The 70,651-nt window shown below is 49.7% G+C and overlaps 1 protein-coding gene across 1 annotated transcript; it reads left to right on the top strand.

Annotated features, from left to right (window-relative positions):
- The first annotated feature begins 27,716 nt into the window (after positions 1 to 27,716).
- CYP26B1 (cytochrome P450 family 26 subfamily B member 1) lies at positions 27,717 to 49,483 on the top strand. The gene is made up of 6 exons (XM_087965720.1): positions 27,717 to 28,522; positions 31,832 to 32,056; positions 40,630 to 40,905; positions 42,883 to 43,038; positions 44,532 to 44,813; positions 46,793 to 49,483. The coding sequence occupies exons 1-6, from the start codon at positions 28,319 to 28,321 to the stop codon at positions 47,183 to 47,185; spliced, it is 1,536 nt and encodes a 511-aa protein (XP_087821846.1). The 5' UTR covers positions 27,717 to 28,318; the 3' UTR covers positions 47,186 to 49,483.
- The last annotated feature ends 21,168 nt before the right edge of the window (positions 49,484 to 70,651 follow it).

Below are 70,651 nucleotides of genomic sequence, written 5' to 3'. Positions count from 1 at the left end.
AAGATGGAGAGGAGAGAAAGCCCCTCGGCCCTGTTGGGTTGGATGAGTTCCTCAGGCCTTCTTGAGTTCCTCACCCACTGCCTTGTTTCCTTCCTTCCGGTTGCCGTTCCTCTGCTGTGCTGGGCCTTTGAGGGTCTTGCCTGGGAGTGAGGAACACAGCTGGGCATCTTCTGCGTGAGGCTTTCTCCTAGCCCTGAGGGCATGGAGTTCCTTCTTCTCTTTAACTCTGGCCACATGGCCGGCTGTCCACTAGAGGGTCTATAAAGTCCAGCTTCATGCCTAGGCCACACAAAGCCCCCCAGTGCCTCCAAGACCAGACCCAAAGTCTTCCCACCCTTGGTCCAGCTGGAGCTGCCCAAGGCCTCTTTTGACCGCCCTGGAGGGACCTGGTCATCTTCTTTCTTTCCTTCAAAGCCAACCTGCCTTGTGGGATACCTGGCCCCCTGAGGAGGCAGATCTCACCATGGAGAGGGGCTGGGACCCACCTCCAAACATCGGCTGGCCTGCTGGTTGCAGGCAAGGAGAGCAGGACTGCACGGCCTCAGGACGAAGGCCGGGGTGGGGTGGGGTGGGTGTGGGCCTTGGCCAAAGCTGCCCTCCCCTCAAGGGACCCCGTTCAAAACCCAGCCTGGCCTCTGGGCCCAAAGACCACTACTCCCTCCGCCCAGTTTGCCTTATCCAGAGAAGGACAAGGGGCTTCACCTGGATCTTGTCCAGTTCAGCAGTGCCCCAGGGGTCTCCCTGCCCCTGGGGGAAAGAGAGGCTGATTTCTCTCTGCAGCAGCCCAAACAAGCCCACCCTGGCCCCAACCCACAGAACCAGCCTCCTGGCACCCGGGAGAGCGGCTCCTGCTGAGGTCGCCCCTTTTGGAGAGGGTCAAGCTCTTTGGATGGAGGAAGCGGGGGGGGGGGGTTGATCAGGTTGGCCATCAGTGGCTTGTTTTGGGCTGGGCCCTGCCATTTCCTGCCGGTTGTAAGAAAACTCCCGGCTTGTGGTGCCTCTTCCTCTCCTTAACCAGATACGAACCCCCAGATCTTTTAGGGTTGCTCCTTGGGAAGGGTCTGCTCCCTGGAAGGGCTCTCTCTCCCACTCCTCTCTACGAAGACGTGCCCGTCCATTCCCCACCCTTCTGGGTCTCCTCGGAGTTCAGAGCCAGGATTCGAGTAGTTTGGCACTTGGTTGAATACCCATGCGGGATCTCCAGTCTTGGCAGCTTTAAGATCTGTGGGCTTCAATGCCCAGAATTCCTCAGTCAGCCATGCACCGTAAAGTTGCCACAGATGGAGACCCCCGGCCCAAAGAGGAAGGGTCTCCACTGGGTTCTTTCTTGTGGCTGAATTCTCAAAATCACCATTTATCTCCACCATCGTAGGACACCATCGAGCAGTGGTGGTGTGCTACCGGTTCGGCCCGGTTCTCCTGAGCCGGTAGCGCCGATGAGCAGCGGAGACCGAACCGCTTCTCTCCGCCGTTCTGCTGTTGGGCTCCCTCACCCGCCCACCCATTTGGGCTCCCACACTCACCTTGATCCTCTGCTTTTGAAGCGCAGCTGTTTTGCGCGGCACAGCAATTGCCGCGCGGCAACTGCTGAAGCGACCGGGAGAGTGCAGGCTTGCAGGAGATGAGTTGGAACGCCTCTGCCCCTGCGTGAAGTGTGTGTTTGGCGCACGCGTGCAAGCAAAGTGTGTGCACGCACGGACGCAAAGCACGCCCACCAAGCCACGCCCACTGAACCGATGGCAAAAGGTTTGGAATCCCACCACTGAGTATATGAGGCTATTAGTGTCTGACTTTTTTTTTTAATTTCAATCATTTTGGGGAGGGGAGCAATCCCACCAGTCCGTTGGGAGGGAGAGGGGCTCGGGGCTCCAACTTCAGGCGGGGTCTGGCAGCCCTCCAGGAGTTGCCCAACGAGACTCTTCTTGCACAAGGAGGATTCATGGCCGTCCGCCAGCCGTTTTTGCCAGAGTTGCAAACCCTTTTCCCCCCGCTTCTTTTTTCTCTTCTGAGTAGTTTTCTCAACCTTTTTGAGGTGCCCTGGAATCAAATTTACAAGCTACCTTTTGAACCGGTGGCCAAGGAGGTGGCTGCAGTGGCTGAACTGGCCACCAACTGGGAAAGCATTTGAAAAGCGGACCCTTTGGATTCAGCCACAACGTCCTGCGACATCCCAGCTTCTCAAGGGGTCCTTTATGAGTTGCTTATGCACACAACGTATGTCTGTGCACACATCCACACACACACACACATGTGGGCTTTTCCAGATAGCTATTTGGGGTGGCTGTTTCTGAAACTAAGGTGGGAAATAGAGGCGGTGGTTTCTTCTTCTTTTTTCTTTGCACAAGCTGTTGCACAAAGTGGAAAACTTGGGATTTGTATAAAGGACCCTCCCCTGGCCGGGCAATGCAGCTGTTGGATCCAGCAGGTAAAATGGGACCGTGTGGGGTTTGCCAATTAAACCGCGTTAAATATTAGCATGTGGATTTGAACTGTACATATATTCCTCCTGTTGTAACTTTTATTAAAAGCTGTATGAATGTACCTGTTTGGAGTGCTGCTCCTTTGTGTGTTTCCCTATAGAAAGCAACAAATCCTCAAAGCGTTTGTTGCAAATAACTCCATAGGGGTTACTGAACATTATCCCCAAATGGCAACTGGACTGCCTTGGTTTTTTTTTTTTCCCCCTTGAAAACGTTTCACTTCTCATCTAAGAAACTTCTTCAGTTCTTTGGGAGCACCTTTGGGACACTCACGACCTGGATCAGGGGTCTCCAACCTTGGCCACTTTAAGACCTGTGGACTTCAACTCCCAGAGTTCCCCAAGCCACACCACGCCTACCAAGCCACGCCCACAGAACCAGGAGTAAAAAATTTTTTGAATCCCACCACTGATGCACCTGTGTGCAGCTCCATTTATACAAGCAGTGGACACTTCCGCTTGCATGCGTGAAAGCTGCACATGCCTGCCATTCACACGGAACAAATTCCCCTACCTCCCCGTACCCAATGGTGGGATTCAAAAATTTGTATTACCAGGTTTGTGGGCGTGGCTTGGTGGGCATGGCAGGGGAAGGATACTGCAAAATCCCCCTTCCCTCTCCACCCCACTAACCTGCTTTCCAGCTCCGTTCTTCTGTGCAGGGCAATCAAAGGAGACCCAGCCGATCAGCTGGGACTCAATGGGAGGCAGAGAAGAGATGGGGTTGGCGGGGCCAGTCAGAGGTGGCATTGGCCGGTTCTCTGAAATACTCAAAATTTCCGCTATCGGTTCTCCAGAACTGGTCAGAACCTGCTGAATACCCACCTCTGCCCTGCCCTGCCAGTCTGCAAAGCTGGAAAGGCCGGGCACCAGTGGTCTAGACAGGCTCTGCTCCTGCAGCAGCCCCTCCCATCTCCTCCTCCCTTCCCAGGGTGCCTGCATTAGGCCACCTAACCGAATGAAGAACCGGGCGAGCCATCCATCAGGCAGACTAGTCCATCCATTTTCCTGCCAGCTGGAATGCAATTAGGAAGAGCCGGCCGTAAATCACCTCGGCTCTCTGCCCCCCCCCCCCTTCATGCAAGCAGGATGGACGCCCCGTGTGCCAGGAGACCCCGGTTGGCAAGTGGCAGGGGCCGCCCGTGGGCTGGGATCACATCGCCTTCCCCAAATGTTAAAGCTGAGCCACGGATGATGAATTGCCGGCCTCCCGTCCCCCTCCGAGGAGCCCATCCATCTCTCAGCTGACAGGGAGGACTTATTGGAAAAGGGCCTGCGCGGGGGCCATCGCTCAACGTCCACCATGACAAAGAGGGGTGTGAATGATCCCCGTGGGCCCAGCACGGTCATCTGTTTCCATTAGGAGGTCTGCGCTTGCAACTCTGGGCACACACGGCCGCCGTCTTTTGAGCCTTGGCATCCTGTAGGCCTCCTCCGGAAGAAGTAAGAAGAGCCGGCAGGATGATGGCTTTCTTTGGATGCTTGAGAAGTTGCTGCCCAGGAACCAGCAGAACTGGACACCCAGCTGTCCGGGGAGGGAGGTTCAGTTCCAGTCAAAGGTTATGGCAGTGTTGTGGTTCGCCAGCAGCTGGTGCAGACGGCAGAGGTATCAGACAGTGAGGACGAAAGAGAACCAGTCAGGGAGTCTGGAGAGGACTTGGACGAGGTTCCTGCATCCGATGCAGGGAGGGGGCCAGGACCATCTGGGAGTGGGGTGCTGCCTTGGGAGCCTTCGGAGTCTGGCAGCAGCGAAGCAGAGGACCCCGGGGAGCCTGTTCTTAGTTTGCGTGTGCGCAGAGCTGCTAGAAGGCGAGAGCAGCTGAAGCAGAAGGGGTGACTCGGGAGCAAGGCTTGGAGGTGATTGCCCCTCCCCTAAGGGATAAAAGTCAGACCTCAAGGACGAACACTTTGCAGGAAGCAAAGCAATATATTCTGAGTCCCTTGAAGCTCTCGTATTCTGGTGTTTTTTTTTTTTCTGGGACTTTGGTTGGTTTATGTTATAATTCATTGGCCTTCTGTTCTGAAAGGCAGCATTGCACGGCACTGAAAGGCATGCTGTTATCTGGGGGGCACTGTTTATAATTAGTTCTGGCTAAGAACGCCAGTAATTCCCAGCGTTGCATTAAAATAGGTTTTGCTTTTAAAATAAGTTTGTGTTTCATTAAGTCAGACGAAGCTTGGGTCAGAACAGGCAGGAGCATCCAAGGAAGGTCCTGGGATGGTCAGCGGGGACTCTGGGTCAGCAGAGCAGGAGGAAGGTGGGCAGAAGGGGTTGACCTTAGCACATGGTGGACTCTTCTTGGCGTCTCCCAGCTTAAAACAGAAGGAAATGCAGGCAGTGCTCTATTTCAGGGGTCTCCAACCTTGGCCACTTGTGGACTTTGCTGGCTGAGGAACACTGGGAATTGAAGTCCACAAGTCTTAAAGTGGCCAAGGTTGGAGAGCCCTGCTCTATTTAAGACTAGTCACTTTGCAAGCCTTGGCATCCCACCTGCTTTCCCAAGAAATCCCAGCCCTTCCCTTTCTCCACCGTTGCCTGGGCAGGGACCTGGGAAGAACTGGATACCCAGATGTTCACTAGAAGCAATCAATATCCTTGGGCTGAGAATCGGCGGAAGAAATAGATCTTCTTCAAGCAAACATTGCAAAGCATTTGCGGACTTGGGTGGGCATTAGAATGTGGATTAGAATTCTTTTACTGGCCACCTGCGACTGGGACACGCAAGGAATTTGGCCATAAACTCAGCGTACACGCAAGCAACAAGTGATAAATCATGATCCGTTAAGCTTCAGCTGAAGCATAAAAATGGCAACTGAATTCAGAAGTGGAATGGGAGGGCTAAGAAGAGACTGGACAGCCATTTGCCTGGGATGGTCTAGAGTAGACTCTAGGGCCGTGATGGCGAACCTATGCATGCCTGCCACAGGTAGCACGCAGAGCCATTTGTGCCGGCATGCGAGCCGCAGGCCAACTTACCTCACTGCACATGTGCGTGCCTCACAGCTGATTTTTGGCTGGTTTGAGGCCTTTTCGGCCTCCCAGAGGCTTGAAAAAGCCTCTGCAGGCTTTGCAGGCCAAATAATAGGCCCGTTTCATCACTTCCTGTAATACCGGAAGGGACGAAATGGGCCTATTATCCATCCTGAAAAGCCTGCAGAGGCTTTTTTTCAAGCCTCTGGGAGGCGAAAAAGGCCTCAAACCGGCTGAAAATCAGTTGTGAGGTGCAGTGCAGGTAAGGATGTGGGGGGAAGCGGCATGGAGGAATTGTGCACACATGCACAGGGGGTGTGGGTGGTGTGCGCATTGCCTTCTGGGTTCTGGCATGTGAATGCGCGTGCGCCAGCACACATAATTATTGGTACAGGAGCCCCAAAGGTTAGCCATCACTGCTCTAGGGTCTCCTGCCAGAGCAGGGGGGTTGGACTAGAAGACCTCCGAGGTCCCTTCCAACTCTGTTAATCTGTTCCTCAGCATACTCCCCCGGGGCTAAAAGGCCCACTGCTTTTGCCTCCTCTAATTTTCAGGAAGAGGCTACCCCGAGAGATGAGGGGGGGTAACCCCGGCTTCCCTCCCAACCTTCTGGGGCTGAGCTGCCCCCTTGGCCTGCATGAAAAAAAAGGGGCCTCGCACAGACTGGGATGAACTGGGGACAATTCACAGTCACCACCAAATCTGGGGTGGGGGAGGGGAGAGAGAGAGGAAATGGAAAGGATCCAATCATTCAATAAGAGATCGAAATGGAATGATGGAGAAGGAAGGAACCAAGTTGGAAAGCAGCCCGGAGAAGGGGTTTAAATGAGAAACGAAGATGAATAAAGGTCGAGAGATCAAATCCAGACTCACGGCCGCCCCCACCCCACCCCACCCACCATCCTTGAGTGGGTCACTGTAAAGTTGAGCTCTGTGTGTTTGGGCGTGTGTCTGTGTGTCTGTGTGAGTGGGTGGAACTCCAGCCTTTCAGGGGACTATCCTAGCTGCGGGGAAAAGGTGGAAAAGAGCCAGACTCGCAGGTCTCCAAACTTGGCAACTTTTAAGACTTGTGGACTTCAACTCCCAGAATTCTCCAGCCAGCTAAGCTGGCTGGAGAATTCTGGGAGTTGAAGTCCACAAGTCTTAAAAGTTGCCAAGTTTGGGGACCCCTGGGCCAGAGCCTAGTGGGACACCCCCCCACTCCCGAACCCTTCCTCCTTGGGCTGCTGCTACCCCTTGTGCCCTCTTCCCTTTGGCCCTTCTTCTGCCGGGGAGTCCCCTGTGGCCCCCAGACCCCACCCCCACCCCACCTGCCACTCACCTCTCCCCTTGAGCGCCCCCTGGCGGGGATGCCCGCAAAGGGCTTGCTGGGCGTGGGGTGGGCGAAACCTGGCCCGGCAGCAAAGCCCCGAGTGGGCAGGTGGGTCAAGACGCCCCCGCTGGGCGGGTCTCCGCTCGGGCTGGAGGGAGGGGGCGCTGCTGAAGTGGGGAGGGGGGTCTCCTTTTCTGACCCCCCCTCCAAATCCGGGGGTGGGGGCGTTCCTCAACGTGCTCAAGTCAAGACACCCCCCTCCCCCATTTGCTGTCCAGAGCGGGAAAAGGGCTCCGGCACCATCGTTCTTGCGCTAGATCTCCCCGCGGGATCGGCTCTCTCTGGCGCCCCGTTTCTGGGGAGTCGCTTGGCCGCCCGAGCGCGTTTTCCTCCCGCTCCTTGCGGAGCCGCGTCCCTTCAAGGCAGGGAAGGCCCCGAGGACGGGAGCGGGAAGGGGAGCACATGCGCCGCGGCTTGAAAGCGGCCTCCTCCTCCTGTTCCTTCTGGCGAACCGAGGAGAATAAATAACAGAGGTAGAAGGGACCTTGGAGGTCTTCTAGTCCAACCCGCTGCTCCAGGCAGGAGACCCCTAGACCAGGGGTGTCTAGACGGGAAAGAAACGGGCATCGGCTCAAAACTTTCAGGAGAAGGAGACCTCCTCGGGGAACCCGAAGAAGAAGGGTCCTTACCCGATTCTGTTTAGCATTTTTATTTCAGGGCCAAGGCGCCTGTCCTCAGGGGTCTTTCTGTGAGGAGGAGGAGGAGGAGGAAGAGGAGGAAGGAGAAAAGGACTGGGGTCCTTGAGGCTCTCTGAGCTCAGTGATTTTCTTGCAGACGTTTCATGACCCAACCAGGCAACATCATCAGTTCTAGAAGGGAGTGGGGCTTGTGAGGAAGAGGAGGAGGAGGAGGAGAAAGAGAGGAGGAGGAGGAGAATCAGAAGAAGAAGAAGAAGAAAAGGAGGAGAGAGAGGAGAGGAGGAGGAGAGAAGAAGAGGAAGGAGGAGGAGGAGGAGGAGGAGGAGGAGGGGAGGAGGGAGGAGAAGAGAAGAAGAAGAAGAAGAAGAAGAAGAAGAAGAAGAAGAAGAAGAAGAAGAAGAAGAAGAAGAAGAAGAAGAAGAAGAAGAAGAAGAAGAAGAAGAAGAAGAAGAAGAAGAAGAAGAAGAAGAAGAAGAAGAAGAAGACAGTGGGGTCCTTGAGGCTCTCTGAGCTCAGTGGTTTTCTTGCAGACGTTTCATGACCCAACCAGGCAACATCATCCGTTCTAGAAGGGAGTGGGGCTTGTGAGGAAGAGGAGGAGGAGGAGAAGGAGAGGGAGAGGAAGGAGGAGAGGAGAAGAAGTTTCACGACCCAAGTAGGTAACATCATCAGTTCCTGAAGAGAGTGGGGTTTGGAGCAGGGGTCTCCAACCTTGGCAACTCTAAGACTTGTGGACTTCAACTCCCAGAAGCTGGCTGAGGAATTCTGGGAGTTGAAGTCCACAAGTCTTCAACTTGCCAAGATTTGAAGACCCTTGTCTTCAATGATTAAAAGTGCTTTCAATGAGCAGGGGGTGAAAAGTCTTTTTCAGACAAACCCTCCCTCTGGCACTCAGCTGGCAGGACCACTCCCCACCCCCACTCCAATTAACCCAGCCAATGAAGAGAGGGCTAATTACAGGCACAGCCCCCTCCTCACTCCTCCCAGCAGCCCCCACAAGGGAGCAAGCAAGCAGCCAGGTGCCCCTTTTGAGGGAGGGGCTCCCCTTCCCTCCCTTCCAACTCCTGGAAACACTTATGGCAGGAGAGTCCATCTTGTGGACTTCGACTCCCAGAATTCCCCAGCCAGCTAAGGTTGGACACCCCCTCCCTTAAAGGGAGATGTCTTGAACAGTTTTGAAGAAACCCCCCCTCCCCACTAATAAGAGGGCCTGTCCCCCCCTTTTTTTGGAAGTGTTTTAATGCAATTTATTTTATGCTTAAATTATCAACTAGATCATCTAGTGTTGGTGGGTGTTTTTTATTTTATACATATGTAATTAGAGCTATTATCAACTAATCCTATTTCCATATGAAGATAATTAACAAATTAAAAGTATTTCCCCCAAAACCCAAATAAAAATGCCCTTTTAAAACACAGCAGCCTTAACGATGTTATTAAAAAAACAGGGAAGAAGAATATTTTACAATATGGAATATATGGTATAACTGGTTAAAAAAAAGAAGTGGAGTAAAAACGCTTTGTAAAAATGACCAATGAAATCGCAAAGAAGAACGTGATATATGACAAATATGTGTACATATGTAAAGTAATGTAGATAGATAAGTATTGTATTTTAATAGTAATATAATAAGCAAGGAATTAGTAAATTAGTTATAGACACACTTATTGTAAATAAACTTCATTGTTACTAAAGGATACGTACACTGCTAGGACATCGCTGTAAAATGTGAGAATTTGTTTCTCTTGTAATTTTTTTTTGAAATTTTGAGTAAATAAACATTTAAAAAATAAAACACAGCAGCCTTAACAACCTAATATTAATCTGCTAGGATGATTACACATGATTGGCTTCCTGAAAGATTCTACATCTTAGAGCCAGTACACAATATAGTAATATTTTTATGGCGTGCTGCCACTCTGTCAGCGAAGAAACTCTCTTCCTTCCTCCCCCCCCCCTCTTTTTTTTTAAATATCCCCCACTGGTGTTCCCAAGAAAAGAATAACTGGTGCTGCACTGGGCAATTTCAGTACAGTACTGAAGAAAACAAAGGCTACTAGCAGTGTTGGGACACGCTCTTTTGAACCTCTTGAGTAGGCACAAACTTCTTGTTTCAGATCAAGTGTTGTGGCTTCAGTGTAAAGTTTACTCTTCTTTGGTCTTGTTTTGTTGTTACGATGTAATGGGTTCCTTTCCTGAACGGAACTTGAAGCAGCAGTTTCAAGTGGTGAATTCTATTCTGTTACACTTCATACCAGGGGTGGGATTCAAATTTCTTAACAACCGGTTCTGTGGGCGTGCCCTAATTTGTGGGTGTGGTTTGGGGGTCATGTGACTGGCTGGGCACGGCTTGTATGTAAATATTGATGTAAATATTGATTATTATTTTTATTTTAAAAAAGAGCAACTTTTACCCAAAACAAGGCAAAGTCGGCAGGCAGATTGAGTTGCTCGCAGAATCACAGATTCCCTAAGAGATCTATCTTTCTGCCATCTGCTGCCTGAGTCTGCACTGAAAAATAGGAGCTTCCGTCCTAAGGAAGGTTCAGCTCTGCTCTCAGGACAGTGGTGCGAATTGCCGGTTCTCCGAACTTTGCAGAATCGTAACAACCGCTTCTATAGAACTGGTCTGAACCGGTAGAATCCCACCCTTGCTTCATACCCAACAGCTCAGTGGTCCTGCTCCAGCGCCGCCATGAGTAGCACAGCACGTAGGAATAAATCCACGAGAGGGTCTGCCTTGAGAGGGGCTGCTCAGCGTGGGCAGTTCAAGAGGTCTGGACTTTTCTGTTGAATTACTGTTCCTAAGTGAGATAATGGTTAATGCCCCCATTTTTACGACCTTTCTTGCCACCGTTGTAAAGCGAAACACTTCCATTGTTAAGTTAGTCACATGGTTGTTAGATGGATCTGGCTTCCCCTGTAGACTTGGTTTGTCAGAAGGTTGCAAAGGGGGGATCACATGATGTGACCATCATAAACATGGGACAGTTGCCAAGCGTCCAAATTTTGATCATGTGACCCTGGGGAGGCTTCAACGGTCGTACGAGTGAAAAACCGATCATAAGTCACTTTTTTCAGTGCCATTGTAACTTTGAACAGTCAATAAAGGAACTGTTGTAAGTCGAGGCCTACCTGTACAGGTAGCTTAGAAGCTACAGGCTTCAAAAGAGCTTACTTACTTACTTACAGATTAAGAGTTGGAAAGGACCTTCTAAGTCAGGGGTGTCCAACCTTGGCAACTTTAAGACTTGTGGACTTCAACTCCCAGAATTCCTCAGCCAGCTGGCTGAGGAATTCTGGGAGTTGAAGTCCACAAGTCTTAAAGTTGCCAAGGTTGGACACCCCTGTTCTAAGTCATCTAGTTCAACCCCCGGCCCAAGCAGAAACACCATTTCTGACAGGTGGCAGTCCAGTCTCTAAACTCACAATTGCAATTACTTCAAAAACAAATATTTCAAAATGGCATTTGCAGAAGAATGTTAGTTGCCGTTCAACCTAATTTCATTATTTTGAGGTTTTACGTTGCCTTTAATGACATTTTGTATCCCTGGGAGGAAAGAATTGTTTGAGGTACCAGAAAAATGGAATTGGACTGGAAAATCTATTAATGGAACTACTTGAAATGTTATTTTAAAATTTATTTACAATATTTTTATTTTCTACACAAAGAAGCCAAAAGGCTAAATTTAGAGAAGTGAAAATGAAGTAGACCATCAGCAGGCCAGCAACAGCTTTGCTTTATTTTTTTAATGTTATGTTCCTTGAGAGCTTTGCATCATAATCTATATTTATTATTTAATTTAATTTAATTTAATTTTATTTTATTAAATTCATTGCCTGCCCATCTTACCATGGGGTAACTCTGGGCAGCTTGCAATATGAAAAAGATAAAACAATATAGAAGTAAAATACCACAAAAATATGCACAATACAAAATACTGCCCTTGCTGTGCACAACTGGGAGACCCAGGAGGGGATTTCACAACTTGCCCTTTCACGCCTGTTGCTAAATTGACTCTCAATCACCGGAGCGGGATTAATTGTTCAAACGGGTGTGTAAGTGGGCAGAGATCAGACAATAACTTCGTAAATGCTTGCTACGGAAAAGAAAACACAGACATAGAACAGCTTTGATTCAAAAGATCCCAACAGAAAACCAGGTTGTGCGTTGTGCCATTTTCAGAAAGTCATACTTTTTTGTGCATCCTCTGACCAACAGTCCAAATTTCTTTCTGCCTTCTTTTCTTTTCTTTTCTGTTCTGTTCTTTTTTTTTCTTTTCTTCCTTCCTTTCCTTCCTTCATTCCCTCTCTCCCTCCCTCCCTTTCTTACTCTTTCTTTCTCTATTCCTTCCTTCTTCTTTTCTTCCTTTCTTCTCTTTCTTCTTTCTTTCCTTCCTTTTTCTCCTCTTCTTTCCTTCCTTCCTTCCTTCCTGCCTGCCTGCCTCTTTTCCTTTGTCTTCCTTCCTTCCTTCCTTCCTTCCTTCCTTCCTTCCTTCCTTCCCTTCCTTCCTTCCTTCCTTCCTTCCTTCCTTCCTTCCCTTCTTTTCTGTCTTTCTGTCTTCCCTGTCTTGCCCTGGATCCCACAATACCAGCATTTCCTCCAAAAACCCCAGTGAAAAGCGAGCAGTCTGCAGGTGGCCACCGTGTGTCTCTCTCTGGTCGGGAGGTGACATCCATATGGAGCTGCGGGGGTCTATCCCCTAAGGACCCTCATGGGCTCCTGGCTGCAGAAACAGAGAAGAAGTGGTGTAAGGAACTGCAAGGGGGATTTCTAAACAGACCCCAGGAGAAATGCATCTCTTTTCAGACAGGAAAGATGGTGCGAGAAGGTTTTGCTGGTCCTTTTCTTTTTCAGGTGATATCTGAGTGACCCTGAGAGAGCCTCTACGGAGCATCAATCCAATCCAGCTTAGCACAACTAAGTGATTCCTCAACACTTCCCCGCCAGGAGGGAATCAGTTAATTTGCACGCTTCTTCCCAAATCCAGCACCGTTTCCCCCTCCCTTTCTTTCCTAGGTCTCACATCGAAGTTACTCGGAGGGGGGCCAGAAGGGAATAAATTTGTGGCTGGCTGTCACAATCGATGGGCTAAAAGCGCTTTTCTCCCAGACTTGGTTCAGGCCGTCAGAGAATCAACGACGGAACCTCAGCAGGATAATGGTCTGGTTTTGTCAGGAGGGCATCTCCACCAGGGTGCCTCTTGACCCCGGATCGTGGCCTTCTTCACTTCGCCCTCCGGAGAGCCACTGGGAGAAAAAAAAAAGGGGGAGGGGAGATCTTCGGGAAGCCTTATGCTGCTCCGACTGCACAGTCGCCAAAATGTTTACAAAAGAATTATGGTAACAAATCTGGATTTTTTTATTTATTTATTTTAAAAAAAGTAGCATTAGTAAGCCTAAATTATCCTAAAATATATATATGTGCCACAAGGCTGGGTTTCCCCAAACTTTACTCCCTGTTTGTGTCTCGGGTTACGCTGCCATTTGAAAGAAGCAGGGAAAATTCAGCCGAGTGATTTTCCCTCATTAGCTGTAAGCTGTTTCTCGTTATGGCTTTTTAATTTTATCAAAGGCTGCCTCTGGTGTAGAATAATGGAGGCTGTATTCTTGCAGCGATGCAAAAATCCTTAAAAAAAAGAAAAGGGGGGGGGGGGAATTAAAATTCCAAAGGGGGGCAAAATTCCAGACTGTTTTTGCTTTTGGAGCACCGAAAGAAATGGCTTGATATTAATGAGCAAAACCAAGCTTCCCCCACCCCTTTAAAACTGATACACACGGTTGTCTTAGAAAGGAAGATTATTTTTAATCTCAGAACTGTACCTCTGCTACAAATGCTTTAATAAACCTGAAAAAAAAATAGTTCTTAAGCAGCGTCGTGTCTGAAATTCAGTTTGCAACCGTACACCCATCTGAAAGTCTTTTCCAGTAAAAATATTCTAATTTAAGTCTACATGAAGGCTAACCGTTTATATTAATTGACCAAATGCAAACGGTGAACTGAATCAAATCAAATGTAGAATAATAAAACTTAACTAGACTGAGATTAAACTAAATCAACATTCGAAAACAGGCTTAAGGACATTTGCTTCAAATGCTCAACATTGGGGGAAAAAAAACCAGAATCCTTTCCCAGTTACGCAGTTGTGTGTCTGCTCATTAAGGAGGTCATATTTTAAAGGAGTTTTTTTTTTTTTTTTAAAGGAGAGAAATACATTTGAAGGCATAAACTGCCGAAAACCTGAAACCCGGGGATGAACTGAACAACACAGCTTGTTCCAATATTAAATAAACTCCTCTGGATTAATCATCTTCATATTGCTGCTATTAGTGTCTGGAGCGCAAGCCAACCAACCAAGCATCCAGCCCACAAAACAGTCCTAATTGTGTGTCCTCTTTCTTTGCTGCTGCTTTTCTGTTATTTTTTTTTTTTTCCTCCCACAGGAAGAATTTCTGTGCATTTTGTTCACTCTGCACTCACAACATCCTCGCACGACAGTCACGGCAGGAGGAGAGCCGGCCTGATCCACGGGGGCCCGCCTCAAAATCACCCAGATATTTTTTCTTCTCAACAAGCAAACCCAAAACCCCAGGAATCTCCTGGGTTGTCGGGATGGGTTGTTTGCAGATTCCTAGGGATGTGAAACCCAGACGGTGACTCTGTCGGTGACTCTGGAGCCTGCCCACCCCATCTGCAGCCGTAGCTCAGAAGAAATTGAGCACCCCACCGCCAGCAGCAATGGGCTCTCTCCCCACCCCCCAAAAAAACTTTGCTCTGGCAGGTGTCCTGACAAGTCACACCAGCAGCCACCTAGGGCTGTTCCCCAGCTGCCCCCCACTGCCAGGACTGGCCCAAAGGGGAGGGTTCACCCCTATAGCCTGTCCTTGCCTTGCAGTGGACCAGGCTCCTTCCAGAACAGCACCCCTCCCCACCTCACCCCGCCAAGGAAGAGGGGAGTCTAGTGAAGAGAAGGACCAGGGGAGACAGGATAGCAGCCTTCCAATATTTGAGGGGCTGCCACAGAGAGGAGGAAGGGGTCAAGCTATTTTCCAAAGCACCCGAAGGCCAGACATGGAATAATGGATGGAAACTGATCAAGGAGAGATTCAACCTGGAAATAAGGAGGAATTTTCTGACAGTGAGAACAATCAACCCATGGAACAGAAGTTGCCCTCGGAAGTTGTGGGAGCTTCATCACTTGAGACCTTCAAGAAGAGGTTGGACTGCCATCTGTCAGAAATGGTGTAGGGTCTCCCGCTTGGGCAGGGGGTTGGACTAGATGACCTGCTTTCCAACTCTGTTATTCTGTTATCTGGGAGGAAAAAAACCTCATAATTCCCAGAGCAGCAGCTGGTGGGCCTTTTGCCCCACCCAAAACCAGGAGAAACTCAACATCACACCAGTTTCAGCCTGTCTTGTGGGAAGGCCCAGTCTAAGCACTTTTTGGAGTTTTCCCAAACCGATGAGTTCCTAAAAAAAAGAAACAGAGAGGGACTTTGGGGTGTCTCCTTTGGGCCCCAGATCTGAGGAGCAGTTGGTAGAGGGATACTAGAGGGATAAACCCCAGAGGGAAACGTTTGAAGGTTGAAAATTAGCCACCTCTGAGTTATCCCTCCATGAAATATGAGAAAGCCACATGCTAATCGCTGCCCCACTCCAAAGGCACTTTTTCCCGAAAAGAGTTTCTGGTTCTTCTTCTTCTTCTTCTTCTTCTTCTTGGAAACGTTTCGCTTCTGATCCAAGAAGCTTCTTCAGTTCTCACTGATGATTGAACATCACCACGGACAATCACTGCATATTTGAGTCCATTTGTTCCTGGTCGGTTTGCCAGTCTTATGAGACAAATTCAGGGTGTAGTTATTTGGGGGAAGGGCCGAAACGTTGGCAGGCAGGGAACGGGGCCATTGCTGCATGGTCAAGCAGGGCCCCTTGGCACCCTAGGGTTGGCTTAGTTGGCATCCAGATGGGTCTCTCCTGCCCTCTGATGGGACCAACCCCCAAATGAATGAATGATGGTCCACCTTGGTTCTTTTTTAAAAAATTATTTTTTATTGTTCTTTTACACATTTTACAAATCTTAATATTAACGGTACAGTGACATTATTATTATGTATACCAATCTCATATAAATTTTATATACATTTATCTATAATTTTTCTTATCTCTGTTATCCTTATTTCTATTGTTTAACCATTTACACCAATTATCCAAAACTTTGTAATACTCCAACTCTTCTTTATCCTTTAATCTTAACGTAAGTTTATGCACTTCAGCACAATCTAAAATGTTTTGAATTACTCATTCCTCTGATGGTGTGTTATTTTGTTTCCAACATTGTGCGGATGCTATCCTCGTTGCTGTCAACATATGTAGTAGAATATATTTAATCTTTTTTCCTATATTTCCCTTGAATTATTCCCAAGAAGAACAATTCCGGTTTAAACTCTATCCGATCTTCCACTATTTCTTGTATACAGTTCCAATCCCAGTACTTTTGAGCTTCTGGGCATAACCACCATACCTTGTACAACGGGTTGGACAAGCCTTGGAATTGAGTCCTCCTGTGGACTTTCTTGAAGAAGACCTTAATGGCCAATGGACACCTCCTTCAGGGCTGGAGTTCTGCTAGGGAGACACTACCTCTGGAGGACACCTGGCCAAGGACCTCACAAGTCCTGTGAGACCTTCTCAGGTGAAGACTCCAAGATCACGAGGGGCAAGGAAGCCCCCACTGGCCCCGTGGGAGAAGGATGTCCACCAGGAACCCTTGTTGACTACAGAAAGCCCCAAAGTAGAAGCTCCTGCTGGGAGAGATACGGAGGGGAGTGACCGCCGGGAAGCCTCCCCCAAGCCAGCCGAGAACAAGGCCTGAGCTTGTCTTCCACTCTCAGTCCAAAGCTGAAGCAGCCAAAGTCTTTTGTGTGAGCGGCCCTCCACTTCCATCAGCTCTGGACGCTGACCAAGAAGCCATTTTCTCAAGCCCCACACAATGGAGGCCCCAAGTGCCTATCTGCACGATCTGGCTCTTTTCTCTCTTCCGTCTCTGCGGGGAACAAAAGGCAGAACAGGAGGCCCGGGAGGTGGGGGTGGGGGGTGGGGCGGCTGGGGAGGTGGTGGTGGGGGCAGCATCACCTGTTCCCATCCTGTCTGGGGCAGCCCAGGGTGATCCAGTCCTACAGAGGAATTATTGAGTCTGTCATCTGCATCTCTATAACCGCCTGGTTTGGTTCTGCAACCCAACGGCAGACACAGACTTCAGAGGGTAATTAGGACTGCAGAAAAAACGATTACATCCAACCTGCCTTCCATGGAGGACCTGTATCCTGCACAAGTCAAAAAGAGGGCTGTGAAAATATCTACAGACCCCTCACATCCCGGACATAAACTGTTTCAACTCCTCCCCTCAAAACGACGCTATAGAGCCCTGCACACCAGAACAACTAGACACAAGGAGAGTTTTTTCCCAAAAGCCATCCCTCTGCTAAATAAATAATTCGCTCATCACTGTCCAACTATTTACAAAGTCTGCCCTACTATTACTATTATTCCCATCACTCCTTATCGCCCATCCCCTCCCACTTGTATGACTGTAACTTTGTGGCTTGTATCCTAACGATTTTTATTGACTGTTTCCTAGTATGATTTCATTGCTTATTTGTACCCTATGACCATCATTAAGTATTGTACCTTATGCTTCTTGACTCTTGATGAATGTATCTTTTATTTATACTGAGAGCATTTGCACAAAGACAAATTCCTTGCGCGTCCAACCACACTTGGCTAATAAAAAGAATTCTATTCTATTCTATTCTATTCTATTCTATTCTATTCTATTCTATTCTATTCTATTCTATTCTATTCTATTCTATTCTATTCTATTCTATTCTATTCTTTCTGTAATCTATTTTTTATTCCATTGTATTGCATTCTATATAATATTCCCTATTATATTATTATTATTCATTATTATTATATTCTAGTCTCTCTATTCTATTCTGTTCTGTTCTGTTCTGTTCTATTCTTTCTGTAATCTATTTTATTCTATTGTATTGCATTCTGTATTATATTCTGTATTATATTATATTCCTTATTATATTATTATTATTCATTATTATTATATTCTAGTCTCTCATCTCTCTTCGATTCCATTCCATTCCATTCCATTCCAGTCCAGTCTAGTCTAGTCTAGTCTAGTCTAGTCTAGTCCATTGACTGTTTCCTAGTATGATTTCATTGCTTATTTGTACCCTATGACTATCATTAAGTGTTGTACCTTATGACTCTTGACTCTTGATGAAAGTATCTTTTATTTATACTGAGAGCATTTGCACAAAGACAAATTCCTTGTGTGTCCAACCACACTTGGCTAATAAAAAAGTCTTCTCTTCTCTCTCTTCTCTTCTCTTCTCTTCTCTTCTCTTCTCTTCTCTTCTCTTTTCTCTTCCATTCTCTTCCATTTGTTCCTTAGTATGATTTGATTGCTTATTAGTAATCTATGACTATCATTAATGTATTGTTAGAGTCGATATGAAAAAAATATCATTTATAATGTTTAAATAATTGAAATATGTACCCAAGCTGACGTATGATTAAAATGGAATGATTTGTCGTATATATAAAAAAACAATAACAAATTATTTTAAAAAAGAAGAATTCTAACATTCTAACATTATCCCCAATTTATCCCGTCTCTAAAGAGCTTCGTGACCAGGTGGGACACCCTGGCTTTAGTGGGGGAAAGCCAGCCACCTCCAGGCTGCCCACTGTCATCCTCCCCTTCCAGGCCGGGCTCTGCTCAGACTTCAAATGCCCAGAGAGGGGTAAGTCAAAACAGCCCTTGGCCCAGGGAAGGGATAAACAGAGCCCCCTCCGAGAGGTTGGGAAGGAAGGGAAGGGGGGGGGCTTCTCCGGCCTGACAAAAGGCCCCCTTTCTTCTGTCATCCTTTTCATTTTCCTTGATGGATCCCCAATTGTGGAGCCATCAAGAAAATGCATTCGGGCTCTTTTGTCACCGGGTGTAATTCGATAAACGCTTTGCAGAAACACACCGGTTTTTTCCGATTCTTTTCAGAAACGGTTACTGGGCAGGAGAGGAAGAAAAGGGCCCCGAGCGGCTGAGACATCTGAGAGGCTCAACTGGGCATTGGGGAGAAAGACGGCGGCGGGGGGGGAGCCTCTCCCAAATCGACAGCCTTCCGAAATGGCAGCCAGGTTTGGGTGGGTGGGAGGGAGGGAGGCCCTTCGTGGCAGCGCTGCTGCACCGACAGCCTTGTGTGTGTGTGTGTGTGTGTGTGTGTGTGTGTGTGTAGGGGGCTGCCTTCTTCCATCAAAGACACCCCACCCCCGTGATCTCCTTCCCTGGAGAAGCTTTTTGGCCCAGGCTGGGGAGGGGAGATGGGACCCTCCCCCAAAGACCCTCCTTGGGTCAGCTGCGAGAACTCCTTCTCAAAAATCGCTTTTGGGATCTTCTGACACATCCGCAACCAGGTTCCTAACTTAACAACGGCAGGGATTCCTTTAAGTGCGATCCTAAAAATCGTAAAATAGGGCGAAGTTCACTTCACACCCGTCTCACTTAGCAACGGAAACTTTGGCCTCAATTATAGTTATAAGTTGAGGATTCCCTGCGTTCAGCTGCAGATCTTCGGATGGTATAGAACAGATCCAAAGGGCGGAACATGGTGAAGAGGGAAGAAGGGAGAAGGGGACTTCTAAAACTGTTCTGAAACAACAATGACACTTCAACACTGAAGAGACGGGACAGCCATTGATCTGAAAGGGTGTAGGTTCTCCTGCTTGAGCAGGGGGTTGGACTAGATGACCTCTGAGGCCCCTTCTGGCTCTATTCTTTTTTTTTCCTTTTAATATGTTTATTGAAAGTTTCAAAAAAAAAAGAATATATTTTTAAAACAGAGAAACATGTTCTTACATTTTTGCAACGTTTTCATAGCAGTGTACATTTCTAAGTGTCGATTAAAGTCATTTGTTACAAGTAAATCTATACCTTGTTTCCTAGATCCTTACTTTTTTGGGTTATTATTACCATTATAATATTTATTTAATGATATTACTTTACATATATACATAACTATATATATACATTTATCCTTATTTCCATTTTCCCTTGTTGTTTGTTTAATCGGTTTTACTTCCTTTTTATACAATCATTTGTACCACATATTCCAAGTTGTAAAAAACTCCCCCTCTTCCCTGTTTTTTAGTATCATGGTTAGTCATTTCTGCATATTGGTGGATTTTATTAGTTGTTCTGATTGATTGGACATCAACGAAGATAACCCAAGCCACACAGTGGATGAAATAAGACAATTCTCTTATTAGAAACTGACTGAGGCTTGAGAACACGAACTCAGTTCAGGGTTGTGAGTTTGTGGGTGAATGTGTGGGTATATTCACACGTACCTGCATGCATCACACACACGCACGCTTGGACATACAATGACTTCTATGGGTTTCTCTGCAGACAAAAGTTCTCCCACTGAGTTTGAGAGGCGGATTAAATTGTGCTCATCCCTCCCACACAGGACACCCCAACCTCACCCCCAGACCAGCCGTCTTCTTCTGCAGTCTGGGACCTGTAGAGGTGCTGGGATCTCAGGTCCCCGAATTCACCTTTTCTCCAAGGCACCTGAAGGCAGGACAAGAAACAATGGATGGAAACTAATCGAGGAGAGAACCAACCTAGAACTAAGGAGAAATTTCCTGACAGTGAGGAACAATTCATCAGTGGAACAGCTTCCCTCCAGAAATTGTGGATGCTCCAACACTTTTAAAGAAGAAATTGGGCAGCCATTTTTCTGGAATGGCATAGGGCCGTGATGGTAAACCTATGGCACATGTGCCACAGGTGGCACGCAGAGCCATTTGTGTCGGCATATGAGCTGCAGGCAAATTTACCTCACTGCGCATGCGCGTGCCTCACAGCTAATTTTAGGCCAGTTTGAGGCCTTTTTCAGCCTCCCAGAGGCTTGAGAGAGGCTTCTGCAGGCTTCTGCAGGCCAAAAACTAGGCCCGTTTCATCACTTCCTGTTTTTTGCGAAAATACCGGAAGTGACGAAACAGGGCTAGTTTTCGGCCTGCAAAGCCTGCAGAAGCCTTCCTCAAGCCTCTGGGATGCTGAAAAAGGCCTCAAACCAGCTGAAAATCAGCTGTGAGGTGCCGTGCAGGTAAGGGAATGATGGGGGTGGGTGGGGATTGCATGCGCATGTGTAGGGTGTGTGTGGGGGGAAACATTGCCCTCTGGGCGCTGGCATGTGAGCGCGAGCATGCAAGCGTGTGCACAATTTTTGGCACAGGAGCCCCAAAAGGTTAGCCACCACTGGTATAGGGTTTCCTGCGAGAGCAGGGGTTGGACTAGAAGACCTCCAAGGTCCCTTCCAACTCTGTCATTCTGCCTAGCCTAGAATGGGGTTGAAACTCCCAGGGAATTGGGGTGACATGGTAGCAGTCTTCCAATAGTTGAGGGGCTGCCACGAAGAGGAGGAGAAGTCAACCTTTTCCCCAAAGCACCAGGAAGGCAGGACTAGAAGCAACAGATGGACACTAACCAAGGAGAGAAGGAATCTGGAACTAAAGGAGGATTTTCCTGACAGAGAGAAAAATTAAGCAATGGAACCTCCAGAGCAGGGGTGTCCAACCTTGGCAACTTTAAGACTTGTGGACTTCAACTCCCAGAATTCCTCAGCCAGCTTTGCTGGCTGAGGAATTCTGGGAGTTGAAGTCCACAAGTCTTAAAGTTGCCAAGGTTGGACACCCCTGGTGTAGGATCTCCTGCTTGGTCCGGAGGGGTTGGACTGGATGACCTACAAGATCCCTTCCAACTCTGTTCATTTGTTGATCTATTAATCTGATCTGATCAAAGCACGAGAATGAAGGAAGACGGAGTCACCAAATGATTATACGAAGGAAGACTGAAGGGGTCAAGGGTTAGAGTTAGGCTGAGGAAACGGTTGAACTCTTATTTTATTATCTGCTGATGGTGGGTTTTTTTGTTGTTGTTTTTGTTTTGTTTTGCTTGTGACTTCCCCCACTTTTGCTGGGCTGGTAACCCTGCTAGCTGATGGGTTATGGATGATGTATTATTTTACACTCCGTGGCCCATACGGGTGAGCGGGACAAGGTCCTCAACTTACGACCTCAGTGGAGTCCAAAATGTCTGTTAGTAAGCAAGGTGGTTAAGTGAGCTTTGCAACATTTTTTGCCATTGTTGTTAAACAAATCACTGCAGTTTAACTTAATGGCTCTAGGGGGCGCTGCTCATCTCCGTTACAAAGCGGCAGAAGAGCCAGCGCTGTCCGAAGACGTCTCCGTGGTCATGTGGCCGGCATGATTAAACGCCAAAGGTGCACGGAACGCTGTTTACCTTCCCATCAAGGTGGTCCCTATTTTTCAACTTGCATTTTGACATGCTTTCGAACTGCTAGGTTCGCAGAAGCTGGGACAAGGAACGGGAACTCACTCCGTTACACAGCGCTAGGGATTCGAACCGCCGAACTGCCGACTTTTCCGATCGACAAGCTCAGCGTCTTGCAGGGCCGGCGTGTTGTGCAACAAGGTCACATAGTGTAATAAGATTGAGAGTGGGTTCTGTCCCAATTGTGAGTTGTTTTGGAGGGGTGTGTGCGTGCTCGAAGGGAGGCTCAGCCAATCTCATTGTACACATGTTGTACTCTGACAATAAAGGTAATAATAATAATAATAGTCTTAGCCACTGAGCCACCTTCTAAAGTCCAGCTGGGCTCCTGCATTGCTGGGGAGGGCAGTTTTTAAGCAGAGAGTGGCAGAACTCCAGTGGTCAAGGTAGGAGGGTGGGAATCCTGTATTTTGTAGGGAGCGAGGGATTCATCTGGAAGGGGATCCCGTCCCTACAGACTGAAGTCTTTGCTCCCTCAAACAGAGCTCAGATAAGAAGCCAAATCTGTGGGTGATCAAAGGCTCTGGGACTTTCTCAGTCTGCCTTGAACTTGCCGATTAAGGATCCCCTCGGCCTTTTACAGAAGAAGAAGCGCCCGTCGAAAGTCAGAAACTTGGCCAGCCTCTTTGAGCCATTAATGCAGCCTAAACACGGAGAATCTTTAGGATCCAGAGGGAAGCTGGAACCTCCTGCAAAACGACAGGGCCCACTGCACATTTCTGCAGCTGTCAGAAGCCAGAAGAGCAAAGAAAAAAATAGAAAGAATAGAAATAGAAAGAATAGGCATAGAATAGAATATGTTCCTGATGTTCCTCTTAGATACATATGCATACATTAAGTGATATTCCCTTTGTGGTATAGGAGAATCAGATCTTAAAAAGATGATACAGTTTGTTTGTTAATATTAACTAAGAATTAAGACTTAATATAGACATTATATTTAAAAAAACCTGTCAAATTCTTTGTATATATAAATATGATATTTAATGTACTGCCAAGAAATGATATAGAAATATGTCGACACAACTTTAATATAGAAACTTTTGTAATTTTTTTCTTTTAACCATTTTATCTTTTGAAAACTTTTTAATCTTTTGAATGTTAATAAAGTTTTGTTTTAAAATCTTAAAAAAAAAAAAAAAAGAGGAATAGAATAGCCGGAAGGGACCTTGGAGGTCTTCTAGTCCAGCCCTCTGCTGAAGCAGGAGAACCTATGCCATTTCAGATAAGTGACTGTCAGTCTCTTCTTCCAAACCTCCAGTGATGTGACGCCCACTTTTTCTGAAGGCAACTTCCGCAATCTGACAGCGGTCCCCAAACTTGGCCACTTTAAGACTTGTGGACTTCAACTCCCAGAATTCTCCAGCCAGTTATGCTTGTGGACTTCAGCTACGCTGGCTGGAGAATTCTGGGAGTTGAAGTCCCCAAGTCTTAAAGTGGCCAAGTTTGGAGACCTCTAAAACTAAAACTAAAGGATCCTTTAGATTAGAAAACCCAGGCGAGGCGCTTTCCTTCCCGCGAGGACGGTGGGACAGCTGCGTGCCGGCCACCCCCCCCCACTCGGCCGTCCTTGCGGGGCCCCGCGTGGCCACCAGGTGGGGCTGCAGGGCAAAGAGTGAAGCGGGCTCTGGCCAGAGCAGCCGGGCAGTCCGCTTCTCACCTGGCCTGGGCCGGGGTCCGCCACCTGAGGCGCTCCTCTCGGGGGGCAGCCGGGCAATAAATGCCCTCGCGGAAGCCTGAAGGGAGGGGGAAGGGTCCTTGCAACCCCCCCTCCTGTAGGAAGCTCCCGTTTCCCCTTGGAGGCTTTTTTTTTGGGGGGGGGGGAAGGCGCTGCTTCCCTTCCTCCCCGAGACCACCAACCTTTCCGGTTGAGGTTCGTCGCCCTTCGGGCCAGGTGCGGTCAAACGGGGGGTCCTTCTTACCGGGGTCGCTTCGCCGCTGTCCCGGGGCCGGGCTGGTCTGCAGGAGGCGAGAGGCAGCCAGACCCAGCCCAGCTCCCGACACCCCTTCCCTTGTGGAGACCCAGGCCCTCTGCCCCCTCTCTCGCCCCAGTCTAGGAGAGGCCAGAGCCTCCTCCACCCCCTTTGCCTTGCCTTGGGTCGGCCCTTCCTCTGCCTGCCTTCTGGGTGGGGGGGGGACACGACAGAAAGCATCCCTCCCACTCCAGATAATAGATAATCAGAGTTGGAAGGGACCTTGTAGGTCATCTAGTCCAGCCCCCTGCCCAAGCAGGAGACCCTACACCATTTCTGACAAATGGCGGTCCAATCTCTTCTTCAAGCGATGGCGCTCCCACAACTTCTGAAGGCAACTTTTGTTCCATTGGTTGATTGTTAAATTTATCCTTTTTTCCAGGTTGACTCTCTCCTTGCTCAGTTTCCATCCATTATTCCTTGTCTGGCCTTCGGGTGCTTTAGAAAATAGCTTGACCCCCTTCCTCCTCCCTGTGGCAGCCCCTCAAATATTGGAAGACCGCTATCCTGTCTCCCCTGGTCCTTCTCTTCACTAGACCAGCCAGGCCCAGTTCCTGTAACCGTTCTTCCTATGTTTTAGTCCCCAGTCCCCTAATCCTCCTGGTTGCTCTTCTCTGCACTTTTTCTAGAGTCTCAACATCTTTTTTTATAATGTGGTGACCAAAACTGGATGCAGGACTCTAGGTGTGGCCTTACTAAGGCTTTACAGAGTGGTATTAGTGCTTCCCTTGATCTGGATCATATCCCTCTGTTAATGCAACTTAGGATCGCGTTGGCATTTTTGGCTGCTCCCTCCACGATTGGGTTGTTTTAAGGGGCACCAAAAGGTTTCCCTTCCAAGCCCCCAAACCAGAACCAGGGGTTAACGTGGGAACGGTAAGATCAACCTCATACCTGCGTGTTTGCCTCTGTCTGTCTGTTTGTGTGTGTGTGTCTGTGTGTGCACACGTGTATGCGCATTGCTCATGCCAAGGATGCAAAGCCTCCTGTTCAGTCAATCAGAATCGAGCTGGAAGGGACCTTGGAGGTCTTCTAGCCCAGCCCCCTGCTCAAGCAGGTATTTGGTCATTCCTGAGTCTCCCTGAACCTGGAGGCAGAACCTATCCTCACCCACCCACGAAAGGGGCACGCATGGGGACCCCCCCCTCTCCCGAGACCCTGCTGAGTGAGTCCCTTGCTCTGCAGTTCTTCTGTGAGCACACTACACACCACACACTTCAAGTTGTGGCTCCAAGAGTCTCATGGGGGAGGGCCGTGAGCGACCTAGCCAGAAGTTGACCCCAAGTTTTTTCTTAGAGCCAGATGTTGCAATCCTGGAGGGTGGGGGGAAATGAGGTGGGGGGGGGAAAAACTGGCCTTGGAGACAGTGACATGGGCACCCTGTTCTTCCACCCACCACTTTCAGGACCCCTCCCAGGACCCCGAAGTTTTCTGTTGGGGTTGGGGCACCGCCAAAGCAGCTGAACGAAGGGGGCCCCTTGGATGAGAGGCCTCCATTTTATTCCTTGCTGTACCCAGTTCTTTTCAGGAGGTGCCCTCTGGATTCTGGGGGTGGGTGGGGGGAAGCAGAAGGGGATCATCAGGCTCCCCGTTGGGCTGCAGAAGGACAGCACCCCCCACCTTAGAGAAAATCTCATCCCTGTGGCTCCTTCTGCAGGGCTCCCAAGGGGCTGCCTTTCCCCCCCCACGAACCCCCCAATGGAGGAGAACCAGTTTTGCCCCAGGAGAGGAGGAGTGGGTGGGGCAGAAAAGGCCACCGCAGAGGGGGGTGGGCGGGCGGACGGGGGGGGGGGGACTGGCTCTGGGCCTCCTTGGAGGTATTTTGAGGCCAAATTGGTTCCTGCTTGTCAGGAACTCTGGACTGGCCCCTGCTGCATAACTTCACCTGTGAAAGGTGCGGTGGGGGACTCAGGCAGCCCCATAACTTTAGGGAGGTTGGGAGGGTCCTCCTCTCAGGGGAAAACAGTGGCTACCCCTCCCTCTCCCTGCCCCAAGGCTGGGGCTGGGGAGGAAGGGAGGGCTTTTGCTGTCCTGGGGCAGTCCAGGGACCGATGGCAGGTGCTTCCCTGCACTATCCACATTGGACCCCTTATGGTGGGCTGGAGAAGCATCTTCGCACCCTTCCTTCCACCCAGCAAGGTCTCTTAGCCTGGCTGGCATCGTCTTGTGTACACACACACACACACACCAATATTAACAGTGTTTACAGGCAGCAGGTGGGCCTCTATCCTGTGCCCACGGGGATTTGGCCAGGTCTCCCTGCTGGCCCTGAATGGGAGCCCTGAGGCCAGAGGCCCCAGTACTAGCCTCTGTGTTTGGATAACGCCCCCCCCCCCAGCAACGTGCTTCTTCACCTGTCCCTCCATTGGAAGCCCCCTCCCCATACTTCTCCTGCAGGTGGGAAGGCAGTGCTTCGCAAGTGCTTCCGAAGTGCTATATGTGGTTATACATATTATTACTGTGGTAAGGATAGCATTTGGCCAGAACTGGAAGGAGACAGACATACCGGGCGATGACGAAGTCATAAACAAAAATCTTGATGCGCTCTGAAATGGACAAGCTAACTTTAGAGATGAAAAATCAAGACGAGTCGGCATATTACGCAAATCGGGACAGATTCTATCGCTGGTGGGAGCAGAAAGGAAGCTCTTAAGTTGGCAAAGGAGCTGCTGAGAGGGTAAATGAACGTACGAGATGAAAATAGAACACAATGATGCTGGAAAACGTAATATATGAGCGAACAAACGTATATACTTGAATAATTGTATATAGGAAAAGGTCGATCTATGCGATACTGGGCAAAAGTTATGTCAAACCGACTTCACTACGTTCCATGTTTTTAATTGTTTTGTTCAATAAAATATTTAAAGAAAGAAAGAAAGTGCTTCCAACCTCAAAGTGCCCCTGAAAGGACAGGCGATTCTTAGGGGCTCCCCAGAGTCGTGGGCACACGGCGAATTGCAAATTGAAGAATAAAATGAAACAAAACATTTCTTTGCCAACCGAAATGCCCCCCACACCTCCAGCTTCCAGCTCAGCCTTTGCCTGAGATGGGGGTGAGGGAGGAGGAGGTGAAGCCGCTTTTCCCCCTGCGACCCTCCCGCCCGGGACCCCCGGCTCGTTGCGCGCATTGCTGAGGGAGGGAGGGACGGGGTATCCCGCCAGGGCAAGAGAGCGAGCGAGCGAGAGCCGCCACTTTGGCAGAAAGACGCCGCCACCAGCCGGGAGGCGCGGACCAGCCCTGGGCGCAGGTCACTCCGGCACAAGTCGCGGCAGGTCTGTCCCGGAGCAGGTCGAGACCGAGCAGCCGAGCCGCGCCGGGCGCAGAAAGGAGGCGCCGCCCGGCGCCCGCCGGAGCCACCTCGGCCACAGCCAGGTCGGGGCACGCTGAGATCCGGAGAGCCCGGGCGGTTGTCCGAAAGGGTGCCGGTCCGTCCCCAGGGAAGGCAGCGCGCACCCAGCCGGGACCCTGAGCTCCTCCGGCCGGTGAACTCGTCCGCCCCGCTTCCCCGGAGGGCGCCTGCTGCAGCGGTCCGTAAACAGGCGAATCCCGGGACGGCCGACCCGACTCGGCGCTTGGCGCTCCGGCGAGAGGTCGGCGGCGAGGCGGTCGGCTTCTCCGCTTCCCTCTGCCGCGGCCAGGTGACGCGCAGCCGGCCTAGGTGAGCCTCCTCCCGCGGAGCGGCACGAGCGGAGTCGGCGAAGGCAGCGCTGGCACGCTCCAGCGCCCGGCCCGCCTCGCCCCCGCCGCCTCCGCCCACGCCTCGAAGGGGAGGGGAGGAGGGGACGACCGCCGGCCGAGCACCGGCCGCGCCGCCTCTATATAAGCGCCGCCAGGGCTGATCCCCGCAAACTGGCGCTGAGCGCGGCGACTCCTCCTCCGACGGCGCCGCGAAACGGAGCTCGCTCCCGCCCGCCCCTCGCCGGCCCGCCCCCGCCCGGCACAGACGCGCCAGGTAGCCCGCTCAAGTTGGACGGCGCGACCGCAGAAGCCCGCTGCAGATCCGCGCCCGGTTCTCGCTGCCTCCTGCGGCTTCGGCTCGTCCGCCGCCGCAGCAGCCGAAGAGCCTCCCCGTCTCCGGCTTGCCGGTGTCCCCTCCGGGCGCAGCGCCCTCCTTCTCCTCCCTCTCCTCTTTCGGCGGAGTTGTGGGTTGCAGCGTTGCAACGAGCGCAGATCCGAGAGGGTCGCCTTCGGGAGGGACCCCGACTTTTGCCGCGCCTGCCGGGGCGTTACTCCTCCTGGTCTCCGTCCGAGCGGAAAGGGGGCGCCCGCCTCCCCGTCTGAACACCCTGCTCTTCGGCGGGCAGCAGCAGCAGCAGCGCGCGCCATCCGTGCAGAGTCTCGCTCGCCTCCCAGGCGCGCCGCCCGGACGAGTCTGTATCCCGAAGTCCAAGCCGGCCGCTTTCCCTTACGGCGCTTCCGACGGTCAGTCCCCCACCCCGGCGCGCAAGATGCTCTTCGCCGGCTTCGAGCTGCTCTCGGCGCTGGCCACCGCCGCCGCCTGCCTGGCCTCGTTGACGCTCCTGCTGGCCGTCTCGCAGCAACTGTGGCAGCTGCGCTGGGCCGCCACGCGCGACAAGAGCTGCAAGCTACCCATCCCTAAGGGCACCATGGGCTTCCCGTTGGTGGGCGAGACCTTCCACTGGCTGCTGCAGGTAAGCGCTGCCGGCGCCGGGGAAGCCCCGGGCAGGGTGTCCGCGGCGGGGTGGCAGGGGAGAGGCGCGTCGGGGACAGGCAGACGGAAGAGCCGCGCGATCCTGGCGGGGGAAGGAGGCGGCGGTTTCTCCGGCTACGCCCGGCCTGAAGCTTTGCAAGGTTGGAAGCGGCCGTCGGTCCCAGCCCTCTCCCTCGGCGTCTCCTGCCGGTGGGGGACGCAACTGGCCGGAGCGAGGCGGAGGGAGGGGAAGGCTCACCCCTTCCAGGCTCCATCCAACAGGTGAGGCTAAGGAGCTCGGGGGGGAAAACCGTGGAACGCTTCGCCTTTTCCCCCACACCAGCGCGGAACCCTCGCCTGCGCTTTCCCGGTCCTTCCCTGCCACCCCTCCCCTCCCCTCCGGGGCAAAGCGCAGCGTGGGATTCCCTCTCGCCAGCCCAGCTTCAGCGCCAGCCCAGCGCTTTTTCCGCCACCGCCGCCGCAGAAAGGCCGCCCCCTACTCGGGGTTCAGTCCACGCAGCTTGCGCCAAAGCGGCCCAGCCTAAGAGTTTGGCGGGGAGTCCTCGAGACTTTCGTCTCCTCCCCCCCCCACCCCACAAACTCCGTCGCTCCTAATGCCAGAACCGCTAATCCCACCCCCAAAACATATACACACATACATTCCTCCCGCGGGACTCGGGCGGATTTGTCTCCACGTTCGCGAGGGATTCGAATTCTTCCTTGTATTCCCGTCGCTCTGCTAGGGAGCAGAAGGAAATTAGGGCGCAGGAGATGTTACCCCCCCCCATGAATCCCGCCTCAAAGAGACAGAAGGACTCCCTCCCTGCCAAGTCTGGAGGAATCCCCCCGCGCGCATCTAAAGAGTTAAGCGCCGTCCCTCAATGGGACTATTTTAAAAAGAAATTTATCAGATTTTTTACAAGGGGCGCCGAGAAGGGGGCTCTCCCTTTTTCCTCAAGGCTCCATCCAGGCAAAAGAGAGAGAGAGAGGGGAAAAAAAAAGTCTAGGACTAAAAATAAATGTTACAAAAAAGTATATAAATCGGAGTCGGCCGAAAACCTTCCCACATAAAGGTGCCCTTTGTACAAGGATGGAAATATTGCACAAATAACCCTTTATTAATGCCCCTAAAAGCACTTCTAATTATATTTACGCAGATCAAGACACCGGATCACCTGAATTGCTGAAGTTCACAACTGTGCTTTTGTTTTTTTTTTGTTTTTTTAAAAGCCCCCCCCCAATCCCAACCCTTCCCCGACCCCAGTTCTCTGCCTCTGAAAGGACCCCGTGCCGGGAAAGTGGGGCGCCTCTTTGGCTGTAAAAGGCGCATGGAGCCTCTTGCGGCGTTTCTTCCAAATCGCGTGGGGGGGTGGAAAAATATACCCTCCTCTTTCTAGCTCCGAAAATGGGGAGGAGGACCCCGCGGGAGGTCCAAGTGCCCCCTTTCCCCTCGGGTTGCTTGCGGCTCTTTCCCTCCCTCCCCCAGGACCACGCCAGCATCTGGGGAAGTGATTAGGCGTCCCGGTCTCGTCCCGCGCTTAGCCAAAGATATTTGGCGTGGGTTCGCCCGGTTATTCGTCCTCCGTGGAAAGGACGAGCCGACTGCGCGCGAAGGGGCGACGGAGGAGGAGGATTCAACCCTCCCCCCCCTTAGGGTTAATCTAAGAAATTGAGTCCCCTTCCACAGTTCCACGGGTGGGCGTCTCCGGAGCCCGCCTTCCGTCGAGGGGATCCCGACTCCAGGGCAGCCTCAGTCTTGGGGAACCGCGTTCTCCCCCCGCCTTCACCTGGCCGTCTCTGGGCGGGAGAGGCATTTGGTCCCTTTCCCCCCTCTTCCCCTCCCCAAATGAGAACTTCCTTTCAGCGTCAGGGAACTTGAGAGGCGCCTATTAGGTAGGCTTTAAGCTGGGGCGCAGGGGGTGGTCTCGATGGCCTTAAGGAACCCTCCTCATTGTATTGTGCCGCCGCAAGCGCGAAGGAATGGGGAGATTCCGTTCGTTGCCTCCGATGCAGCCAAGCAGAAAGATTGCGCCCCCCCCCCCCGCCCCCACCGGCTGGGGAGTGTCTGTAAAAGGGGCGCCCAGTATTTGCATTCCGGATTCTGCCTGCACTTCGACGACCCCCGAAACCAACCGCTGGTAATTTGGACAGCGACGCCGAAGCCCACCCCGGCAGCGGAAGGAAGGCTCCCCTCCCCTTCCCCGGGAATGGCGATCCGGGCTCTGCTTGAGCCCAGGCCGCCAAGGGGAGCCCAGGCCGCCTCCAGGGATGGCCAGCTGCGCCGGGAATGCCTGGTGTGTAACAACGCGGCGTGTGTTTGTGCCCGAGTTACACGCTCACGCGCCTTCGGCATCCTAGGCGAGGTAACCCGAAGATCTTTGGGAGAGAGGTTCAAATGAGGCCTCGGACCTCCCTGAAGGAGCTAGCGAAACCTCCCCCACCCTCCCCCCGCCGCCTTTGCCCGTGTTAAGCCTCCTCCGCATCCCCACAATTCACTAAACTCTCGAGTTCGAGGCTCACAAAAACTCTCGTCGTCCTTTCCACGCGCTCGAGCCGTCTGGCTCAGGGTTCCCGCGACCCTCCGGGCTCGGAGGCTGCCTCGCTTTCTTTGGATCGAGCCTCGCGCCTTTGCGCCCTTCTTTGGCTCTCCAGCAGCCTTGGTAGCGGGGGTGGGGAGCAGGAAAGGGGGCTAAGGCCGGCAGAGGCGCCCCCTCCGAGCAGAAGTAACCAAAGCCCCAGTTAAGGAAGGCGAACGTCCCGCGCCTGGCGGTTTCCCACCGTCTTTGGACCACGCGGGACGGCCCAAAAAACCCACCCACCCCCACCCAAAACCCCGTTTTCCACGCGTAGGACTTAACACCCGTGGGCAGGAAAAGCCCTTTTCCTTCCCGAACAGTTTAACCTTTTCTGGACACCCTCATCCATCCGTGTGCGTGTGAACAGATGGAAGTGGGCAGAAGATGCGGGCTGAGCACGGAAGGGAGGCTTGGGGGCGGGGGGAGCGCCGTCGCTTCAGCAGCCTTTGCGGCCGCCGTGGGGGCTCCCGTCCCGCTCTCCGTCCTCCGAGAGAAGCTGCAGCACTTTCCCCGAGGCGCGAGAAAGGCGGGACGGAGACTGCCGGAGCCCTGCTGGACAGCCCCGGATCCCTGCAGTGGAAAGTCGGAGGGGAATGGGTCTGGGGGAACTGGGGAGGGGCGCAGAGTTCACGGAAAGCCTCTGCCCCGCCGTGCCTCCAGCCGGGGGGTGGGGTTTGTGGAGTGGGGGTAGAGGGGAGCTGCCAGCCTGAGCGGCCGCGCTTCCTCTCTTGCAGGGCCCCGGCTTCCAGTCCTCGCGGCGGGAGAGATACGGCAACGTCTTCAAGACCCACCTGCTGGGCCGGCCGCTGATCCGCGTGACGGGCGCCGAGAACGTGCGCAAGATCCTGATGGGCGAGCACAGCCTGGTCAGCACCGAGTGGCCGCGCAGTACCCGCCTCCTCCTGGGCCCCAACACCGTGGCCAACTCCATCGGCGACGTCCACCGGCACAAGCGGAAGGTAAAGGGTTGCGCGCGAGGGTGGGTGGTGGTGGGTGGCCTCTGAGCATCCGCAGAGTGCGCCTGGCGGGGGTAGGGGGTGGCCAGGGGTCGCCGGGTTCCCCCTCCCCACCCCCACCCCCGCGCGCCGGGTGTGGGCGCTGCAAGGAGGCGCCTTTGAAGAATTGAAAGCGGCGATGCGGACTGGCTGGGACGACCATTCGGCCGAGGAGGATGGGCATTGGGGTCCTGTGCCTCTGTGGGGGGCGGGGAGGGAGGGGTTCTGGGCGCAGCTCCGGGGCTCCTTGGGGAGGGCAGGTAAGCGCCGTCGGGCCTTTCCTCCGGGGATGCGAGGGGAAGGAAGAAGGTCGTGGGGCGTTGCGGTCGCCCCGGCGTCTGGTTCGCCTTGACCTCGCCGGCGGCACGTGCCGAGGTTGAACTTTAGTAACCCTGGAGGAATGGGAAGGGGGCTTCTTCCGACGGGCAGGGGTGCACAAGGGCCGGAGCGACGCTGCTGCCCTCCCCGCCCTGCTGGCGGCTGAAGGAGCGTCTCCCGCTGAACTGTGGGGTGGGGTGGGGGTCTTTGCTAGAGAGGTGTAAACAGAGGGGTGGTCGCGCCGTTCCGGGAGAAGGGCTTATTCTGTCCTTTGATTCACTTGCTGAATCCATCCATCTCTGTCATCTATCTATCTATCTATCTATCTATCTATCTATCTATCTATCTATCTATCTATCCATTCATCTCTATTTATCTTTCCATCTCTCTCTCTCTCTCTCTCTCTCTCTCTCTCTCTCTCTCTCATTCATATCTATCTATCTACCCATCCATCTTTATCTATCCATCCATCCATCCATCCTGTCTATCCCAAGGGCCTTCAAACGTGGCAGCTTTAAGACTTGTGGACTTCAACTCCCAGAATTCCTGAGCTAATAGGATTGGAGGAGGAATTCTGGGAGTTGAAGTCCACAAGTCTTAAAGCTGCCAAGTTTGAAGGCCCCTGGCCGTGTAGGGGCTGAATCACTTGCAGCCAGCAACCGGAGGGGGCACTTTGCTCGGTGCCAGTCTGGATCTGGAAATCTGCTCTCCCCCTGGGGTTGCAGGGGGGGGGGGGAAAGCCTTTTTCCCCTTCTCTCCCCAGAAAAGGCCCAGCACAAGGGAGGCTCCTCCGAGGCAAAGGCTCCGGGCCGCACATACCTGGCGTGCTCGGCACATCCGGCGGCCCAGACAGCAGCCGCGCAAGAATGCTCGGACAGACGCAAAGCTGGGAAATATCCGGTTTCCATTCCAGGCTGAGCGAGTCGGAGTTGCCCCTGTCTCTACCTGGAATGACCTTGTTAGCCGTGGGGGGTGGGTGCCCCGTGGCTCCTCCCCCTTTGGGTTGCCACCCTCCTCCTTTGCTGGAGAAGATGAGGAGGGTTCCCCCAAAGGAGCAGAAAGAGGGGGAGTGATTGGGATGGTCTGGGGAGGGGTCCTTGGAGTCTGGCACTCAGGCTCCTGGGGAAGGGGAGTCCAGCCTCTGCTGCCCCCCTCTCCTCTCCTCTCCTCCCCCTCCTCTCCCCTCTCCCTTCCCCTCCACTTCCTCCCCCAATTTTATCCTCCTCCCTTTCCTCTCCTCTCCCCCAATTTTATCCTCCTGCCTCTCTTCCCCTCTGCTCCCTCTCCCTCCCCATCCCTTCCCCTCCTCTGCTCCTCCCTCTCCCTTCCCATCCCTTCCCCTCCTCTGCTCCTCCCTCTCCTCTCCCCTCCCCTCCCTCCCTATTTTATACTCTTGCCTCTCTCTCCTCCTCTCCCCTTCCCCTTCCCTTCCCTCCCTTCTCCTCCCCTCCTCTCCTCCTCCCTCTCCCTCCCTCTCCCTTCCCCTCCTCTGCTCCTCCCTCTCCTCTCCCCTCCCCCTCCCTATTTTATCCTCCTGCCTCTCTCTCCTCCCTTCCCCTTCCCTTCCCTCTCCCTTCACCTCCCCTCCTCTCCTCCTCCCTCTCCCTTCCCATCCCTTCTCCTCCTCTGCTGCTCCCTCTCCTCTCCCCTCCCCTCCCTCCCTATTTTATCCTCCTGCCTCCCCCTATCCTCCCCTCCTCTCCTCCCTCTGCAAACCCACTCCCTTCTAGCACTGATGGTGTTACCTATGTCTGCAAGGAAACAAGCAAGCTCAGACAGCACCATGGATCCCACAGTCCTCCTCCTCCTCCTCCTCCTCCTCCTCCTCCTCCTCCTCCTCCTCCTCCTCCTCCTCCTCCTCCTCCTCCTCCTCCTCCTCCTCCTCCTCCTCCTCCTCCTCCTCCTCTCTCTAAGTATTCTTCTTCGGCTGCTGCTCCTGCTGTGCCATATTGGGGCCAAATGTGCAAAAGGAGGTAGTGAAGGTCGCTGGCACCACTGCCGCCAAGAGGGAACCGCTCTTGGTGGCTCTCACAGTCATGCCATCTGGACTTGCCGGTGGCGGCTCCATTCCTCCCTCCCTCCCCCTGCCAGGATGGCAGAGGAAAAAACCTGCCTGGTTTTCCTCTTTTGCACCAGACCTCCCTCCCACCCTGCCCCGCCCAGTCAGGAGGCCAATTCCCAGAGCCAAGCCCAACATGTGGAAGAGGCATCAAGAACCAGCTAGGAAAAACCACTTTCTGAGCACAATTCTCAAACGGAGCAGAAAAATGCAGGCGCGTGCACATCGGTTGCTTTTTAAAGGTTTGAATGGTGGGTCTTAACTGGCGAACCGGTTGCAACTGGGAAGCCCCCTTCTCCACCCTTCAGTGACCTGCCTCAGAGACGGCATGCAGCACCTGAGAAGCCGTGTGGGAATCTGGGCCTCCGGCACCTTCTCGCCCTTCCTGTGCTCTCTCAGATCATGAGGCCTCCAAACTTGGCCGCTTTTAAGACTCGTGGACTTCAACTCCCAGCATTCTACACTGGCTGGAGAATTCTGGGAGTCGAAGTCCACGAGTCTTAAAAGTTGCCAAGTTGGGGGACTTCTGACTTTACGACCACATAGCTGGCTGGAGAATTCTGGGAGTTGAAGTCCACAAGGCTTAAAGTGGCAAAGTTTGGGGACACCTCCCCCCCCCCCCGTTGGAGAGTGAAGTGTCTTGGACAGCCTTGGTGTGTGTGTGTCACACACCCCGCCACCCCAGGCTGGCATCAAGGCAAGGAACTGTTGAAGTGCAAAAAGTTGGCAGTGTGGGAAACCCTGGGATCCACCGCCCAGGGTGGCCTGGGAGGGGGGCATTGTGGGTTCCATGGGGCACCCCCCCTCCTGGAAACTCTCCCCCTGGACAGGACAGGGCTACCACAGAGAGGAGGGGGGTCAAGCTATTTTCCAAAGCCCCCACCCCCGAAGGCCAGACAAGGAATAATGGATGGAAACTGAACAACCTTAGAAGTAAGGCGAACAGTGAGAACAATCAACCCATGGAACAGAAGTTGCCCTCTGTGTGTGTGTGTGTGTGTGTGTGTGTGGTGTGTGTGTGTGTGTATATAATCCCTCCCCCCCTCTCTCTGTGTATAGTTCCCCCCTGTGTGTGTGTGTGTGTATAATCCCTCCCGCTCTCTCTCTGTGTATAGTCCCCCCCTCTCTGTGTGTGTGTGTGTGTGTGTGGTGTGTGTGTGTGTATAATCCCTCCCCCCCTCTCTCTGTGTATAGAAGTTGTGTGAACGCCATCAGTTGAGACTTTCAAGAAGAGACTGGGCTGCCACCTGTCAGAAAGGGTGTAGGGTCTCCCGGTTGGGCAAGGGGTTGGACTAGATGACCTCCAAGGCCCCTTCCAACTCTCTTAACCTTTGTTTAAAAGGCCAGCCCAGCGATTTAAAAGCCGGAGTTAAGATCACGCAGCCCGCGAGACATTTCACTCCCGTTCCCCACGCCTGCCCGCGAAGAGTCGTGGGAGTAGGGTTTCCCCTCCCCCGTTTCTTGCAGCGGAGCTCCGTCCCCGCAACCGGACGGGGAGCGGGAGGCGCGTTTCTGGGGGATCGCGCGCTGTCGTCTCCAGCTGGGAAGCCGTGGAGCGCGGTGGAGGGGGGTGGCCGGCTCGGGAGGTCGCTAGAGGGCGCCGGGCGTCAGCCGCCGGCTCGGCCGCGGGATTCCTCTCTCGGGGAAGCCCCGGGCAGAGAGCCGGGGAAATCCTCCGGCCTTGCGCCAGTCAGGCGGGGGAGCTTGGTCGCCCCAGCGAGGAGGCATCGGAGCCACGCGGGCCGCCCCCCCCGCCCACTGGGTTCCATCCTGAGCCAGCCGGGCGTCTGCCTGAGAACCAGAGGGTCGCCTCTCCTGGGCCTCTGCGCCGCAGCCCAGCGGGTCACTTTTAGGGGAAGAGAGTTGGAAGGGACCTCGGAGGTCATCTAGTCCAACCCTCCACACCCACATCCCCCTGCCCCCGCCCAAGCAGGAGACTCTACAAACATTCCTGACAGGTGGCAGTCCAGTCTCTCCTTGAAAACCTCCAGGGTTTGAGTGCATTTCTCTAGCTGGGTCCTGTAGAAGGGACGTCTGAAAGCCAAAGCGCCTGAGCTGGGTTCCATCCATCCCGGGTGAGCCTTCCCGGAGCCGCAGGAGGGACACAGTCTCTGGGTCTTCTGGAGCTCCAACCTTGGCAGCTTTAAGCCTGGAGGACTTCAACTCCCAGAATTCCCCAGCCAGCTTAGTTTGAAGGCGGCCTGGGCCCAAACCCCAGAGCCTCTGGGTCCAGGAAAGTAGCATTTTGCACACAGGTCGCCCCCTCCTCTCTGTGTGTATGTGTGTGTGTGGTTGTGTGTATATATAATCCTCCTCCTCTCTCTCTCTCTCTCTCTCTCTGTATAGTTCCCCCCTCTGTGTGTGGTGTGTGTGTGTGGTGTGTGTGTGTATAATCCACCTGTGTGTGTGTGTATATATAATCCCCCTCTGTGTGTATAGTCCCCCTTCTCTCTGTGTATGTGTGTGTGTGTGTGTGTGTGTGTGTGTGTCTCTGTCTCTGTGTGTGTGTGTGTGTGTGTGTGTGTGTGTGTGTGTCTCTGTGTGTGTGTGTGTGTCTGTCTCTGTCTCTCTCTGTGTGTGTGTGTGTGTGTGTGTGTGTGTCTCTCTCTCTCTCTGTGTGTGTGTGCATGTGTGCAATTCCCACATTTACAGCTTGGAAGGTTCTCCTCGGGAGCCCTTGCTCGCTGGTCGGTCTGCCTTCCACGCGCGGGAGGGCAGGGCTCCCTTCCCGAATTCAGGCACCTCCCCGCTCCCCCACTCAAGCCCCCCCTCCCTCCTTCCCCGGATGCCAGCGCCCCACCTGACCCCTACCTTGGCGCGTGCTCCCTGCTGCTGGAGCCGGAGGGCGGAGGGGGGGCTTCGTCCCGGCTCTGCACGTGTAAGTTAATCAAAAGTAAGCAAACACTCTTTTTCCGCCGGGCCCCTCGGAGGAGGAGGCGGAGGAGGCGGGGGAGAGGCTCTCCTTGGCAGGCGGCAGCCGCACCGGCCCTCCTCCCGGCTGCTCCGAGATGCTACTAGTTGGACGTGGCCCCCGTCCCTGCTCGCGAGCCCCGCTCTCCCCTCCCGGCAGTTTACCTTGGCAGAGGAGAAGGAGGAGGCGGGCGGGCAAGCGGGAGGCCAGATGTTGCCTGGACCCTCGCAAAGGGGATGGAGGCCCAGGCGGTGAGCGAGCTGGACAACCCAGAGACATTGGACCGGAATGCCAAAGAGCAGCCGTCGGCCGCCCTGGTCGAACCGGAGAAGGCGCGCAAGGGAAGGATATCTGCCTTGAGGACCGGGCGAATTCCTGATCCAGAACAAAGTTCAAAGCTTTGTCAGGGTCCTTGGTGCTCTCTGAGCTTGGTGGTTTCCTTGCAGGCGTTTCATTATCCATCAGGGCCCTGATGATGCTATCTAGTTGGGTAATGAAACGTCTGCAAGAAAACAGGGCCCTGATGATGCTATCTAGTTGGGTAATGAAACGTCTGCAAGAAAACAACCAAGCTCGGAGAATACCAGGGACCCCACAGTCCTCCTCCCCTCCTCCTCCCCCTCCTCCCCTCCTCCCTCCCCTTCCCCTCCTCCCGCCCTTCCAGCACTGATGATGCTATCTAGTTGGGTAATGAAACGTCTGCAAAAAAACCACCAAGCTCAGAGAATACCAGGGACCCCACAGTCCTCCTCCCCCTCCTCCTCCCCCTCCCCTCCTCCTCCTCCCGCCCTTGTAGCACTGATGCTGTTACCTAGTTGGGTAATGAAACATCTGCAAGAAAGCAACCAGATTCAGAGAATACCAGGGACCCCACAGTCATCTTGTCCTCCTCCACCTCTTCCACCACCTCCTCCTCCTCTTCCTCCTTCTAGCACTGATGGTATTATCTAGTTGGGTCGTGAAATGTCTGCAAGAAAACCACCAAGCTCAGAGAGCCCCGAGGACCTGACAGTTCAACCTGAGCTACAAAGGCCCTTCTACAAAGGCCTTTGCCAGGGTGTTTGGGGGCAGCCATCTGCCAGTTTCCCCCTCTGGTTCTCCTTTTCATCCATAAGACCAAACAAGGCACATCAGTGCAGTGCCGTGAATAGCAAGGAAGCCCAGGTTGGCACACAGCTCAGGGGCAGAAATGCGATCTGCCTCGGTTTGAGCATCGCCCTCTGAATAGCCAAGCAAACACTGTAGTCATTCTGGTTTATCTATAAGCCATAAACCATGTGATGGAAGCCACGGTAGTTGTTATCTGTGGGACCACTCTGTGTCCTGCAGAGGTCGAAAATCCTCAACAGTCAAACCAAAAGTTGTGAGAATGCTTGCCAGGGAGTCTCCCTGCCCCATGGACCCCTTGGAAGAATGCAGAACATAGAATGACAGAATTGGAAGGGACCTTGGAGGTCTTCTAGTCCAACCCTCTGCCCATGGCAGGAGATCTATACCACTCCGGACTTCCATTGGGTTTGATGGGATGGATACATGTGGTCATAGAAAGAATAACAGAATAACACAGAATATGGGAGTTAGAAGGGACCTTGGAAGTTATCTAGTCCATGAACTAGGAGTCTGTCCTTTCAGACAAACGGCTGTCTTAATTTCTTTTGGAAAACTTCCAGTGTTTGGAGCAACCGCAACTTCTGGAGACAAAACATTTCACTGGCTCATCGTTCTCACTTTGTTCTGCTTTCCCCCTCTGGGCCTTGGGTGGGTGGGTGATCCTGCAGGAGTTGTGTGGGAACAATCCCTGAATCATGAAATGACACCTCAGCGATCTGCAGGAAACCTATTCCTTCTTTTTTTTTTGGTAAATTTTTTATTTTATTTTATACAAACAATCCGTCTTCCATTTGAACAGTGTGTTATCTGGTTACAAATATCTTGTGCAATAACAATTACAGTTTATACATATTCATTGCTTGGTATTAACACTCTCTTCTTACTTAATGCTAATATACATAGTATATCTAATTCTTATAACGTTCCCCACCTTAACATCTTTAATTCTTTTCACGTGTTTACTATTTTTCGCTAGTATTCTCTAATTTCGAACTTCCATATTTATTCTCCAGCCATTGATAAAATAACTCCCATATCATCTAATATTTAGCTTGTTCCTTCTCTTTAATTGCTAGTGTTAGCCTATTCATTTCTGCACATTCTAATATTTTCCTAATCACATTCTCTTCAGTCGGAATCTCTTCACTTTTCAAATTTTGTGCAAAAACTCCTACCCCTCAAAACGATGCTATAGGGCACTGCACACCAGAACAACTAGACACAAGGACAGTTTTTTCCTGAATGCCATTACTCTGCTAAACAACTAATTCCCTCAACACTGTCCAACTATTTACTAAGTCTGCATTACTATCACTATTAATCTTCTCATCACTCTTTATCACCCATCTCCTCCCACTTATAACAGTATGACTATAACTTTGATGCTTGTATCCTTACAATTTATATTGACTGTTTCCTAGTATGATTTGATTGCTTATTGTACCCTATGACTATTATTTTATTAAGTGTTGTACCTGATGACTCTTGACGAATGTATCTTTTCTTTTATGTACACTGAGAGCATTTGCACCAAGACAAATTCCTTGTGTGTCCAATCACACTTGGCCAATAAAGAATTCTATTCTGTTCTATTCTATTCTATTCTATTCTATTCTATTCTATTCTATTCTATTCTATTGTGATCTACTCTACTCTATTCTATTCTACTCACTCCACTCTACTATATTCTACTCTACTCTACTCTACTCTACTCTACTCTACTCTACTCTACTCTACTCCACTCCACTTCTATTCTGTTCTGTTCTGTTCTATTCTATTCTATTCTATTCTATTCTATTCTATTCTATTCTATTCTATTCTATTCTATTCTATTACAATTCTAGCTGCTGTTAATACATGAATAATGTATTAACTATAAGTTTCAGGTATAATCCCCAACAGAAATATTTCAAGTTTTAAATCAATAGGTTGCTGTATCATCTTTTCCAGCCATGTATGTATTTTTGTCCAATATCTTTTAGCTTCTATCCATGTCCACCACATATGACAATATGTTCCAGGTGTCTGGTGGCATTTCCAACATTTAGCTGGTTTATCTTTAAACATTCTTGCCAGTCTTGCCAGCGCAAAATGCCACCTTCCTTCTTAACCCAATCCTCTCCCCTGTCTGCGTTTCAGGTGTTCTCCAAAATATTCAGCCACGAAGCTCTGGAAAGTTACCTCCCCAAAATCCGGCTGGTGATCCAAGAAACCCTGAGAGTCTGGGGCAGGAACCCTGAGCCCATCAACGTCTACCACGAAGCCCAGAAGCTCACTTTCCATATGGCCATCCGGGTCCTTTTGGGATTCCGAATCCCGGATGGGGAGCTCAGCCAGATGTTCGAAGTCTACCAGCAATTCGTGGAGAACGTCTTCTCCTTACCTGTGGACCTGCCCTTCAGTGGCTACCGTAAGGTAAGGAAGGGCTTCCTCAAGGTGGGGCAGAAATCTAGGTGCTTTGCCTGTGCTGGACCCCCTCTTATGGCGTTGTTGAAAACAAGGCCATGGCGAGCCTCTCCCTGCCCCAAAAAACCCCATGGGAAAGTGTGCCCCAACCCTGGTAGAAGGTAGCATCCTTTGAGGTACCTCCTGATGGATCCAAAATAGAGGAAATAGGGGTGGGGTATTTTGGTTCTTATAGTTTAGATCAGGGGTCTCAAACTCGCGGCCCGCGGGCCAATTGAGGCCCGCAGGACGATATCCTGTGGCCCCCACCATGATATGAAAGTATAATATTAGTGCGGCCTGCAGGGGGAAAATGGACCTCTGAAGGAAGTCCCGCCCGCCGTTCCTCGTCGTGGCTTCTTCTCCACCCTGAACTTTAACAAGTCCAAGTACAGGTCCAGACTTACTGATGATCATCTTCGAGCCATAACTGAGGGTCTCAAGGGCCTCCTCTCTCAAGCCAAATGTGGCTCAGATATGTGAGAGGAAGCGTTGTCAAGTCTCTGGCAGCAAGGAGTAAGCTGGAGAAGAAGCCACGTTCTGAGGAACTGTTCATGATCTTCATTCAACGTTCCTATTCATGTGTTCAGGACAGTTCATGTATTGGAGAAATCATTAACTGTTGATGACATTTGAGGATATTTTTTTAACAACGTTTTTTGAGGGATCCCTTATGCGGCCCAGCCTCAGCCAGACTCTGCCTCCAGCGGCCCCCAGGTAAATTGAGTTTGAGACCCCTGGTTTAGATGCTTTAGGGCAGAGGTGTCCAATCTTGGCAATTTTTTTTTCATCTCCAGAGGGGGGGAGATGAGTCTGCCTACCGAGATGAGGTGGACCAGTTGCTTTCGTGGTATGGAGACAATAACTTGGTCCTCAACACCAATAAGACCAAGGAGCTGATAGTGGACTATAGAAGGAACAGATCAGACATCCAGCCCTTGCTTATCAATGGAGACCGAGTGGAGCAAGTGGCCGGTTTTAAGTTTCTGGATGTTACAATAAAAGAGCACCTGACCTGAGGCGCTCACCTTGCAGCCCTGGTCAAAAGGGGCCAGCAGAGATTATACGACCTGAGACTTCTCAGGAAACAACAACTGGATGAAAAACTGCTGGTGACCTTCTACCGCTGCACCATAGAGAGTATCTTAACTTACTGCACCTCTGTATGGTTTGCCAATTGCACAGGGGCAGATAGGACAGCGCTCCAGAGGGTTAATGTCATTGCCCTGAGGATCATGGGTTGCCCTCTCCCCTCTTTGGAAGAGCTTTATAGCTCCCGCTGCCTTAAGAAAGTTCAAAACATTCTCAAAGATCCATCTCATCCTGGATACCCTTTTTTGAACTATTACCATCTGGCAGACGGTACAGGATAATAAAAACAAGGACAAATAGGCTGAAAAACAGCTTCTATCCCAGGGCAGTAGCTCTGTTGAATTCTACTGTAGAGTGCAGTATTGGTGCAGTGTCAGGGGTTTTCGGTTCAATGTGTGGAGTGTGAAGGATGTATGTTTGTGTGTGTGTGTTTGTTTTCATAGTCATAAATTGCATGCTGAAGATGGTATTTAATTTCGTTGTACGAGTTGCAATGACAATAAAAGTAAACTAGACTAAACTAATCTAAACTAAAGTTTAAGACTTGTGGACTTCAACTCCCAGAATTCCCCAGCCTGGGGAATTCTGGGAGTTGAAGTCCACAAGCCTTAAAGTTGCAAGATTGGACACCCTGAGTTACAGCAAACCTAGAAGTGGCTGGGGAATGCCGGGATTTGAAACCCACAAGCTCGGAAGCTGGCAAGGTTGGGCACCCCCTTATTTAGAGGGTTCAGCACACGACAGATGTCTAGCTATTGCCCCAGCCGAGAGCCTCGTGGCCGGGCATTCTGGGACATCAAGTCTTAACACAGATGGGAGGAGGGACTGACGTAATCCTGGGACTCCTTTTCATAGGGGATTCGCGCCAGGGAGATCTTGCAGAAGGTCTTAGAAAAAGCCATCCGGGAAAAGCTGCAGAGCTCGCAAGGCAAGGACTACCTGGATGCCCTGGACCTGCTGATCGAAAGCGGCAAAGAATATGGCAAGGAGCTGACCATGCAGGAGCTGAAGGTACCGTCCCTGAGCCAGACAGGCAGCAGACTCCACTTCCCTCCGTGGCCACTGGGGGCGCTAGGCTCCCCCTTTTGTGCTCAATGCTAGACCAGGATGAATAGAATAGAAAATGGAATGGAATGGAATGGAATATAAAATAGGGAATGAAATGGAATAGAATAGGGAATAGGATGGAATATAGAATACAGTAGAGTAGGAATAGAATAGAATAGATGATATGGAATGGAATGGAATGGAATGGAATAGAATAGAATAGAATAGAATAGAATAGAAAATAGAATAGAATAGAATAGAATAGAATAGAATAGAATAGAATAGAATAGAATAGAATAAAAAGAAAAAAAGAAAAGAAAAGAAAAGAAAAGAAAAGAAGAAAATATGGAATGGAATATAATATAAAATATGGAATGAAATGGAGTAGAATAGGGAATAGGATAGAATATAGAATAGAGTAGAGTAGGAATAGAATAAAATGGAATGGAATGGAATGGAATAGAATGGAATAGAATAGAATAGAATAGAATAGAATAGAATAGAATAGAATAGAATAGAATAGAATAGATGATATGGAATGGAATGGAATAGATAGAATAGAATAGAAAAGAAAATATGGGATGGAATAGAATATAAAATATGGAATGAAATGGAATGGAATAAGGAATACGATAGAATATAGAATAGAGTAGAGTATGAATATAATAGAATATAATAGATGATATGGAATGGAATAGAATAGAATAGATAGAATAGAATAGAAAATATGGAATGGAATGGAATAGAATATAGAATAGAGTAGAGTACTGTAGGAATAGAATGGAATAGATGATATGGAATGGAATAGAATAGAAAATAGTCATACAGTCACAAGTGGGAGGAGATGGGTGAAAGGAGTGATGAGAAGATTAATAGTAGTAGTAGTGCAGACTGTGTAAATAGTTGGACAGTGTTGAGGGGATTATATGTTTAGCTGAGTGATGGCATCCAGGAATATAAATTGTAAAGATACAAGCAACACGATTATAGTCATAAGTGGGAAGAGATAGATACTAGGAAGGATGAGAATAATAATAGTAATACAGTCTTACTAAATAGTTGGACAGTGTTGAGGGAATTAGTTGTTTAGCAGAGTGATGGCGTTTGGGGAAAAAACCTGTCCTTGTGTCTAGTTGTTCTGGTGTGTAGTGCTCTACAGCGTCGTTTTGAGGGGAGGAGTTGAAACAGTTTATGTCCGGGAGGTGAGGGGTCTGTACATATTTTCACAGCCCTCTTTTTGACTCGTGCACTAGACAGGGCCTCCATGGAAGGCAGGTTGGTAGACATTGTTTTTTCTGCAGTCCTAATTACTCTCTGGAGTCTGTGTCTGTCCTGTTGGGTTGCAGAACCAAACCAGACCGTTATAGAGTTATCTCAAGAGCGTTGCTCTTTAGGGTTAGGGTTAGAGTTTAGCTCAACCAGCCAGCCCTGGCTCAGGCAGCCTCTCTTTGCCCTAGGATGGCACCCTGGAGCTGATCTTCGCTGCCTATGCCACCACCGCCAGTGCCAGCACCTCTCTGATCATGCAGCTGCTGAAACACCCGTCGGTTCTGGAGAAGCTTCGCGAAGAGCTGAGGAGCAAGAGCTTGCTGCACAACGGCTGCCTCTGCGAGGGGGGCCTTCATCTGGAGACCATCCACAGCCTTCAGTACCTGGACTGTGTCATCAAGGAGGTGCTCCGGCTTTTCACCCCCATTTCGGGAGGGTACCGGACGGTGCTGCAGACCTTTGAGCTGGATGTGAGTAAGAGGACCTTGCATACGAAGCCCCCTGCCCTGGAGAAAGGAGCTTCTAGGCCAGTGTTTCTCTACCTTGGCCCCTTTAAGAGGGGTGGACTTCCAATTCCCCAGCAGCAAAGAATTCTGGGAGTGTTGAAGTCCACACCTCTTAAAGCAGCCAAGGTTGAGAAACAGTGTTCTAGGTTGACACTGTTCAGAGTATTGCAGGGTAAATTCAGCGCCAGAAAAGTAAACACAGATGGCTGAGGCTTCATTTAACTTCTTTATAAACACATAAAGTGAATTTTACAATACCAGTTGTAGATTTGTCCAACATGGTGCAAACTCAAACAGAAGCAGACAAGTTACAGGTTCAGAGCAGAACAGCAACTCAACTTCAGCAGAAACAGAACTCAGTTTCACTTTAGTTCAGCAGGCAAGCAAGACACACAGCAGAGGAGAGAAGCAGTTTCATTTCCAATAGACAGACTCAGAGCTTAACCTAGCTGCAGAGCTGCAGAGCCACGCCTAGGCTACTTCTAGTTTCAGTTTCCAAACAGTCCTCATTGGCTGACTTAGCTGCTGTTCGTTGGCTGACCTTGTTACCGTGCTCTATTCCAGTTCATGAATATACACAAATTTGGGGGTAAAGTCTCCAGGATAGAAAGGGCCACCCTGTGACCTGCCCAGTACCCTGGGATTGCGTTGCTTTAATTTGGTGGTCAAATGATCAATACTTTTGCAGGGAATAATATTTTTAGAGCGATAATAGGAGCAGGAGGTCTCTGGGAGGCAAGCAGGAAAACCTCAATCCAAGCCAACAATTTGGGTCCATTTCTGAGAGAGTTTGGAGAGATGAAAGTGGTTTGTCTTCTAATGGCTCCCACCGTTTTGCTCACTGTCAATCCACGTCTTTACCCTAAACCTGTTGAACAGCTGTAGGCTGGTGGCAACCTTGGACAGCTCTAGAAGCTGCAGAAGGTCTGAAGGCCAAGCAATTGGACCTGCCCCTCCCAGAGGGTTGTTGCTGGGTTACAACATCTGGATCATGTGCAAGAAGTCAGGAGCCAGGATAGAGTTCAAAAGTGCCAAGGGTTTATTTCATCTTCCTCAACACGAGAATCTGATCTACTAACGGTCGAGGTGAATTGGCGCCAGATAAAAGTCAACTGACTTCAAGGCAGGCTGGGCTCATGATGTTGTCTTTGGGCTGACCCTGGTCATCCCCTACAGCCGCCGCCTTCCAACTGGGTGGACAGCTCCTTCTTGACAAAGCAAACCACTAGTATGCAAACAGGGAACAAACCCCCCACCTTCCCTTCTGGCACTGATGATGTTATCTAATTGGGTCATGAAATGTCTGCAGGAAAACCACCAAGCTCAGAGAGAACTCAGGATTCCCACAGTTCTTCCTCCTCCTCCCTCTCCCCCCTCATCCTCTTCAACCCTTCTCCTTTCTAGCACTGATGATGTTACCTAGTTAGGCCATGAAATGTCTGCAAGGAAACAACCAAATTCAGAAAGCACCAAGGACCCCACAGTCCTCCTCCTCCTCCTCCTCCTCCTCCTCCTCCTCCTCCTCCTCCTCCTCCTCCTCCTCCTCCTCCTCCTCCTCCCCACACACCCCTCTCCCTTCTAGCATTGATGATGTTACCTAGTTAGGCCATGAAATGTCTGCAAGGAAACAACCAAATTCAGAAAGCACCAAGGACCCCACAGTCCTCCTCCTCCTCCTCCTCCTCCTCCTCCTCCTCCTCCTCCTCCCCTCCTCCTCCTCCTCCTCCCACACCCCTCTCCCTTCTAGCATTGATGATGATACCTAGTTAGGTCATGAAATGGTTTGTGTGCATGGGACATCTCGAATTTCCTAGGACTTGGGGTTCCCCTAAATCAGAGCCCCCCCCATTCTAGAATAGCCCCAGTGCCTCTCGAACCTTGGGAGGGTCTCTCTGTCTCTCTCTGTGCCCCCCACCCTGACCATCTGTTTCGTGTTTCTCCAGGGCTTCCAGATCCCCAAAGGATGGAGCATCATGTACAGCATCCGAGACACCCACGACACCGCTCCCGTCTTCAAGGACGTGGACGTCTTTGACCCCGATCGCTTCAGCCAGGACCGCAGCGAAGACAAAGATGGCCGCTTCCACTACTTGCCCTTCGGCGGAGGGGTACGGACCTGTCTCGGCAAACACCTGGCCAAGCTGTTCCTCAAAGTGCTGGCCATCGAGCTGGCCAGCATGAGCCGCTTTGAGCTGGCCACCAGGACTTTCCCTCCGGTCACCCTGGTGCCGGTGGTGCACCCGGTCGATGGACTCAAGGTCAAATTTTTTGGACTCGATTCAAACCAGAATGAAATCTTGACAGAGCAAGAGGCCACGTTGGAGGCCACGGTGTAGGCCAAAGCGTGCTCTGGGCTGGCGAGGTAGGAAGAGACCGGAACAGAGACGGGGAAGGAAGAAGCTCGACCCACCACCGCTGGAGGGAGAAGGGCTAACCTTGGTGGACACATTCGGCAAAAGCCGCCTCCAGAGAATATGCCAAAACTGTGCGGGTGTTTCACTTGGGTGTGTTTGTGTGTGTGTGTGAACAGTGGATTTCTCCTCCGGGGCTTTCTGTTCGGTTTCATGTTTGAACACCGGCGAGAAGCAAATTGTGTTGACCATAACCAGCGTATGTATGTGTGTGTGTATATATATATATATATACACTTACTCCCAAGTGTTAATCAGGCAGTTGTCATTCCACAGTAGTTGGGAACTCTTTTTTTTGTCTTTGCTATTCAACATGGCCATGGGACTCCCCAAGGGGGCCCCCGGGTGCAAAATCGACCCTGCTTGCTTTTGTGGCACGAGGGTGGGAAGGAGCCCTCCCTGCAGGCATCAGGTATAACAACAACATCCAGGAAGGGAGGGGATCAGGAAGATGGCTGGGGAACAGAGGTGGTATTCAGCCAGCTTGGACCGGTTCAGGAGAACCGGTAGTGCAAATTTTGAGTCGTTCGGAGAACTGGCCAATCCCACCTCTGACTGGCCCCGCCAACCCCCATCTCTTCTCTGCCTCCCATTGAGTCCCAGCTGATCAGCTGGGTCTTCCTTTGGTTGCCCTGCACAGGAGAATGGAGCTGGAAAGCAGGTTGGTGGGGTGGGGAGAGAAGGGGGATTTTACAGTATATCCTTCCCCTGTTGTGCCCACCAAGCCACGACAACAGAACTGGTAGTAAAAAATTTTTTTTGAATCCCACCACTGCTGGGGAAGCCCCACATTTTTTGGCAGGGCAGAAGACTCAGCTGGGAGGGGGGCGAGAGGGGGATCTCAAGGGGTATTTTGCAAAGCTTTGAGGTGGGCACTGGAGTTCTGTCCAGCTGCCATCATTTCTCTTCCTTCGACAGTTGCCAAAAAGTGAGGGTTACTCTAGCCTGGTGAGGAAAATAAAGGCTGCAGAAATGGGCTGCGGATTTCCTGGGTTTCTTTGCTCAAGGAAGTTTTTGGGGTGTCTTCTCTGCGGCCCTCAGTTCCAGGTGGGTCAGCCCCATCTTCCTGAGGAGACCATGCCTGGGCAGGGTCCAAGAAGGCCCCTCGAAGCTGTCTGTTGCTGCTTTCCTGCTTTCCTTGTGTCCCTGCAAACTCCCTTCCACAATGAGTCAGGCCTTGGGTTTCCTTCCGGACAGACTCGCAAGCCTTCCCAATCCCAAAACCGGAAGTTGTTCCTTTGCCACAAGGGGCTGTTTGACAAGGGAATTTTATATCTAGCTATCTCTGTCTCTGAGGAGTCCTTGATGCTCTCTGAACGTGGTTATTTCCTTGCAGACGTTTCATGACCAAACTAGATAACGTCATCAGTGCTAGTAGGGAGTGAGGTTTGCTAATAAATGCTCTTTACTAGCATTGATGATGTTACCTAGTTTGGTCATGAAACATCTGCAAGAAAACAACCAAGCTTAGAGAGCACCAAGGACCACACAGTTGTGTCCTCCTCTTCCTCCCCCTCCCTCTCCTCCCCCTCCCAAACCTCCCTCCCTTCTAACACTGATGATATTACCTACCTGGGTCATGAAAAGTCTGCAACAAAACAACCAAGGATTCCTCATTTCAGCTACAAATATTCTCCTTTATCGATCTATCCATATACATGCGTGCATTATATTTAGTCCGGGATAACTCCTGTTCGATTGTCCACTCCTAATTAATATAACTTGATTTAAAAATAAAATTAAATGAAATATTAAAATGTTACTGCAGTGGATTTGCAGAGTGAAGCACTTTCGAAACTCAGAATATGTGTTTGTCTTGCGTTTCTTTTGATTGCTTAGCACAGTTTCCTGTGGGCGATATTGTTTTATACAACAAAAGTGGTGGGCTTGTCTGGTCTGAGTTTATAAACTATTAAGTATTATTTTTGTTATTAAGTCAGAAGGGATATTTAGTCTAACAATGTTGCTGTCCAAAATGTGTGTTATTTAGTAAAATATGAATGATTCCACCGCTTTGCTTTCCTTCCCCCCTCCCCTCCCATTCTTGATGGCAAACCTGTCTGTTGAGAAAAAAAAAATAAGATGGTTAGCATGGAGCCACATTTGGGGGGAGGGAGCAAGAGCTGTTTTGTGCGATTCCCTACAGCACAAACCTTGTGCAGAATTGGCGCTGGCACCTCCCCCTGAGCTGTGTTGAGTTTAATATTAAAATAAATAAGCACCTGTTGTGTTCGGAAATATATTTCAGTGCTGTGTGTCTTGTGCCCTGTGGCTTTTGATGTGTCTGTAATGCGGGGAAGAGGGGCAGGTCAGCCCACCCCGACCAACCTTCCCTTTCCAGCCTCCCCCTTGGCAAGAAACAGTTCCAGGATGCCACACCTGTCTCCCCCTCTCTCTCTTGTTCAGGTGCCATCTGGGGGGGCGGGGGATTCACAAGTGGCCAAGAACATCTTTGTGGGTGGATCTGCTTCTGCGACCAGAGGTGGGCTGGGGAGGGAAGCGTTGTGTGTGGTGTGATCTTATTAAAAAATAAATAAATCCATGTGGCTATTTTATAGATTTCCATCATTATCATCATCATCATCATCTTAATAATAATAATAATAATAAAAAAATGAATTTAAGCCCTTTTGTGTTACTGGTTCTTGGTTTCGTATTGCTGTTGAAGAAGACAGTCCTCCCTGGACTGCAAGGAGAGCCAATCTGTCGATCCTAAAGGAAATCCACCCAGACTGTCCTTGGGAGGGACTGTGATGACCCAAAGGGATGTGGCACAAAGGCAACGCAGTCACCTAAGTAAGAAAAGTCCCTTTTAATACCTCCAACTTTGCCCCCAATGTCCAATTATCTTCGTCTGGAGAAAAATCTCTCCCAAGAACAGTCTTTAAGGGGAGGAAATTCACTCCGAAAACAAAGTACATACAAACTGCAAATAAAAATCCACACAAACCACCCTGCAGCAATTAACTGGACAGGACAGGAGAAGGAATTGCACACGTCAAAGGCCAAAACACACACAGTTGGGAAGACTCCAGGAGCCCAGATAAGCCTTGACAAAGCAAGATAATACACAATTTGCTTCCAACAAGTTGCTGTGCACAACAACTTTTAAACACTGTGTTCCCAGCTGCAGGTAATGAAGGGAATCAGGGCCCTTTCCTCCCCCCGTAAGCCATGCAACTCACATTCTCCCTTCTCCGTTCCTCCCTGCATGCCCTAGGATGAAGAGGGGGTGGGCTTGGTCTTCCTCCGAATTGCCTCTGCCTTGTTCTACCTCTCCCCTGCTCTGCCCAGCCGGACTGTGCCCTTCCTCAGTTTCTTCCAGAGCCAACAGAGCCACACTCCCACTCCCTGTCAGCTGCTCGGCCTCCCCCTCGGAATCAGATTCTGACAGGGGCATGACAGGGACAGATAGATCATAGAATAACAGAGTTGGAAGGGATCTTGGAGGTCATCTAGTCCAACCCCCCTGCTCGAGCAGGAGAGTCCATTCCAAATATTAGCCTCTGCCTAGGATTGAACTCACAATCTCCTCATATAGAGGAATTATTGAGTCTGTCATCTGCACCTCTATAACTAACTGGTTTGGTTCTGCAACCCAACATGACAGACACAGACTTCAGAGAGTAATTAGGACTGCAGAAAAAACAATTGCTACCAACCTGCCTTCCATGGAGGACCTGTATGTATACCGCATGAGTCAAAAAGAGGGCTGTGAAAATATTTACAGACCCCCTCACATCCTGGACATAAACTGTTTCAACTCCTTCCCTCAAAATGATGCTATAGAGCACTGCACACCAGAACAACTAGACACAAGGACAGTTTTTTCGCGAAAGCCATCACTCTGCTAAACTAATAATTCCCTCAACACTGTTCAACTATTTACAAAGTCTGCACTACTATTACTATTAATCTTCACATCACTCCTTATCACCCATCCCCTCTCACTTGTGACTGTATGACTGTAACTGTCGCTTTATATTGACTGTTTCCTGGTACGATTTGTTTACTCATTTATTTATTTATTTAATTTATAATGCCGCCTGTTCGCCCATGGCAACTGGAGGTAGCTTACATAATGCAAAACCATATTTTAAATAAATAAATAAAAAACAATAAAAGCTAACAAAAATAATCAAATAAATTAGTAAAGTACAATAAAACAAAATTTGGGAAAACAAAAAAAAAATTGTACCCTATGACTATTATTAAGTGTTGCACCTTATGATTCTTGAGTCTTGACAAATGTATCTTTTCTTTTATGGACACTGAGAGCATTTGCACCAAAGACAAATTCCTTGTGTGTCCAATCACACTTGGCCAATAAAGAATTCTATTCTATTCTATTTCTATTCTATTCTATTCTATTCTATTCTATTCTATTCTATTCTATTCTATTCTATTCTATTCTATTCCTTCCAATATTCTATTCTATTCTATTCTCTATTCTATTCCTTCCATATTCTATTCTATTCTATTCTATTCTATTCTATTCTATTCTATTCTATTCTATTCTATTCTATTCTATTCTATTCTATTCTAGACTGTTTTCTAGTATGATTTGATTGCTTATTGTACCCTATGACTATCATTAAGTGTTGCACCTTATGACTTGACTCTTGACAAATGTATCTTTTCTTTTTACGTACACTGAGAGCATTTGCACCAAGACAAATTCCTTGTGTGCCCAATCACACTTGGCCAATAAAGAATTTCTATTCTATTGTGAGACGAGAGCTTCATCTCTAGGCCACTGGAGCCTGAGGCTGAAGCTCAAATGCTTCAGCCACCAAATGAGAAGAGAGGAAGGACTCCTTGGGGAAGACCCCAAATGTTGGGAAAGATGGAAGGCCAAAGGGGAAGGAGGTGGTTAGAGAGGGTCATCGACACAACAAACTTGGATTTGGTCAAACTCCAGGAGGCAGGGGAGGACTGTGTATGTGCGCGCGTGTGTCTGGTGTGTTGTGGTCCATGGGGGTTGCGAAGAGTCAGTCACAACTTAGCGACTGGACAACAACTGAGGCCAAATCATATTGGCGGAATTTGGGGCTGGTTTGGGGCTGGGAGGGCTTCAGGGGTCTACCAGGGGCAGATCCAAAGCTGAATGAAAGGAAAGAAGGGGGAATTGCCTGAGGTCTGCAGCAAAGCACACTCAGCCTCCCACAGTTTCATTGTTCTCCACATAAGGTCGGGCTAGCTGTTATATATTTACATACTCACCTTGGATTGGTCAGTCCTGACGGCGGGAAATTCGAAGAGCCGTCATTGGCTGCGAGCCGTGAGCAGCCCGCTATAAAGAAGGCTGCCGCGGTTCCGCGGTTGTTCAGTTCTAGAGAGAAATAAAAAGAATGAAAGATCAACTGGGTCTCAAGTCGTTTTTTCCCCACAACGCAACACTAGCCATGGTCTGGATGGCCTGAGGAGTCCTTTCTTGGGCAGGGTGCTTTTTTTAGATTGGTGTTTCTCAACTTTGGTGATTTTAAGACATGTGGACTAGTGGTGGGATTCAATTTTTTTTTTTTTACTACCGGTTCTGTGGGCGTGGTTTGGTGGGCATGGCTTGGTGGGTGTGGCAGGGGAAGGATACTGCAAAATCCCATTCCCTCCCCACCCTGCTAACCTGCTTTCCAGCTCCATTCTCTTGCGCAGAGCAACCAAAGAAGACCCAGCCAACCAGCTGGGACTCGGGAGGCAGAGAACAGATGGGGGCGGGCCCAGTCAGAGGTGGGATTTGCCAGTTCTCCAAATTACTCAAAATTTCCACTACCGGTTCTCCAGAACCAGTCTGAACCGGCTGAATCCCACCTCTGATGTGGACTTCAACTCCCAGAATTCCCCAGCCAGCTGGCTGGGGAATTCTGGGAGTTGAAATCCAGATGTCTTAAAGTGGCCAAGGTTGAGACACACCCTTCTAGACCTTTTGATCAAAGTTGCCGTTTTTCCACTTTAACTCCTTTGGATTTGCAGAAGGAGTGGATGAAATATATACTTTAAAATTGGTATAAACTTCAGTCGGGATCGAACAGAGTCCATTCAGCCTTTGCCATGATATATTAACGGCTTAGATCTGCATTAAATCAGATCTAGGCCCAAACAGCTTTTTCTGGAAATGCTTTTTGATCACACTTGGAATGTCTAAATGCCAGCATTATATACGAGCAGGGTGTAGGATGACGATTTCACATGAGCATTGGCCCTGTGTAGGAGGCTGGTGGGGCACTCCTCAGGCACTGGATGGGTGCCTTCCTTCTCTTTAGGGGGAGTCTGGGTGTCAGATGGGGGAGACCCTCCCCAGAAAGGAGAGGACTGGGTGAGGTCAAGGGAAAGGAGGTTTTCATGAGAACCTGCCCCAAATCAGACATATGACAGTTCTAGGCTGCCTAAACAGAGGGATGGAATCAAGATCACGTGAAGTATTTTTATTTTTATAACAAAAACAAATAAAAGAATCTTTCCATTCAACAGTGTATCGGTGGGATAGACATCTCTTGTGCTCATAATCATATTATCATACATTTCTTGTTTATATTTATAACCATTCTAATAAATATTTTATATCACATTGGTCAATTGTTACATTCTCATTAACATTGTAATTATTATCTTTCAAAAATATATCCCATCCTTACCTAAGTTAGATTCATTCTCTTACTCAATCCAAATCAATTCGTTACCTGTTATTACTATTATCACATGTTTCAGTTTCTTATTCTTCTATCTAACCATTCATAGAATAAATTCCAAATCTTAGAATAATCTTTTTCTTCCTGTTCTCTAATTGCCACTGTCAATCTACTCATTTCTGCACATTCCATTATTTTCTTAATTGTTTTTGTGCTGTCCCAGCCAGTCTATGGGAATTGGATAGTTACTTAGGAATTATGAGCTGTCCCCTTAAGGGAATGCATCATGGTAAATGTAGTTAAAGGTATCCTGGGAAATGTAGCTCATGTCACGTGGCCACATCTGTAATCCTGATTGGTCACTAGATTGACCCTCAAAGGGTTGGGGGAAATTTCCCTCATTCTTTGCCTGAACTCTCTAACTCATGGCAGTTTCTTTCTATCGCTACGAGATGGGTTAGGAGATAACCATCTTTTACTACAAGGCAGATATGCAAAGGATTGGTCATTAAAGAAGAACTTCGTCACAAACGTGAGTTATGAGGATACCTGATGAACCAATAAATGTAATTTGTTATGGACGTTTTGTTGAGTTTATCTATCTGCATCTGCACAGCTTCAAATCCACCTCTGTGCAGAAGGCAGAAAAGTTTTCTTAATTTCCTCCTCTGTTGGAATTTTCTCATTTTTCCAATTTTGTGCAAATACAACCCTAGCTGCTGTTAGTACATTGATAATCAAATATGTTATCTCTCCATTGTAACCTTCAGGCAAAATTCCCAATAAAAAACATCTCTGGTTTTAAATCTATATGTTGTTTTATCATTTTTTTCCCAACCACATGTGTATTCTTGTCCAATATTTTTAGTAGGTCATGTGAAGTGTTAATGCCACTTTATAATGCCTTGGTTAGGCCACACTTGGAATACGGCATTCAGTTTTGGTTGCCACAATGTAAAAAAAAAAAGATGTTGAGACTCTAGAAAGAGTGCAGAGAAGAGCAACAAAGAGGATTAGGAGGGGACTGGAGGCTAAAACATACGAAGAACGGTTGCAGGAACTGGGCATGGCTAGTCTAGGGAAGAGAAGGACCAGGGGAGACATGAGAACAGTCTTCCAATATCTCAGGGGCTGCCCCAAAGAAGCGGGAGTCAAACTATTCTCCAAAGCACTTCAGGGCAGGACAAGAAGCAATGGGTGGAAACTAATCAAGGAGAGAAACAACATAGAACTAAGGATAAATTTCCTGACAGAACAATTAATCAGTGGAACAACTTGCCTCCAGAAGTTGTAAATGCTCCAACACTGGAAGTTTTTAAGAAGAGATTGGACAACCGTTTGTCTGAAGTGGTGTAGGGTTTCCTGCCTAGGCAGGGGGTTGGACTAGAAGACCTCCAAGGTCCCATCCAACTGTTATTCTATTCTAAATGCCCTATTAATAAGCAGGCACCCATGGCAAAGTGGCATCCTAGGATTAAAGAATAGAACAGAACAGAACAAAACAGAAGAGAAAAAGGAAAGACTAGAACAGAACAGAAGAGAATAGCAAGAGAGGGGAGGAGAGGAGAAGGGAAGGGAAGAGAAAAGAAGAAAAGAGAATGATAGGGCTGGAAGGGACCTTGGAGGTCTTCTAGTCCAACCCTCTGCCCAAGGCAGAAGCCCTCATTCCATCCTGGACAAACGGTTGTCCAATCTTTTCTTGAAAGCCTGCTGTGATGCAGCACCTACACCTTCTGGAGGCGACATGTTCTACTCTGAGTTACGTTTCTCAATATTAGGCATTTTCTCTGTAGTTCTAGTTTGGATCTCTCTTTGACAATCCTCCATCCATGGTTCCTTGTCCTGCCCTCAGGGGCTTTGGACCCACCTTCTTCTTATCATGCTACCCCGCCCTCCAAGGAAGATCAGCGTCTTCTGACCTGGGCTTCTGTTCTTGCTTGGGAATGAAGTCTCGGCTTCCTTGTCACTCTCCATTCAGGGCTCAATTGGGCAAAGAGCCTGTGAGAAATGAGCAGCTTTTCCCATCAAGTTCTGCCCATCACGTGTCACCCGTTTTTCCCAGGAAGAGCGAGACCACCCAACCCTTAGAAATGTGTGGAATGGGGAACGCTGGATTCAATTAAAAAAAAAAAAACCCCAATAAGGCCACAACAACAGACAAACACTGACATTAAGAGGCGCTTTTTCTCTTCCCACAAAATTCTGGCCCAGCCTTGCCATCCTGGAAGATGCTTCTTCAAAAAAACAATAATAATAAACATTCCAGGCTTGGCTGTTTCCAGTTCCTGCTCAGATTGGATGCTCCCAAGGCCAGGAAGATCGCTGCAGGAAGTCAGTGGTTCCCCTGGTCTGTGGCAGAAGAATACTTTGGGGTTCCAAGTAGAGCACCTACTCATATCCAAAAATTCCTTTTGTGTCCAAGACACATTCCTTGTGTGTCCAATCACACTTGGCCAATAAAGTATTCTATTCTATTCTATTCTATTCTATTCTATTCTATTCTATTCTATTCTATTCTATTCTATTCTATTCTATTCCTTCCAATATCTATTCTATTCTATTCTATTCTATTCTATTCTAATTCTATTCTATTCTATTCTATTCTATTCTATTCTATTCTATTCCTTCCAATATCTATTCTATTCTATTCTATTCTATTCTATTCTATTCTATTCTATTCTATTCTATTCTATTCTATTCTATTCCTTCCAATATTTATTCTATTCTATTCTATTCTATTCTATTCTATTCTATTCTATTCTATTCTATTCTATTCTGTCTAGTCTAGTCTAGTCTAGTCTATTCTATTCCTTCTATTCTATTCTATTCTATTCTATTCTATTCTATTCTATTCTATTCTATTCTATTCTATTCTAATTCTATTCTATTCTATTCTAATTCTAATCTATTCTATTTTCTATTCTATTCTATTCCTTCCAATATCTATTCTATTCTATTCTATTCTATTCTATTCTATTCTATTCTATTCTATTCTATTCTATTCTATTCTATTCTATTCCTTCCAATATCTATTCTATTCTATTCTATTCTATTCTATTCTATTCTATTCTATTCTATTCTATTCTATTCCTTCCAATATTTATTCTATTCTATTCTATTCTATTCTATTCTATTCTATTCTATTCTATTCTATTCTATTCTATTCCTTCCAATATCTATTCTATTCCTTCAATATCTATTCTATTCTATTCTATTCTATTCTATTCTATTCTATTCTATTCTATTCTATTCTATTCTATTCTATTCTATTCTAATTCTATTCTAGTTCTATTCTATTCTATTCTATTCTATTCTATTCTATTCTATTCTAATTCTATTCTATTCTCTTTCTATTCTAATTCTATTCTATTTTCTATTCTATTCTATTCTATTCTATTCTATTCTATTCTATTCTATTCTATTCTATTCTATTCTATTCTATTCTATTCACACCCAGGACAAGCTCCCCTATAAAACAACATCTCTGTACCCCACTTCCTCTGCAGCTGCTCCCATAGGCAAACCTCTTTGCTTTGGGAAATAAGTAAGTCTCCTTTCCTCACAACTGTCTGGATTATTTTTATTTATTCTTGCACAACCCCTGCTTGAGTTGGAACCAGGGGTGGGATACGACATGGTTAACTACCAGTTCGGGATTTACGAGCTTCCCTGCCCGCTGTGAGCCTAGTGCGCCTGTTAATCATCATTAGCATGCTGTGTACCAAGAAGCAGCCTTTGAAACAGCCCTCTTTTCCTGCTTTTTTAACCAGCTGTGCCTCGTTCGGCAGCTGAAGTTGAAAAATCAGGAAATAAAGATCAGGTAAGAGCCCAGGTGGGCGGGTGGGCAAAAACATCAGCAGACATAGAACCGGTTCTAGGTCTGCTGCTCTTCAGAGCTACCGGTTCTACAGAGGTGGACAGAACCGGTAGAAACCTACCCCTGCTCTAGTTCAGTGGTCGCGAGAAAATGTTGGTGGTCAGCAGAGAAATGTCAACCCCAAAGCAATTAATCCAGGCTGCGCGGGAACATAGGGCTTGCGTCGCTTGCATTGCGAACAAGAGGTAGTGAGAGGAGTGGGGAAAGTCGCCCCATGCACCTCACCTGGCCACCCGGCTGCTTCTTTCTGCTTCTTTCTTCTTCTGCTTTTGGCTGCACGCAAGGAAAACAGCAAAAGTCTTTCTTTTTCTCCCACAAACTCTGCCAGAAATGAGTCTTTGGGACCCTGCAAGGCCTCCTGCTCCAAGAGGCTGCACCAGCACGACAAGTCTCACAAAGACTCATTTCTGGCGGAGTTTGGGGGAGAGAAAGAAAGACTTCTGCTGCTTCTGCTGCTTTCTTTGCATGTAGTCAAAAGTCTCTCTCCCCCCACCCCTCGAGAACAGAGCTGGATACGGTATCCTGCGATCCCAAATAAAGAATGATCGATCGGTAGGAAAACGGGGTGGGGAATTTTCCTGCAGACTTTTTTGGGGATTTTCCCAGGGTCTCTGGTCCATGGGATTTAAAATGATGAGTTTGGCGGTGCCTGAGGTCCAAAAGGTGGGTGACCCCTGCTCTAGGGTGACACTTGGGGGTGGGTAAATTGGAGTAGGTGTTGGCCCCAGAGGAGTAGATTAAATCAAGCTGATGTGGTCTCTTTCTTTGAATTGTGAGGGTTACAGTGATGTTTACATCGTGTTAATTGAGTTTTGTGTGTTTGCTCGGCTGTGTTTACAATTTGAAATAAGTGTTTCATTAATTCTTAGGTTTGAGTAAGATTAAAGGATTTCGGAGGCCGCGAACCAGTAACTTTGTGGAGACCTGGGTCAGTTAACATCTGATTCCCTAGATCATATTTCTAGCACTGTTGTAAAATTTATAAAGTCTTCCCACAGCAAACTCCTTCTTCCTCACTGTGGTGGGAGAATCAGCCCTGAGTCAAGCCATGTGGGAGGGGGGAATAGGCGGCCGTAGAGGGACCTCAGCTCTCCCTCATCTCCCCCTTCCACACTGCCCAGGATGAGGCACCCACCCACCGGCCCTTTTATTACTCGCTTAAGGAGTTGGAATAACTTACTAAAATTTTCTATTTTAACACCAAAAAAATATCGCACCCTCCCAGCAGACTCCGACAAGCTCTGGTTTGTTTGTTTCTCCTGCCTTTTCAGCCCCTGGGCTTTCTTTTCAAAATGCTTGAATAACAGAATCAAGAGTTGGAAGGGACCTTCTGGAGGTCTTCTAGTCCAGCCTACAGTCTCTTCTTCAAAACCTCCAGTAAGGGAGCGAGCACCCACGACTTCTGGAGGTAAGCTGTTCCACTGATGAAATTGTTCACACGAGGAGGAAAATCTCCTTATCTCTCCTTCACTAATTTCCATAAACCCTTCTGAACCCAACCCAGATTGACATAATAATACGGGGGGGGGGGGAGAGGTATCCGGAAGCAAAGCCCAACTCGGGTGTCCCTGGGGATAGAGAAGGAACATGAGGATGTAGGACGACGTAGCCCTTGGCTCCGTGTGGATGGGAAAGATCCTTGTGGAGCCTTCCGTGTCTCCTTGGGTTGAGTCCAAGGAGGTCTAAAAAAAAGACCCAGAGTTGCCAGGAGCCGTTTTTCCATTGCAGAGCTCCTTAATCTGGGAACATCCGAATGTGTAGGCCTTGGAGTGATGCTTTGGGGGGCCAGAGGTCCTGGGCGCAGCATCAGAATTCATGAAAGAGAGGCAGCATAACTGCGAAGGATCGCAAGAAACCACAAGGGGTTCTCACCAGGGCTGGGCTGCTGGGGGTTGGCAGGGGTTCAGGGGAGAGCCCCTACTTGAGATTCTGTGCAGTTCAGAGCAACCCCCCCCCCAAATCCCACTCCTGGATGGCCCCACCGACCCCTCCCCTCCCGTCCCAGAGTACCCATCTGGCCTGTTCCATATTAGCAGGCTTGAAACCCTGCATTCCTATTGGTTCACATAGACAGCTACCTGATTGGACAGCCGGGACGACTGTGATTGGCTCGCTAGGAGTCTACCGCGATTGGATGAAATCAATCGCGGGAAACTCAAAGCGATGTCATTGGCCGCCAAGCCGCAGCCGGCTCTATAAAAAGAGCCGCCGCGAGCGCTGTTTTTCACTCGGGACTAGCCTGTAAAATAAAGAGCTGTTGTTCACTTGACCCGAGTCTCTCGTCTCAATGAGCCCAACCTGCCGAACTTAACATGGCCCATTTTGGATGCAGGTAAGTGCAGGGCGCTTAGGGAGAATGAATAACGGGCCTCCGGGAAGTTTTAGAAGGCCGGAAATGGGCCTGTTTCCAGCTTCCAGAGAGCCTGGGAAAGCCATTTTCACCCTCCCAGAGGCTCAAGGAAAGCCTCCGGAGCCCAGAGAGGGCAAAAAACGGGCCTCCCAAAAGTTTGAGAAGGCCGGAAATGGGCCTGTTTCCGATTTCCAGAGAGCCTCCGGAGCTCGGGGAAGCCATTTTGCCCTCCCAGAAGCTCAAGGAAAGCCTTCGGAGCGTGCAGGAGGCCGACTAGGCCACCCCTACCCCATGGCCACACCCACCAGCAACCGGGCAGAGAACCCCTTGCTAAAACGGTTGAAGCCCATCCCTGGTTCTCACCCACAGGGTTTCTGCTGGGCTATTGCCATGTTGGCAATCCACCTCTGGCTATTTGTGTGCCTTGCGATGGCTTCTGGAGAAATAGCAACGAATTGTAAAAGGCTGACAAAATCCCACCGAAATAGGACAAAGGGCGAGCAGTGTGTGCGGTATGTTCGTGTGTTCCCAAAAGCCAGTTTGATCAAGTCTCGGCAGCAATCTGGACGAAAGGTGAGTTCTGGGAGGCGGAAGCTCTACCTGAACCCACATCATCTGTGGGACGTGAATTATTGCGTTCTGTGTCTGACAAAATACCCTCATCCCAACAGATTTTCCCAGTACTGTTTTTACAAAGCCTTGGCAAGGCCACGCTTGGAATCCTGCCCCCACGGAAGGTCGCCAAGATACCAAAACGAGGTTGAGACTCTAGAAAGAGTATAGAGAAGAGCAACCAGGATGATTAGGGGGCTGGAGGCTAAAACGTATGAAGAATGGTTGCAGGAATTGGGTATGTCTAGTCTGGAGAAGTGAAGGACTAGGGGGAGATGATAGCAGTCTTCCCATGTCTAAGGGGTTGTCACAAAGAAGGGGAGGTCAACCTATTCTCCAAAGCACCTGGAGGCAATGGATGGAAACTAACCAAGGAGAGAAGCAACCTAGAGCTAAGGAGACATTTCCTAATGGTGAGAGCAATCAACCAATGGGACAATTTGCCTTCAGAGGTTGTAGGTCCTCCATCACTGGAAGCTTCCAAAAAGAGACTGGAGAATCATTTATCTGAAAGGGTGCAGGGTCTCCTGATCAAGCAGGCAGTTAGACCAGAAGAACTTCAAGGTCCCCTCCAACTCCATTATTCTACATTCGATGATTTTGAAGAAGATCTCAAAGACCAAAGACCTCAGGTCCTCATCAGATGCCCAAGAATCCCAAAGGTGCATTTCCACAGGGCAACTAGACTTCCTTAGTTTTTTTCCTTGAACATGTGTCACTTCTCACCAAAGAAGTTTCTTCAGTTCTGTTCAGTTCAATTCAGAACCAAGGGAAACTCTTGGATGAGAAGCGAAATGTTTTCAAGGAAGTCCAGTTGCTTTTTGGAAAAAGCACCTTTGGGCCAACTGGCCTGCTTGATGGAGCATCCATATAGGCCCATGATGGTGAACCTATGGCATGCATGCCACAGGTGGCACGCAGAGCCATTTGTGTGGGCACGCGAGCCCCAACCAAACTTATCTGCACTGCGCATGAGTGTGCCTCCCAGCGGATTTACGGCCCATTTGAGGCCATTTTCGCCCTCCTGGAGAGGCTCGAGGGAAGCCTCTGCAGCCTCCGGAGGCCGAAAAACGGGCCTTTAGGAAATACAGGAAGCGCCCATTTTTTAGCCTCCAGAGGGCCTCTGGAGCCTGGGGGGAGGCCATTTTCGCCCTCCCGAGGGCTCGAGGGAAACCTCTGCAGCCTTTGGAGGCCGAAAAACAGGCCCGTTTTGGCACTTCCGATATTTCCGGAAGGCCTGCAGAGGCTTCCCTTAAGCCTCTGGGAGGACGAAAAAGGCCTCAAACAGGCCGAAAATCAGCTGGGAGGCACACGCATGCGCAGTGCGGCTAAGGGGGCAGGGGGTGTTGTGCACGCATGGACAGGGGGATGGGGCGCATTGCATTGTGGGTGCTGGCACACCACAACCAAAAGGTTTGCCATCACTGATATAGACAGATGCCAGAGAAGCTCTTCGTGTCCCCAGCCAATACTTTATTTTTTTTGCGGTGTGTGTGTGTGTGTGTGTAACTACTTTTGGGGAATCTGTGAGGCGAAACCCATGGATTGAAAGCAAACGGAGGCTGAGAGTTGTCACCTCTTCCCAAAACGGTTTGCAAAATTTACAGGGATTTGGGGCAAACCTTTCTGAAGCCTTCCTCTCGGCTGCAGTCCTGAAGCGTGTTTGCGTGAGTGATACGTTTGTGGCAGGCAGGCATGAAATGTTGCCAAGATCAAAAGGATGACTCAGGAAGGAAGTCCAAGGTTTGTAATGGAAAACATGTATGTCTGTGTTGGATTTCTCCACTAAAGGAAAGTTAAGTAGGTCAGACTCATGGTAGGGTAGGAAGTTAGCACCCACACCTCTCCTAGAAAATTGAAATATCCTAGGAAATATGAAAAAGGCAGAATATTTCCCCTAAAAAGAGTAGAAACTCAAGAGCGGAAACTCACCTCAGAAGCAGAAGCTCAAGCCCCCACCTTTGTTAATGGGTGGGCTATTAAGGCCTGGGCCAGAATACTTTACATAACAAAGATCTCCAGGTAAAACTATAGCAATTGCCCAAAACCCTTTCAGTGCATCATCCAGTAAGGCTCAACCAAGCCTGGAACTCAGGACAGCCTACAGAATTGCCCCTGCATGGCCCCATGGGAGTCTGACAACCAATCAGAATACAAGCTCCAATTCAAATCCCAACAAAGGTTATAAAACCCAGGCACTCTCAGCACCTCAGCCTTTTTTTCCTTCTCATTTCCTTCACCTTGGAGCATGTGATCATCCTTCTTTGGAGCTTCAAGCCATGTGGTCCTAACTGTCCACCATTAAACCATCTTTCCTAACATGTCTCCATGTTTCCAGTTTCTTTTTCCCCACTTGGAACTGAACCCAGAAGGATATTTTCTTCCAACAGTAGTAACGCTACTTGAATATTACCAAAGAATGCATAAGTCTCAAATAGAATATTTGTAGCTCAGGGTTGAACTGTGGGGTCCTTGGTGCCCTCTGAGCTTGGCTGATTTCTAGCAGATGTTTCATGACCCAACTAGGTAACATCATCAGGGTGCTAGAAGGGAGTGGGGTTTGGGGAGAGGAGGAGTAGGAGTATGGGGTCTTTGGTACCCTCTGAGTTTGGTTGTCTGGAGCCATGCCGTAAAGCAGCGGTCGCCAACCGGTGGGCCGCAGCCCACTGGTGGGCCTCGAGAAAATTTTGGTGGGCCGCAGAGAAATCTCACCCCCAGAGCAGCCCCCCACAAGCAATTAATCCAGGCTGTGCAGAAACACAAGGCTGCGCTGCCCACATGGCCCGCGGGAACCCTCCCCACCCACTCACTCCTTACCGGGCAAACTTGCCTGCTAAATTGCTATTTTTCCTTTTTCTGACCATCATCTGTTCTGCTGTGCCGGGAGATTTAGATTAGCTAGGAAGCAGGAAATGGTTGGATTTCTTGCTTTCTAGCTAGTCTTTAGATCTTCGGCTCTGCTTTTAAGCACAGCCGAACCTCCCTTAGGACTGAAGGTTCTATTATTCAGTGCAGACTCACGGCAAGCAAATTTTATGTGACACACTGAGCTAGCCGATGGCAGATAGATAGATCACTGAATGATTCTGTGAGCAACTCAATCTGCCTGCCTGCTTTGCCTGATTTTGGGTAAAAGTTGCTCTTTATTATAAAACAAATCGATATTTATATAAATATTTATAATATTTACATACAAGCCATACCCAGCCAGTCACATGACCACCAAGCCACACCCACAAATTAGGCCATGCCCACAAAATCGGTTAGTGGTCCCTGGGATTTAAAATGATGAGTTTGGTGGTCCCTGAGGTCCAAAAGGTTGGCGACCGCTGCCGTAAAAGGCTTTAAAGGTGATAACCAATGCCTTTGATAATGTAAACTGAAGATTCCCAGGTGGATGTTATGTTGTGAACCCTTTGGGGCTCCCTTGTGTCAAAGTCCTCAGCTAACTTGATGGGTTTATGGGATCTGTGAGACCATTGTTGAACAAGGATCTCGGCATCATGCTTGTATTGCTCCAAGTTACCCTGAGGGGCTGGGTGCATGAGCCCTTAATCAGGAGTGGGCTGGGGAGAACCCGTGGCTAATGTTATGGCTGGTTCAGAGAACTGCCAAATCCCACCCCTGGCTGGCCCTGCCCTGCCCACCCCTACCCTGCCCCTCCCACCCTGCCGCTCCCCTCCAAGGAGTGGCCACGCAGCCCATTTAGGATGAGGGGTAAGTGCAGAGCCTACATGGAGGCTCAGGGACGGTGAAAAATGGGCCTCCCGGAAGATCGGGAAGGCCGGAAACTGGTGTGCTTCTGGCCTTTGAAGGGCTGTCTTCACCCTCCCAGAGGCTCAAGGAAAGCCTCCGGAGCCCAGAGAGGGCAAAAAACGGGCCTCCCAAAAGTTCGAGAAGGCCGGAAATGGGCCTGTTTCCGACTTCCAGAGAGCCTCCGGAGCTCGGGGAAGCCATTTTGCCCTCCCAGAAACTCAAGGAAAGCCTTTGGAGCATGCAGGAGGCCGACTAGGCCGCCCCCACCCCATGGCCACACCCACCAGCAACCGGGCAGAGAACCCCTTGCTAAAACGTTTGTAGCCCATCCCTGGTTCACACCCACAGGGTTTCTGCTGGGCTATTGCCATGTTGGCAATCCACCTCTGGCTATTTGTGTGCCTTGCAATGGCTTCTGGAGAAATAGCAACGAATTGTAAAAGGCTGACAAAATCCCACCGAAATAGGACAAAGGGCAAGCAGTGTGTGCGGTATGTTCGTGTGTTCCCCAAAGCCAGTTGGATCAAGTCTCAGCAGCAATCTGGACGAAAGGTGAGTTCTGGGAGGCGGAAGCTCTACCTGAACCCGCATCATCTGTGGGACGTGAATTATTGCGTTCCGTGTCTGACGAAATACCCTCAACCCAACAGATTTTCCCAGTACTGTTTTTACAAAGCCTTGGCAAGGCCACACTTGGAATCCTGCCCCCACGGAAGGTCACCAAGATACCAAAACGAGGTTGAGACTCTAAAAGAGTATAGAGAAGAGCAACCAGGATGATTAGGGGCTGGAGGCTAAAACGTATGAAGAATGGTTGCAGGAATTGGGTATGTCTAGTCTGGAGAAGTGAAGGACTAGGGGAGATGATAGCAGTCTTCCCATGTCTAAGGGGTTGTCACAAAGAAGGGGAGGTCAACCTATTCTCCAAAGCACCTGGAGGCAATGGATGGAAACTAACCAAGGAGAGAAGCAACCTAGAGCAATGGAGACATTTCCTAATGGTGAGAGCAATCAACCAATGGGACAATTTGCCTTCAGAGGTTTTGGGTCCTCCATCACTGGAAGCTTCCAAAAAGAGACTGGAGAATCATTTATCTGAAAGGGTGCAGGGTCTCCTGATCAAGCAGGCAGTTAGACCAGAAGAACTTCAAGGTCCCCTCCAACTCCATTATTCTACATTCGATGATTTTGAAGAAGATCTCAAACACCAAAGACCTCAGGTCCTCATCAGATGCCCGAGAATCCCAAAGGTGCATTTCCACAAGGCAACTAGACTTCCTTAGTTTTTTTTCCTTGAACATGTGTCACTTCTCACCAAAGAAGTTTCTTCAGTTCTGTTCAGTTCAATTCAGAACCAAGGGAAACTCTTGGATGAGAAGCGAAATGTTTTCAAGGAAGTCCAGTTGCTTTTTGGACAAAGCACCTTTGGCTCAACTGGCCTGCTTGATGGAGCATCCATATAGGCCCATGATGGTGAACCTATGGCATGCATGCCACAGGTGGCACGCAGAGCCATTTGTGTGGGCACGCGAGCCCCAAACAAACTTACCTGCGCTGCGCATGAGTGTGCCTCCCAGCGGATTTACGGCCCATTTGAGGCCATTTTCGCCCTCCTGGAGGCTCGAGGGAAGCCTCTGCAGCCTCCGGAGGCCGAAAAACGGGCCTTTTGGAAATACAGGAAGCGGCCATTTTTAGCCTCCAGAGGGCCTCTGGAGCCTGGGGAAGAGGCCGTTTCGCCCTCCCGAGGGCTCGAGGGAAACCTCTGCAGCCTTTGGAGGCCGAAAAACAGGCCCGTTTTGGCACTTCTGATATTTCCAGAAGGCCTGCAGAGTTCCCTTAAGCCTCTGGGAGGACAAAAAGGCTTCAAACAGGCCGAAAATGAGCTGGGAGGCACACGCATGCGCAGTGCGGCTAAGGGGGCAGGGGTGTTGTGCAAACATGCACAGGGGGTGGGGCGCATTGCATTGTGGGTGCCGGCACACCACAACCAAAAGGTTTGCTATCACTGATATAGACAGATGCCAGAGAAGTTCTTCGTGTCCCCAGCCAATACTTTATTTTTTTTTGAGGGGGGTGGGGGTGTAACTACTTTTGGGGAATCTGTGAGGCGAAACCCATGGATTGAAAGCAAACGGAGGCTGAGAGTTGTCACCTCTTCCCAAAACGGTTTGCAAAATTTACAGGGATTTGGGGCAAACCTTTCTGAAGCCTTCCTCTCGGCTGCAGTCCTGAAGCGTGTTTGCGTGAGTGATACGTTCGTGGCAGGCAGGCATGAAATGTTGCCAAGATCAAAAGGATGACTCAGGAAGGAAGTCCAAGGTTTGTAATGGAAAACATGTATGTCTGTGTTGGATTTCTCCACTAAAGGAAAGTTAAGTCGGTCAGACTCATGGTAGGGTAGGAAGTTAGCACCCACACCTCTCCTAGAAAATTGAAATATCCTAGGAAATATGAAAAAGGCAGAATATTTCCCCTAAAAAGAGTAGAAACCCAAGAGCGGAAACTCACCTCAGAAGCAGAAACTCACCCCCCCCCCCACCTTTGTTAATGGGTGGGCTATTAAGGCCTGGGCCAGAATACTTTACATAACAAAGATCTCCAGGTAAAACTATAGCAATTGCCCAAAACCCTTTCAGTGCATCATCCAGTAAGGCTCAACCAAGCCTGGAACTCAGGACAGCCTACAGAATTGCCCCTGCATGGCCCCATGGGAGTGTGACAACCAATCAGAATACAAGCTCCAATTCAAATCCCAACAAAGGTTATAAAACCCAGGCACTCTCAGCACCTCAGCCTTTTTTTTCCTTCTCTTTTCCTTCACCTTGGAGCATGTGATCATCCTTCTTTGGAGCTTCAAGCCATGTGGTCCTAACTGTCCACCATTAAACCATCTTTCCTAACAGCCTCCATGTTTCCAGTTTCTTTTTCCCCACTTGGAACTGAACCCAGAAGGATATTTTCTTCCAACAGTAGTAACGCTACTTGAATATTACCAAAGAATGCATAAGTCTCAAATAGAATATTTGTAGCTCAGGGTTGAACTGTGGGGTCCTTGGTGCCCTCTGAGCTTGGCTGATTTCTAGCAGAGGTTTCATGACCCAACTAGGTAACATCATCAGGGTGCTAGAAGGGAGTGGGGTTTGGGGAGAGGAGGAGGAGGAGTATGGGGTCTTTGGTACCCTCTGAGTTTGGTTGTCTGGAGCCATGCCGTAAAGCAGCGGTCACCAACCGGTGGGCCGCAGCCCACTGGTGGGCCTCGAGAAAATTTTGGTGGGCCGCAGAGAAATCTCACCCCCAGAGCAGCCCCCCCCCCCACAAGCAATTAATCCAGGCTGTGCAGAAACACAAGGCTGCGCTGCCCACATGGCCCGCGGGAACCCTCCCCACCCACTCACTCCTTACCGGGCAAACTTGCCTGCTAAATTGCTATTTTTCCTTTTTCTGACCATCATCTGTTCTGCTGTGCCGGGAGATTTAGATTAGCTAGGAAGCAGGAAATGGTTGGATTTCTTGCTTTCTAGCTAGTCTTTAGATCTTCGGCTCTGCTTTTAGGCACAGCCGAACCTCCCTTAGGACTGAAGGTTCTATTAATCAGTGCAGACTCACGGCAAGCAAATTTTATGTGACACACTGAGCTAGCCGATGGCAGATAGATAGATCACTGAATGATTCTGTGAGCAACTCAATCTGCCTGCCTGCTTTGCCTGATTTTGGGTAAAAGCTCTTTATTATAAAACAAATCGATATTTATATAAATATTTATAATATTTACATACAAGCCATACCCAGCCAGTCACATGACCACCAAGCCACACCCACAAATTAGGCCATGCGCACAAAATCGGTTAGTGGTCCCTGGGATTTAAAATGATGAGTTTGGTGGTCCCTGAGGTCCAAAAGGTTGGCGACCGCTGCCGTAAAAGGCTTTAAAGGTGATAACCAATGCCTTTGATAATGTAAACTGAAGATTCCCAGGTGGATGTTATGTTGTGAACCCTTTGGGGCTCCCTTGTGTCAAAGTCCTCAGCTAACTTGATGGGTTTATGGGATCTGTGAGACCATTGTTGAACAAGGATCTCGGCATCATGCTTGTATTGCTCCAAGTTACCCTGAGGGGCTGGGTGCATGAGCCCTTAATCAGGAGTGGGCTGGGGGAGAACCCGTGGCTAATGTTATGGCTGGTTCAGAGAACTGCCAAATCCCACCCCTGGCTGGCCCTGCCCTGCCCACCCTACCCTGCCCCTCCCACCCTGCCGCTCCCCTCCAAGGAGTGGCCACGCAGCCCATTTAGGATGAGGGGTAAGTGCAGAGCCTACATGGAGGCTCAGGGACGGTGAAAAATGGGCCTCCCGGAAGATCGGGAAGGCCGGAAACTGGTGTGCTTCTGGCCTTTGAAGGGCTGTCTTCACCCTCCCAGAGGCTCAAGGAAAGCCTCCGGAGCCCAGAGAGGGCAAAAAACGGGCCTCCCAAAAGTTCGAGAAGGCCGGAAATGGGCCTGTTTCCGACTTCCAGGGAGCCTTCGGAGCTTGGGGAAGCCATTTTGCCCTCCCAGAAACTCAAGGAAAGCCTCTGGAGCGTGCAGGAGGCCGACTAGGCCACCCCCACCCCATGGCCACCCCCACCAGCAACCGGGCAGAGAACCCCTTGCTAAAACGTTTGTAGCCCATCCCTGGTTCTCACCCACAGGGTTTCTGCTGGGCTATTGCCATGTTGGCAATCCACCTCTGGCTATTTGTGTGCCTTGCGATGGCTTCTGGAGAAATAGCAACGAATTGTAAAAGGTTGACAAAATCCCACCGAAGTAGGACAAAGGGCAAGCAGTGTGTGCGGTATGTTCGTGTGTTCCCCAAAGCCAGTTGGATCAAGTCTCAGCAGCAATCTGGACGAAAGGTGAGTTCTGGGAGGCGGAAGCTCTACCTGAACCCACATCATCTGTGGGACGTGAATTATTGCGTTCCGTGTCTGACGAAATACCCTCAACCCAACAGATTTTCCCAGTACTGTTTTTACAAAGCCTTGGCAAGGCCACACTTGGAATCCTGCCCCCACGGAAGGTCACCAAGATACCAAAACGAGGTTGAGACTCTAAAAAGAGTATAGAGAAGAGCAACCAGGATGATTAGGGGGCTGGAGGCTAAAACGTATGAAGAATGGTTGCAGGAATTGGGTATGTCTAGTCTGGAGAAGTGAAGGACTAGGGGGAGATGATAGCAGTCTTCCCATGTCTAAGGGGTTGTCACAAAGAAGGGGAGGTCAACCTATTCTCCAAAGCACCTGGAGGCAACGGATGGAAACTAACCAAGGAGAGAAGCAACCTAGAGCAATGGAGACATTTCCTAATGGTGAGAGCAATCAACCAATGGGACAATTTGCCTTCAGAGGTTTTGGGTCCTCCATCACTGGAAGCTTCCAAAAAGAGACTGGAGAATCATTTATCTGAAAGGGTGCAGGGTCTCCTGATCAAGCAGGCAGTTAGACCAGAAGAACTTCAAGGTCCCCTCCAACTCCATTATTCTACATTCGATGATTTTGAAGAAGATCTCAAAGACCAAAGACCTCAGGTCTTCATCAGATGCCCGAGAATCCCAAAGGTGCATTTCCACAAGGCAACTAGACTTCCTTAGTTTTTTTCCTTGAACATGTGTCACTTCTCACCAAAGAAGTTTCTTCAGTTCTGTTCAGTTCAATTCAGAACCAAGGGAAACTCTTGGATGAGAAGCGAAATGTTTTCAAGGAAGTCCAGTTGCTTTTTGGACAAAGCACCTTTGGCTCAACTGGCCTGCTTGATGGAGCATCCATATAGGCCCATGATGGTGAACCTATGGCATGCGTGCCACAGGTGGCACGCAGAGCCATTTGTGTGGGCACGCGAGCCCCAACCAAACTTACCTGCACTGCGCATGAGTGTGCCTCCCAGTGGATTTACGGCCCATTTGAGGCCATTTTCGCCCTCCTGGAGGCTCGAGGGAAGCCTCTGCAGCCTCCGGAGGCCGAAAAACGGGCCTTTTGGAAATACAGGAAGCGCCCATTTTTTAGCCTCCAGAGGGCCTCTGGAGCCTGGGGGAGGCCATTTTCGCCCTCCCGAGGGCTCGAGGAAACCTCTGCAGCCTTTGGAGGCCGAAAAACAGGCCCGTTTTGGCACTTCCGATATTTCCGGAAGGCCTGCAGAG

This window comes from Notechis scutatus, chromosome 4 (assembly GCF_049901735.1).
Source record: "Notechis scutatus isolate UNSWTSFEM ecotype Mainland chromosome 4, rNotScu1.2, whole genome shotgun sequence".
Taxonomy (NCBI): Eukaryota; Metazoa; Chordata; class Lepidosauria; order Squamata; family Elapidae; genus Notechis; species Notechis scutatus.
The sequence above is the reverse complement of the archived record's forward strand: the minus strand, read 5'-3'. Positions and strand labels throughout refer to the sequence as shown.

Bases quoted from the DNA above. Each gene is read 5' to 3' on its own strand.
- CYP26B1 (XM_087965720.1), top strand. From the start codon at position 28,319: ATGCTCTTCGCCGGCTTCGAGCTGCTCTCGGCGCTGGCCACCGCCGCC. The intron at 40,906-42,882 runs GTAAGGAAGGGC...TCCTTTTCATAG, and splicing joins CCTTCAGTGGCTACCGTAAG to GGGATTCGCGCCAGGGAGAT. The intron at 43,039-44,531 runs GTACCGTCCCTG...TCTTTGCCCTAG, and splicing joins TGACCATGCAGGAGCTGAAG to GATGGCACCCTGGAGCTGAT.